This window comes from Odontesthes bonariensis, chromosome 21 (assembly GCF_027942865.1).
Source record: "Odontesthes bonariensis isolate fOdoBon6 chromosome 21, fOdoBon6.hap1, whole genome shotgun sequence".
NCBI lineage: Eukaryota > Metazoa > Chordata > Actinopteri > Atheriniformes > Atherinopsidae > Odontesthes > Odontesthes bonariensis.
This window is the reverse complement of record NC_134526.1, coordinates 9,675,397-9,736,344: the sequence shown is the minus strand read 5'-3', so window position 1 is coordinate 9,736,344 and position 60,948 is coordinate 9,675,397. Positions and strand designations below refer to the sequence as shown.

The 60,948-nt window shown below is 40.0% G+C and overlaps 4 protein-coding genes across 6 annotated transcripts; all 4 read left to right on the top strand.

Annotated features, from left to right (window-relative positions):
- Nucleotides 1-1,545: 1,545 nt before the first annotated feature.
- Nucleotides 1,546-24,561, top strand: ppp1r1b (protein phosphatase 1, regulatory (inhibitor) subunit 1B). Of its 2 annotated transcripts, none has more exons than XM_075453330.1 (5): nucleotides 1,546-1,987; nucleotides 15,047-15,136; nucleotides 17,118-17,193; nucleotides 18,355-18,468; nucleotides 22,445-24,561. In XM_075453330.1, exons 1-5 carry the CDS (start codon nucleotides 1,874-1,876, stop codon nucleotides 22,588-22,590), a joined length of 540 nt encoding a protein of 179 aa, XP_075309445.1. In that variant the 5' UTR covers nucleotides 1,546-1,873; the 3' UTR covers nucleotides 22,591-24,561. The 2 variants fall into 2 exon arrangements, with proteins under 2 accessions (XP_075309445.1, XP_075309446.1); XM_075453331.1 differs by having other exon boundaries at nucleotides 1,547-1,987; nucleotides 15,047-15,130.
- A 1,481-nt stretch (nucleotides 24,562-26,042) lies between these two features.
- Nucleotides 26,043-35,193, top strand: stard3 (StAR related lipid transfer domain containing 3). 2 transcript variants are annotated; one of them, XM_075454087.1, is made up of 15 exons: nucleotides 26,043-26,276; nucleotides 27,997-28,235; nucleotides 28,315-28,392; nucleotides 28,610-28,687; nucleotides 28,787-28,840; nucleotides 29,173-29,290; nucleotides 29,373-29,474; nucleotides 29,561-29,616; nucleotides 29,720-29,812; nucleotides 31,007-31,069; nucleotides 32,567-32,662; nucleotides 32,750-32,829; nucleotides 32,966-33,070; nucleotides 33,209-33,302; nucleotides 33,414-35,193. In XM_075454087.1, the coding sequence occupies exons 2-15, from the start codon at nucleotides 28,023-28,025 to the stop codon at nucleotides 33,540-33,542; spliced, it is 1,359 nt and encodes a 452-aa protein (XP_075310202.1). In that variant the 5' UTR covers nucleotides 26,043-26,276; nucleotides 27,997-28,022; the 3' UTR covers nucleotides 33,543-35,193. The 2 variants fall into 2 exon arrangements, with proteins under 2 accessions (XP_075310202.1, XP_075310203.1); XM_075454088.1 differs by having other exon boundaries at nucleotides 26,050-26,095.
- A 1,650-nt stretch (nucleotides 35,194-36,843) lies between these two features.
- LOC142371982 (melanoregulin) lies at nucleotides 36,844-38,532 on the top strand. Its single transcript, XM_075454692.1, has 5 exons — nucleotides 36,844-36,938; nucleotides 37,113-37,275; nucleotides 37,399-37,489; nucleotides 37,586-37,749; nucleotides 38,335-38,532. Exons 1-5 carry the CDS (start codon nucleotides 36,844-36,846, stop codon nucleotides 38,530-38,532), a joined length of 711 nt encoding a protein of 236 aa, XP_075310807.1.
- Nucleotides 38,533-43,661: 5,129 nt separating this feature from the next.
- Nucleotides 43,662-45,352, top strand: tcap (titin-cap (telethonin)). The gene is made up of 2 exons (XM_075454537.1): nucleotides 43,662-44,013; nucleotides 44,143-45,352. The coding sequence occupies exons 1-2, from the start codon at nucleotides 43,865-43,867 to the stop codon at nucleotides 44,531-44,533; spliced, it is 540 nt and encodes a 179-aa protein (XP_075310652.1). The 5' UTR covers nucleotides 43,662-43,864; the 3' UTR covers nucleotides 44,534-45,352.
- The last annotated feature ends 15,596 nt before the right edge of the window (nucleotides 45,353-60,948 follow it).

Below are 60,948 nucleotides of genomic sequence, written 5' to 3'. Positions count from 1 at the left end.
AATAGTGATGCCAAAAAGGAATGAATGGCTTTCCTTTTCTTAGTTTAGTTTCAGTCTCATTTAATTACTTTGAAATGGGTGCCAATGCTTTGATCCCAGTATAAAATGTGCTCTAGTAAAAGAGCAAGGCGTGAGCATAATTGTGAACCTCATATCCTCCCTGATCAATAAAAATAGCTTCTCCTCGCTTGCTGATTGGACAGCCTTTCAAATAGCAAACCTTATTCTGTTAATCATTGCCTCATCGTTTGACGAATATTACCCAATCTCTGGTTTCATTAAATGTTGGAATGCTGCGGCTTGTAGTGAGCTGGACTCTTACGCAGAGCCTATTACACATTCCTCATGAAAAATTGTGCAATTCTTGCTGATCACACTACAAGTTATGCAACCGCTGTGGAACAAAATCGAATAGCAGCAAAAGACTGAAAAAGGTTTGATTGAGTTAAACATCCAGCAACTGTCTATTTTGTGATGTGTCTGAAATATGTCAAGTTATTCATAAACCAAGGCAAAAATGAGCCGCCATCTGCAGGCATGGTGAGGTGCTCTGGACAGGAAGAACTTTGTTTAGTCAACCCCCTCATCTCCTCCTGCATGCAAACAGGGAATAAATAATGCTATGGTATGTTCAGTTTCCTCTAACCGGCGGGATAAACATTCATATGACTCTTTATTCTCGACTCTGCAGATGGCGATGCAATCCCAGAGCACCATACCCACCTTGACCTTCCATATTCTGCCCACGAAGCCCCTCTAGCCTCCTATAGTATTCTTCCTCCTCCTCCTCCTCCTCCTCCTCCTCTGTTGGCACTACCTCCGTAATTCCAGCCCATGTCAAAGCTAAATTCTGCCCCCAGGCCAAATCCACTGCTTTCCACTGTCCAAATCCCTCTGCCATGTGAGTGAAATAACAGCAAGGCCCTGAAAGTAGCACTAAACAGCCCGCTTTCTATGTCGGTATGTCACCAGCAGCTGTCTGCTTTTAAAAAAAAAAATCTCTTTTTTATCCAAAGGTCCAGAATGTTCCTCTTTTTCATAATTTATGTTAAAAAAAAAAACAGATTTCTGACATTTTCTCATCCTTTTGTTTTGCATATTTTCCACAGACGTAGCCTCTTTAGCTTTTTTATAGCCCGAGCATTTCTTTGAGACAGGGATGGTGCTTTAGCTGAGTCCATCATGTGCAACACCAATAGATCAAATGATGTCAGTGGGATCAGCTGCTGTATTCCCATGTACGTTTCCTCTGCATCCGCTACACATCATTCTGCTCTTGTTTATTTCTCTTTGCACTCCCTTCTACCGCCCCCTCTCAGCATAAATCTCTCATTCACAAATAGAGGCCAAAAGAGGCTCAACCGATGTGATGAGATTATAATTTTTTTCTGATTACAAATCAGCCTCAGCTTAGATGGCTAAAAAAAAGATAGAAGGTCCCTCTCCACCCCCACTTTTCTCTCCTCCCCTATTTGCTCTGACACCTCCCCATTGCTTGTTCTCTCCACCCCCTTTAGACCACTGGCCCCTCCCCTCCACTCACCCACCTCTCTTCCTCACAGCCAGATCTGAGGACATGCCTCAGTCACTCCTGCTGCAGAGGTTTTAAAGGAGTGCACAAAGAGGCAGACGGAGAAAATCAAAGAGGTAAAGGTGAATATTAGCAGCTGTAAAGTGGAAAGGAGGTGAAAAAAGTCTTTTTGGTTTTCTTAGAGAGGCAGAAGAAGTCTGTCAGGGAAGAGGTGAGGCAGGAGACAGAAGTCTTCAGGAGTGGGACTACCCAGCAGTGGGAGGTTCCTCCAGGGAGGGTATAGAGATTTTCGGAAGCGTGCTCTCCTCTCCGCTGGGAGTCAGACCTCCAGGATCCAGAGCCATGGAGCCCTCTATGTCAACCGAGGTTGATGATGAGCCTAAGGAAAGGAAGAAGATCCAATTTGCAGTGCCGGCCTCTGCACCCCCCAACCTGGACCCCCGGCAAGTGGAGATGGTGAGCAGGCGGTGCACAGATTACTGTTTGATCCATAAGGACAGATCACAGCTCAGTTTAAGCTTTTAACTCTTGCTTGTATGTTTTAAAACTGAACTGCTTTCCCCCTGACTACTATTCATTCAGGCAAAGGGACTGTATTGTTTTTAAAGTGCTGTACTTCTCCACTTAAAAACAACTGCTCTCTGCATCACCCGTTTCAGACTCTTAAACAGGTTTTTCATGCAGAGCTGAATTCGAGTCTGCCAGTGTTGAGAAATTATGATGACATTTCCCTCTCTCTGTTTCCTCATAAGTTGACTGTCCCGCTGCCTCATCTCATCTTGACCCCTTTAGCAATGTGACATTGATGTGAAAGTCATTCTCTTGTTCCTTTGTAACTGCAGTAGCAACAATCCCTTGACATTTTGTTTGTCACTAAACAGCTACCTTGTTTATTTTAGTCTCTGGTTGTTTTTCCCTCTCTTTGACCTCTGACCTGAGCTTTTATTGGTGAAATCCTGCAGTCCTACTTTGTCACATAAGTGTCTTATGACTAACTCAGCATAGCCTGTATCTTTCTGTGGGAGTTTTATGCTCATTTTTTGATAGGACAACTCTGATCTCTCATTTTGGCTGTAAAGCTTGTGGCTCTTATTTTAGATCAGGGATAAGTGGGCCAAAGTAGTTTGGTATCAAGGAAGATCGAGGCCAATGGCTCGTTCCTCCTGAGAGCTCGATGAGAGATGGGGTTGGGCAGCAAGAATGAGTTTCATTATATGTGTATGTACACATGAGGGAGGGCAGAGAGGAAAAGATACCTGACTTGCGGGTTTACCTTTCCGGGGTCAGCTCCCTCATCGACCGTCCTTGTTCCACAGCTTGCATAGAAAGAAGCTTTTAATAAGTAACAGTACACTGTCATCATGCCCTGCTCTTTCCCCGCTGATCATCATAATCTCATTTTTTCAGATGATCCTTTTACTTTTCTGTTTTTTGTTTCTGCAATTACCAGTTTTAAAGACTATAGTTTATCGACTTGTTTCGTGCTTCGTGTGTAGACTGAATGACTTGCTGAAATGAAAACATTTCACAATGCTTCACAAGACTTCCACTCCGATTACATAGCCTGATCCCTATCATCTCCCCCAAAAAACCACATGATATCAATCTGCCATATGTGCTCCTTTTTTAAAAAAAAAAGAAGATTTCTCACTTCCGTCTCTGCTGGGATGGGATGGACCTGACTGCTGAATCACCATATGATCAAACAGTGATTACCCATTTTTAAGCTTGTTGACTGGCTTTCCTCCAGGAGCCTGGCTTGGAGCTTTACCTTTTGATGCATATACCATATGCTGAAGCTTCTGGATCACTTTTGGAGCTGCAGTCACAACTCACAAATGCTTCAAGAGCACAGAAATAAACAGCCCGAGGTTGATCGTTGTTGTTACTGAGCATGCAGGTGGATGAATGCTGATTGTTGTTGCAAAGCAACAAATGCGCTGAAGGGGGTGTATGGAAAACAGAAGCAGCATTCAGGAGAGGATGTGGTTATGTGTGTTTAAAAGCAGATAGCATCGACTTGAGGCGGATGGGACTCTCTGGGGACGAGTGGGTGGGCAGGGGTAACGGTTAAAAACACTAATTTCATTCCGTTTCCCTCCCATAGCAATTACCGTCGTCCGCAAGTCCGCCTTTGTTCATGAGTTGTAATGACTATACCAGTCTTTGGAACTTGTTTCATAACCAGTAACTCCTTACTGTTCTTTGCGATAGCATTTAAATCCCGAAACCATTATCGGCTGAATTGCAGAGTCCTTGTTACTATGGAGACAGGCAGCCTAACCATGCCACCAAAAGCTCCCCACAGCTGGCATCTAAAAAGGTCAACTTTAATGGACAGTTCTGTCTGTTTGAAAGGTTGTTTACAACAACGTTATGTTTGGGGGGATATATATATGCGTGAATGCTCTTTGGCGGTGCGCTGAGACACTTTCATACCTCCCACTCAGTGAAATGTTGCACACAGCAGCTTTTTGTACATGCCACAGAGGTGTATGATAGCCTTACGACCTCTTTGTGAATGTTTACTGATAGAAAAGATATTGCTTTAATTTGCGTGAGAAATGCCTTATATAGAGGTTAAATGATAACAAAACTATCTCTCATCATGGTTTTATTAACCAAACTTTATAGATTTATAGCTTGTAGTACACTTTGTCGGTAAAATATTTTTTTATGGTGCTCATAGCATTGAAAAAAGACCTTGTGCAAGTTTAAAGAGCGCTGAGTACAATCAGTAATATCAACGTTTTACAATTTAGTCGACTGATGTCACTCAGTTTACTCCCAACCACTGAAAACTCCTCATCTTGGTTCAGTGGATGATTCAAGCTATCACTTGAAGCATATTTTGAATAAGAAGAGAACATTTCTCACCAAGCAGACTTTTTGACTCATTAGCAGCTTGCATCATAGTGTAAACCTACTTTCTCTGGAATAAAGGTTGATTCTCAGGCCTCAACGTGTATTCTTCAGCCTACAGCAGTTCTTGTTCTCAGCCAGCCTGCTCTTAATTTTAGAACCACAAATAGTCTACTATTATACGGATATGGATTATGACTTTTAGAGTAATTCAGTTGATGCTCTCTTTCATGCCATCACCACATTTGTGTCTTTGCAGACGTGGGTAGGACTCTTCACCTGATAGTCCAAAGAAAAGAGATCTCTAACATGTGATAGAAGTTAAGGGAGGGTGTAATAAACAGCAAGCTTTGTTTTTCTAACTGCGGCCACATAGATTTAATGCCCAGTGGTTCACGCCTCTAAAAGTAACCAGTGAATGAAAACAGAATTTAAATTTAGAATGGTAAAAAGATGCAAAAGGTAACACTGAGTTGTGTCCCAGACTATAATTCTGCGTATACCCAACCCAGCCTCACAGCAAAACATAGACCCAAAAACTTAATCTATTGATTAATGTCCACTTGACAGATGTTTTTTGCTGTTTTTGTCTTGCAAGAGGAGATGAAAAAAACTCATCAGAGACACACTGTGTTACAACATTTCATGAGGTAGTCACAAAATGACTGTTGCGTCAGATCAAAGAGAAAAAAACTCAGCTTTTAGAGGCTTTAGGTGTCGGTGGACTGTGGAAGTTATTGTCAGAGTCTTGTCCTAACCACGGATATTTTCATCATGAAGTAAACCTGCCTGTGCCATCTTTATCACTAGATATATAATCGTAAAAGTGGGTATTTGTTATGCCATCCAATGAAATACATTACTCTGAAAAGTCATGCAGGGTGATTTAATGATACCAGCATAGTGACATCAAGGTTCCTGTTTTGGGTATTTCCCACCCACCGGCCTCCAAATATGAGTATGGGAATATTTCTGGCTTTTAAAACTGACTTCCACATTTTTGACGAAATGCATTGACACGGTACATGCTATTACACGCAGTTTGTATGCCTGAACACAAATAAATAGTTTACATTTTGAACACTGCAATGAGACTCCCCTGCATTCTTTTTCTCTTGTGTCATTACTGGTTTCCAGTATCCAAATTTCTTCTTGAAAGGTTTCTTCCAAACTTTTTTAAGATAAATAGTCATCACATTTAAAGGTCAGCACCAAGAATGTTATTGTGTGCCACATGGAGAGCGCACATGGCTGGGTTTATAATCACTGACTCTACAACATCAACACACAGAAATCCTGTGTGCTTATCAAGTGATGTGGAGTAATGTACATTATGGACAGATTAGGGTCACGGCATAGACATGCGTCCCTGTTTCTCTTCGAGTTGACTTTCATGTGGACATCCCTTTGTGGTTTTTCCTCTTTCGACTGAACCAGGCCTTGACAGCTCGTGCTGATTCTCCGAAACTGACAGGTAACTCAGAAAATGAAAGAAAGTGTCCCAGGAGAGGGAAGGGCACAGTTCCAAAGGCTTCCAACAAAAAAACAGCACAAGTTAATCTATATTAAACCTAAAGGTTTTACAGAGCATGTGATTTAGGTTTCTCTTTCCTCTCCTGACTCCTCCCACTATATCCCTCATCCTCTACGGTAAACCCACCACCACCACTCCAACTCTTACATCACTGTCCCCTGTCAAATCTCTGGGTTAAACATCAAACATCGACCTTTGAGGCAGCATGTGCTTGTGGGTAAACATTTGCAGTCTGGGGGACTGTCAACATGCACTCTGTCGTCAGATGGCACAAAGCATGCTGCCACTGGACAGGTTGCAATGATCTTTCCCTGCATGTGGACTGTTTGGAATGCCACTGTAGTGGTCTGATTCAGCTTTCCCAATGACGGGATCTTTTAGATTTATGAAAATGATTTTCTAATGTTCCTTGCAAAGTTTCCTTTACCCACAGCAGTTTGCAGATGTTTGTAGTGGCATAAAGTAATAAGGGGTGGAAATTATTAAATCACAATTTGTTATTGCAATTCGGACACAATCAATGGCTCTCTGTCTTCTGTGGCTTACGTGTTTGTTTGTTCCTTCTTGTTTTTGACAGTCTTGGCATTTTGATTTGTTAATGACTCTGGCAGAAAAATGCTCATGGCTCATGAAAGTTTCCTTTCATGTTCTTTTTCCACTGTGATTGGGCAATGGAGCTTCTGTGCAAAGCAGCTTTTAGTCCCTTTGAGTCATTTGTATTTCATTGTCAACATCATGTCCTCTTGATGATATTAATTACCAAGTAATTTATCATCTCCTTCTTGGCTGCTGTGTGCATAGACGTATAATTTATAAACAGTTAAAAAACATAAATATTGAGCATGGGTAGAGTCACTAGTCATCTGATTACACTATACACAAAGAGCCGGCAGTTCTTCTGCACAACCTTCCAGACTTTTTGAACATTGTGGTTTTATTGTCACTTGGTGTCATTTTCACACTTATTCTTGTCACTGTAAAGTCATCTTTAGTCAGACTAAGTCAAGCTTTATTCAGAGTAAGAAATAGATAAAGTACTTCTCACACTGCATACTTTTTAATCTGTGGTGTTGCAGAGAAATCAGATAGATAGATACTTTATTGATCCCGAAGGAAATTCAAGCATCCAGTAGCAGACATAATAAAGCAATAAAAATGTTTTTACAATAATAAACACTTTAAAAACAATCTAAGAATTTAAAAAACTGTTTAAAAATATAAAATATAAAAATATAAAGTGACCAGTGAAGTGAGACGAAAGTGAAATATAAATCACAGTGTGTCTGAGACACTTCACCTTTTAACCTCTTCCATTGAAACAAACAGGAGCCATATCTGGGGTGAAAGAAGTGAAAGACTATCAGATTGGTATAACAGGGACAGAAATGGGATGGGGGATAAGACTTGTAACTGATCAGGAGCGTCAGCATATCTGAAAGGGACTATACCTTTCAGCCTGCAGCCTCTCTCTCTTGATTTTACTCCCAAAATCAGTCGAAGTAACTGGAGTCACTGAAAAGACATAGCGTTACATTACATCTCTGACTCTCAATGCAGTAGTTGAGGCTTTTTTTCACTGTTTGTCTGTCTGAAAGTTAATGATCTTGCACAGGGACATATCAGGTCAGCGTCAATATTAGTCAAATAGTTAATTCATGCCAACAGATGATAAAATGGAAATCATTTCAAATGATCAAACTCAAATTACTGCAAACAAAGCTTGGTTATGAACTAAAATGATGTTGAAACCTCAAGCTTTTTGGTTCTAAATTGTTAGTAAGTTGCATAGCAACTATCAACAGAAACCTTTTTGGTCATTTATCACCTGTGGGTACATATGACGGTGCAGATGAGTAACTATAGCTACTATGTCCTTTGTTTGAGCCTGGATTTTGACCTCTGGAACTACTCTGTGTGAGCGACACACAGTATTACAGCTGACTCTAAATGTATGAAGAAGAAGGGCATATTTAGCTCAGTAACTGCAGGTTGTTAGCCATGCCATCATCTCTAAGAAAGCTTTGATTGGCACCTCCCATGCTGTGCACTGTGGCCTTGCAGGTGGCTTCCTGTCACTCATCAGCCAGTGGCACATTATCTGCACAGCTCTATAGTAAATTATTCTTCCAACAGTCTCTGGAACAACAGACCAAGCAGCTATCACCAGCTAATTACATAAATGCTGTGGGGTGCTGTGTGACAGAGGAAAAGAGAGTTATGGGGTGGGAGGGGGTTGTCTGGGTATGATATCATTCTGCCAGTGGGTGCGGCGTAATTACATTTTCTATTTGGGGGTCATTGGAGAGCCCCTCCAGATGCTATCTGCCGCCCATCTGTTTATTCAGTTAGCCAGTGGTGGGGCCAAAGGTCTCTGCAAAAGTGTTAAATGGATGCTGAGAAGCAACATGCACGAGCTTCTCTGACTCGTGGGTATTCAGCAATGCCATGTCTTTGAATAGGAATGAGCCTACAGTGCATGTGTCCTCTATTGTGATTGAAATTATTCGTAGAAATGTCCATGACTCATTGAAAAAAAACAAGTAGAAACTCAATAAGCAGTAATGCAGTGCAACCCAACTGAAATTGCCTGGCAGCACTGTTTGGAAGTGATGAATGGATATAGCCTGAACAGAGCTGGTTGTCACATGAATATCTAATCATTGCCCTTTGATTGGTGTACCTTATTTTATCTGCCAGCTTTATCTGGAGGAGAGGAGCCGGGTGTCAGTTGAGTCTAGACAGAAACCAATAATGTGTCCAATCCAAAGAAAACAGAATACAAACAAACTAACAAGAACAATGCGGATATGCTCACACACAAATGAGACACAAACAACAGCTTCACAGTCCTTGTAATTGGGTCCTTTGAATTAAAAAAAGAGGAAAGGCTAAAAAATAGAGTTTGACATTGATTGCCTGTTGACTAGTTCAATATAAGAGAAGTTTGGCATTTATATGCATTGAAAATCCAAATGTTGAAAAAAAAAAAAAAAAAAAAAAGGAGTTAAATTTCCACCTTACTGTTTTATCGAACCCATTGTTAGACTGCATTTAGAGCACCACATGAGGCCCCGCTACATCAGTTCAAAAGGCTCTCTTGGGGAGCTTGGCTCAGAGAAAAGGGTTGACATCATGACTTTGCTTAATTGAGTTGCTCTTTAGAGTTCAATCTTGCTAAAGATCACAGCAGCAGAGACGGAATAAAACTGTGGCTGGGCTCCTCTAACTCAGAAATTGGCACAGCTGAAATGGATCAGGGACTTGATGTTCAGCGTACCCGAGGTCAGAAAGAGAAGCCTTGCAAATAATAGTGACAGCGAATTGAAAAAAAAAAAATTTAGTTAGCAGAAAGTGTTAGAGTGGATTTAAATTAAGTCTGTTTTAATGAATTTAGGGATTACAACACCACCAATAATGAAGTTATCTGAATTTGCTGAGGTGGATGTGTCAGGTTGAGGGTGTGGAAGGGAGGACACGGATGCGGACTTACAAAAAAAAGGTTGATTTATTAATAGCAAAAACAAAGTACCAACATAAAACACGGCTGAGCCGGAAAAAACGTAGTTGTGAACAAAAACAAAACAAAACAAAAGCACTTGACATGGCATGGAATAAATACTTAACTTAGTCGTGGCATGAGAACTAACAGCAGCAACAGCAACAAAGATCCGGCAAAACTGACAGAGGAAGCAGGAAACTAAATAGGGAGTGAGAGTGATTGGGGAGTGAGTGCAGCTGAGGGAAAAAAACACAGGTGAAGTGAGTGAACTAATAAACAGAGTGCAGGGAAACTAAGGCATGACAAAAACTAAAGATGGACTGAAAACAAAAGCATAACCTAAACATGAAAACTAAAAACAAGAGTCTCTGGGCGTGACAGGATGCGACACAAAGAGTCCTCGCCCTGATCAAATAACACAATAAGCAAAACTCAGAGGGTGAAGTATGAGGTCAAAACCAAACCGAAAAGTTATTCTGCATTTATTGGCATTTGGTGGTCAAACTAACTCCATAAAGTTTCAAGCTTAAAAAGGCTGCTCTATGTATCACGCATGTACACAAGAGCTTATATCAGGGCCTGCGTGTGGACCATATCCATCCATCACGAAAGAAAGTGTGGATGGAAAATATATCAAATATGGATTTTTACTACCTGAGTGTTAGAGCCTTATACCATGTGGACCTGAATGATGTTCCAACCATATCACAGAAAGCTGACACATAGAGCTTGATAAGATGACCTGATGTAATTGAGTGTTATATTGTACACAAGGGATGTAAGCAACCAAAAAAAAGAGATGTGAGGTGTATTTCGTTCTGTGCTAACATCGTGTTGAGGTCAACTCTGCACAGCACACTTCCCTGGCTGTCAAGCCCCAGCACAGAAATTTACAGGCTTTTTGTCTCATCCCACAGAGCCCCCAGAGACCCCTCCGATCTAGTTTATGCCGTCCTACTGCAGCTGCTTTTTATAGGCCTGGCATGAGAGCATCAGATTAAAGAACGGCCTCTAGGGAACAGACCCATATCAGCTAATCTACACCCAGGCTGCTAACCTAGACGGTCCTGAGCCTACACACACACACACACACACACACATACACACAGAATCTTTGTACAAACTCAGAAAAATGCAAAGTCATCAGTTTTTAATGACCAATTACTATTCCCCGCCACTAAACCCTTTTGAAATGTAAGCAACTTAATCACAGAATATAAAAGTATTTCTGTTAAAGGTGTAATAAAAAAAAAATGCTTTGCCAAATAGTTTTCCTTGCCATCTTTCAATAAATCTGGACCTTTCTCTGTCTCCCAGTCTCCTCATGCAATGCACAGTCAGCAGATGACTCAAAATTCCCTCATCAGCTTTAGACAAACTCATGTACCCCTTTGTGATCAATGAGCCAATGTTTTTATCTTGGCCAAAGCTCTTTGTGGAGCCGGGTAAAGTGCTGCTGCCTTCTGGGAAGTCTGCACCTGTGGAACCACTGAAAGGCTTTGGCAGCTCAGTGCAAACCCACTGCAACTGGTCCTGCAACAAAAAACAATTGCTACCAGTGATGCAGAAGGGTCGAGAGATTGGGAGCAAGAGGGTTTAGGGATGTGGAGGAGGGAGGGGACGAAGGGATAAAGCATAGCTTGAGTAATCTCACATGCTGTGCTCCAGTGTTGCCATAACTGAGGAAGTCACATACGATATTATGTAACTCGGGCAGAGTGGGGTGGTTTTAAGGCTGGAAAATTACTAGAGTCATAGTGTGTTTTTTTCATCTGGCACTGGCAATATCACCAGCAACACTGCCACCACGTAAAGTACGTAAAGCGAGAAACCCTTTGTTTTAAAAAATGTATTTATCAACTTTGTGATATTACGCAGCTGTGAATCACACAATTGTAGGATGGAGTGCTGCCATATTCCTGTTTTGCCATTTTACAAGATGAATAAACTAAATTAGAATGACTATCATTTACACACACACACAGTTACGTTACATGTGAGCACTCATTCGGTTAAATGGATCATCAGATTACGCACCACGGTGACCTCAATTATCCCACACAATCATTTTAACTTTGCCGTCATTATTCAACAATTGTACTCAGTGATACTTTAAGAGAGAATTACCCCTGGGTCATGAATTGGATTTAAGACTAAATGGTAATTTTTGACTAATAACAAATCATAACAGATAAGTCATTAACTGAGTCATTATCTCACTGTTAACATTGTAAAAATGCACCATACAGGCAGAGGAATGCATCTGTATATTTTTCATTTTAATGGCTTTAATTCCTCAGGACACAGGTGTCATTTTTGTCATGGCAACATCTGGTGTCTCCTCTCACTTGCGGGTTGTATGCGATCACCTCAGCCTGCCCTGCAAAGCAGGTAGCAGGTGTCACACAGGCAGAGTCAGCAGGTTTCTTAGCAGCACGCTGCCACAGGCCTCAACACCCTCCAGGAGAGGAAAAGGGTTATGAAGGGGTGTCAGAGGTAGCCTTGTATAGATGCACCCTGCCACTCAAAAGAGAAAAATGAGGAAAAGAAAGAGCAGACGTGTCAACAAGCTAAAGGAAAATGATATGATTGCAGACAAGATGCACACTTGTGATTGAAAGGATAAGGGAACATGAGGGTAATGTCACTGTCAAGGAATGAGGAATGGAAATGGACATACACAGGATAGAGGAAGCAGAGGATCAAGTGAGATGGAAATGAGATGTGAATGAGAGAAAGCCAGATAGTGTGCAACATCCAAGAGGGACAGGAAAGCTGGAAGTTGCATGATGAGATTAAAGTGTGTATCTGGTGTCATAAATGGGGGTGAAATCTATGGTCGATTACTCTGTGTTGACAAATTGGACAGGGACTGGTTTCCAGCTTGACGTTCAACAAGCCTCTGCTTTGGCAACACCCACCTCGCTGCGATGACGCACACCTCACCGAACAGGACAGAAGGACAACAAACACAGACATAACTCTCTGTATGGAGCCGTTCTACACTAAATGACGCCAGGATGCTTAGCTCTATTCCTACAATGTTGTGTGTGCCGTAAACAGCGGTGGACAGGTTCACGTCATGGCCAAGGTTGGCTTGCTCTGCAGAGGACACTCTTCAATGCCTTGTTTGTTTGAAATGCCAAGTGGACTTAACACCGCTTTTGTTATTTTTCTGATGTTTGCAACTATTCAGTCAGAATTGTGCTGACGTGAGCCAAGACACAGAGCTCTGTTCCATTTTCTTTATGAATAAGGCTTAACACATTTCGCACAGAGCATTTAAATAAACGGATACTCCACCTAGAACTTAGCTTGAGTATCAAACAGCTTCTTCCTGTTCGCTCGAAAGGTGCCTTGTTAAGAGTTGGCTCATTCATGGAGAGCAGAGACTAAGTTGAATAACTTGATTGTTGCTTTTTCTCACTGTATAATCCCAGAAAAACTTTAAACCACTGCACATAAGTAGGATGTTGCAGACCTGGACAAACTAATAATCATTTATTCCAAAATTAAGTTTTAGACTTTCTTTCTGACTCACTGCTTAATAGCTTAGATTGTAAATTTGCAGAAAAAAACAAAATATGTTTTCTCTCGTGTGACTTATAATTGTGTAATACTGTAAAACAACAGGGTGATTACAGGAAGAAATGAGGAATGACTGAGGCACTAACTGCTAGTCACACAGTCTTTTGTAACTTGGTTCACAATCGTGAGATGCAAATCATAGTTATCTTTTATCTTTTGACGTGACTATTACTTTGACTATTACGTGACTATCATGAGATCCAATCTCATGATAGTTACTTAAATTGGAATAACAAGTCACTAAATGATATTTTTTCGATATAAAGTCACACTTATGAAATGGTATGTAATAACTATATGAAAACTCTTTACTATTATGAGATCCTTTGTATTTTTTATTTCCAAATGATGGAAACAGCCTTTCATAGTTAGCTAACAGATACACTTTATGATTACTTACTGTCAGTGGAATAAGAATGATAAGAAACTACTCATTAAGCAGCACTAAAAGTGTCCTTTTCAGATGTGCTATTCATTAGCTGGTTCCAAGTAAAAAAGGAACAACTCTTTACAAACCATGATTGATTTATAGGTGAATATTCGTGAATGAATCATTACTTAATCTTTCAAGTTTGCAGTTTGCAGCATATTATTCTCCACAAAGGCTTTAAAATGATGCCACAGCAGTGCTTTAGTTTGCCTGTTGCTTTGTATATTTGCAGCCTTCAGGTGACATGATAGTGAACCCCAAACATACAATTATTTCATTTCCATCCGTAATCCATTTATTTATTTTTTTCCCTCAACCCAAATGTCAGGGAAACTTGATTTTCTGGAAAATGAACGATGCATCATAATTTCATTCCTCAGCTCAAGGAGATTGGTGGGTCTGGCACAGTGTGATATAGTGATAGTTTGTGAGGAATGTGCAGGTTATATGAGCTGTGTTTATCACACCAAAGCAACACTAACCAGCTATTTTATGTTCTAACTTAAACAGAAACAAATCCCAATTAAGTGGCTGTGGTGCATATTAATAACCAAAGAAAAGTTTTGAAACTTGTTTATTAATGAATCATTAACTAACTAATCACAAGTTATTTAATAAAATTGGATTCAATGACAGAATAAATAAAGAATTCTTAAGATTAACCAATGGTTACCAAGCTTGAAGCTCTTAATGTACACCAAGTGTTCTTAATTGTTTTTTTCTCTTTATGTTAAACAGTCAATTGAGTAATCATCTGCACTGCGTGATGTGCACCAATATGTTTTGCAAAAACACAGCAAAACATTCTTTAACTTTCCCTCCCCATATGCAGGATCCTGTGCTTTAGATAGCGTGTCGATGAGCTATAAACCTTCCTTTAGATTCTAAAGAGTACAAGTGCTTTACTCAAATTGCATAAATTAACTCGAGTTGGAGCACAATCCCACAGGAAGGCCACAATTTCCTAGACCGATTGGGGTGCACAGCTGGACATTTCTTTCCAGGGACAGAGAGTCCACTGTATATAGCTTATGCTAGAGACGTGAGTGAGACCACCGGTTCACATGGCTGTGCTTGTGCTCCTCAAACTGCCCGCTACCTGACTAATGCCTCAAATGAGGAATGTGGAGAGACATTGGAATGTGGCTGGGGCTCATTTAGTCTGTTTCCCATCGATCATGTTTTTGTGAGGGTGTATAACAGTGGATGTAGCACGTAAAGGTGATAAAACATTTTTATATACATGTGAGGACATTGTTGATTTAAAAGCAATCCTGTATGAAATTTTTTGACACATCACCTTAACTTGCAGAACCTTGTCTGCGTGCGACCTAAGAAAGCTTTGAACTAATCTTCATCTGCTCTACTGACCACTGCGTGTGCTTTGACCTGAGCAGTACTGATGGTTGAAACTTGCTGTTGGCTACAGCTCGACAACAACACTAATGAAGTCAGCAAGGGTTCCCTGTGCTATGAATCAGCATGATCTGCCAATGAATTTTAAATTTGATTGATATGGCGGTGTGCTGAGCGTTATTAATGATACACTTTGACTATTCATTTATTCATGGCTGCCCTTTATGTTTGTGTGTTTGTTTATAGATCCGACGCAGGAGGCCCACACCTGCCACACTCTTCAGAGTAGCTGAACAATCATCTCCCGATGATGATCAGTCTACTCATCAGGTAAAGGTGAAGTCACAACACTTTTTTATTCTAAGTGTCAGTGGATTCTCATCTCTCTTCCTTTACTTTTCCGCCTTATCAACAAGGTAAATAAATCCCTCCTAACGATGTAGACTGAGATTAAACCCTGCTTGACCCTGTAATGTGTCCATCATCACAAACCTGTGTTGTGTGATCAGCTGTTGTTCAAGCCCATGCACGTTGTGTCCAAACTTTGAGCTTAAAGGGTCAATTTCGACTTGTAATTTGGAGATAACATTTTTACAGAGAAAAAGAAAAGAAAAAAAAGAAGAACTGTCCTACTGGTCATGAGTTTACTTTAAATTATGGAGAAAAAAAAACACTTGTTCCTATCTTGTCAAAACATTTTTGTCACATTACAATGAAGATGAAGAATTAGCAGCTGGGCTCTGAGGAAACGTTCAGCCCTGCAGACTGTGTGCTCTTGCTAACATGCAGTATCAGTCAAATAATTATGAAAAGCTAAATCAGTCTTGCAAAAATTGATTTGCATGCATGGCCAATCCAGATGATAAGAAAACCACAGAAAGACAGAAAATGACAGCCACTTAGAGCAGACAAACAGTGCATTTTGGGCTTGAATATGCTGGCATCATAATGTTGGCATCATAAACTGCGTCATTGTCAGTTTATGATGCATTTTGAATTAAATGCGTGAAATTTACTTGGAATCAAAATGTCATGACTTGTAATTTTGATGATTTGGAATGTGCTTTTCAGTTTAAATGTGTGTATTTAATTTGATGAGATTAATCTGAACATGTTGAAACAATACAACATTAATATAACAATAATAAAGACATATAACAGGCTCAAAAGAAGTGGGAAGAAGCTCAAGTATATTTAGTCCCACCCTTTCTCCACAATCAGTCAATGATGAATCATTTACCATTCATAACTATAGACAACACAAAATGCTACACCAATGATAACAATAATGATTTAGTGTGAGCGTCCGGTCAAAGCCCTTCTTCTTTTCTGTATTTTGCAACAGGTGTTTCTTTTGTATTGTCCTTTGAACTGGAACATGCTTGGACATTGCTCCAGTTCTTGACCTAATCCATGCCACAACTTCACGTGACATACAGAAATGCTAAAGGTTTTTATCTTTTTTGATAAACAGGGAGTATGTTGTTTGTTATTATTTTAGATGAGTTTAAGAACAGAATCTTTGGATGCCAATTATAAGGTTACCCTGGGGTTTAAAACATAGTATTTAACGAAATACGATAAACAAAACCAAAAAAGCCCACAACAACAAAGAAAAACAAGAATTCACGAAAACATTAGGAAAAGAGATTTACAAAGAACATTTCAAAAAGCCAAACAAAACACAATTTCAATAAAACACATTTAGAAGCACAGCTGTTTAGAAAACGAGATCAAAACATAATTCCCGCTGAAAAAAGAAAGACGGCAATGTTTCAAACAACATGGTAGAAAAAAATGAACAATTAATGAGAGAGTGTCAAACCAAAGAAACTGAAAGCACCATTTTAAAAAAAGCACCTAAAAAAGGAGAGAGAAGCAAAGCAAACTGTAAATCTGTCCAATCTACTTCTCAACGAAGTACCAATTTGCCGCCAGCTAAGCTGTTTGTCAAATGACATAATCGATCAATCGGAAAAAGCCAGATACTAATGAACTAAAAGGGAGCTTCAGGCCACCAACTGAAGTGTTGGACACACAATGAAATTGATTCCCCTCCAGTACTTGTATTCTGGGACAAGGACACCAGTCTAATAGAATCACTGAGTCAATTTATAACTGTAGCTTGACTTAACTGTACATGCAACTGTACAGACTGACAGTGTTAAATCATTAAACATGATAAAAAGGAATTCCAAAAGACACAACAACATGCAGTTTGGTTGTGGTTGTGCCACAGAGCTTGTTTGGAGTGGTGGTTTACTGGGAAACTGAAGGAGAAAATCAGGATTAATGTTTCTATCCCCTTTCTTCACAGTGGGTTGTTGGGGAGAATGGAGTCCTCAAACCAAAACGTGTGAACCCAAATGTGTATCAGCCTCCTTCACTCAAAGGTGGGTGCAAGCAGCTTTCATTCTGCAGGTGGCGGTTGTGTGTGTTGTGATTCATCCTTGTGTTTAAGTCCTCATTTGTTTTACCTTGCTTCGCTGCTGTCTCTGTGCTCCTTGCTCTCTTATGCCTTATGGTCCCGGACAAAGAGTGAAAAAAATTGCTTGTGACAGATGGGTCGGTGCGCAATAAAAGGCCTTATGTTTCTTCTTTGCATGCGCATTTGTGATATGCATCTCCGTGCTTCTATACGTTTCTGCTTTTAATGTACAGTGAAAACAGGTTCAGTGTATTTGTCTTTGACAGAAAGAGAAAGGGAGAAACAGAGATTAGTGCGACAGCTGTGAGACACTGAGTGTGAGTCGAGGAAAGTCTGGATCATCCAGGATTACAGTCAGTTGTGTATACAGCTGTGGCGCAAACACACGCTGGCATGAACACGCGTGCAGGCATGATTGAAATACACACATGCTTTTCTTTTGTGTCTTTGCTGTGTGTCATGAATAAAGGTCTCTGGGTGTGTGTTGTGTCATGTGATGAGATATGATATAATGAGCCTGGAAGCCTCGTTCCTGCATCAGAAATCTGCCCTTCTCCAGCTCAGACGCAGAGAGGGATGGAGAGAGCAAACTCATGATTTCTAGTTGCATAACCTACCTTAAAGCTTAAAAAAAAAAAAAATGTAGAGACCTGCCTCAGTACTGCACTGGTGTGAAAAAAATGATAGAGGTAGAAGCCAAGGTGACCTAGAGTAAGTGAGAGGGGGAGGTGAGATAACATCACAGGAGAGATGAGAATGCAGAGAGATAGAGAGCCAGAGTCAGTGCTGCCAGAAAGCGCTGAGAAGGACAGGTAGTACAAACAGATGGGAAAACAGGGTGAGAACTATGGACTGAAAACAGAACGGAAGCAATCCTATAAAAAAAATCTGTGTCGAGTACCGTTTTGTTGCTGTTCGTCTGTCTTTCAGCGCATGTGCTTGATTGGCTTCCTGCCTGCCTGGCATGCATCCAAAATCCGCCGTGAGGCTTGATAAAAACTGACAGTGTTGAAGCGTGCTAAAACCAAAACAACATATCCCTCTATCCCTGTGTCTGTGTCCATGTGTCTGGGTCTCCGTCTCCCTGTTTGCGTGTTCGTCCGTGTGTGTGTGTGTGTGTGTGTAGCTGTGCAGAAGATGGCTGAAGCACATATGCAGAACCTAGGTGTCTATCCTTTGGAAGACGCTTGTGAGGGGGAGGAGGATGAGGAAGAGGATGCATCTCCCGCCAAAACTGCTGGTGAGAGAGAGGCTCTTTGTCGACCACCTGGGAACAACCACACTGTGACAACGATTTCCTCTTAAAGGAAAAAAGACTATTAAAGAATCATTTTAAACTATCAGGCAAAGTTTGTGTTCTGAAAGAGAAAATTGAAAAAACACAAGTGGTCACTGCTGACAAGCTTACCGTCTGTGTCTCTGTGTGGCACTGACGCCTGCAGTCCAGTCAAACATAGAAACTACCCTGAATATTTGGAGTCGTGGAGTCATTTCAAGAAGCACAACCTAAATGATGCAGTGTAATGCTAGCTCTCATATTGTTGAATAGTCGGTCCTGTCCACTAGGAGGTAGAGCTATACTGAAGCGGAACGTTTTAGCCCACAGAGCACTGATGATAAACTGGATACTTTATGTGATGGGTAAGGCTTTAATGGGCCTTTTTAGGCAGGTGTATTTGCATTTAAAAAACTCATTTATACACGCTACTATTGGTGCAAAAATGAGATAAAGTAAAGCAGCAGGAGACATTTTTGAGGCTGTTTTTCGTACCCTAAAATACGGTTTTCCAGATTGGAGCAAACATCCTAATGAAGTATTTACTTTAACAAGCCACAAAGTCCATGTAAGGAGGGGTCCAACAGTGGAAATATTAGCAGCCTTTTCAACAACCGAACTCGTGTTTTGTAACAAGATAAAACAGCAATTATTTCATTTCTGTGTGATCATTCATTCACTTACTCCCAGTTTAACTTGTTGTTTACTGATCACAAGTCCTACGTAAAGGTTAGGCAACACAGTTTCCTATTTTGGCCAATGTCACGCTCAGTCCAACCCCGTCTTATGACAGAACATACAATAAATCATTTTCATAGCAAAAAAATGCACATTACTATGTTTTCCTTACTGTGTTTCATACACAAATCCAACATAAGTTTTGATTTGTCATAACGGGTGACATTCTTTGTCAGCATGTTGACCTTTTGCATCTCCATACATGTTCCAACATAATGAGGTCATATTTTCAAGTCTTGCCTGTGTTCATTTAGTCACAATGGAGAGGAGGGTAGAGGCTGCAAATCCATTCATTTGACACCTTTACTCGAAGTCTAAGAATTGTTTTCTTTCTTTAGACTTTTCAGTCACAACACTAACGTCACTTTTTTGCTGGTGTTGTCTGCACCATCACCAGAGGATGTATCTTTCTTAAATGCATTTATAGGTTGTGGGGTTGTTGTTTGTATGACATTTTTTTCTGGTTTTGTACCCAAAAGAAATTGGGAAAAACAAAAAAAGAATCATATCAAGACGTTTTTGTTTCATGACAGTATCATGAAATGCTTTGTGAGGGGGTATGATATCACATAATATAAAGTTTGAATATTAAATGGGATTTAACCTTGTTTTACGCTCTCAATCTCTCCTTCCCATTCAGAATTTGAACTTTAAGAATTAAACTATTTTATCCTGTTCGTGACTTTTAAATATGAAAGGACAGGAGGTAATAGGAATTGGGAAGATGTCGGCAAAAGCATCCTAGCAAACAAAAATGTTTCTTTTTCAAAACCGATTTTTCTTTTTGGCAAACACTACACCCTGATTGATCAAAACGTGGGATTTCTCCACTGGATTGCAGGCTACATCACAAACAGAAGTGTTAAAGACAGTGTGAGTAATAGAGCAATGAATCATCATCACTGTTGGTAGAGATATCAAAAGGATATAGGTGGTTTTGTTCATGCATATTCTTAAACTTTCTGAAATGATTTGCACCCATAACCATTAAAAACTAACAAACTATTTTGTACCTATAGGGATGTTGTTCTCAAAGGATTCAGTGTGCTGACCATCTACACAAGCGAAGCAACATGTCAAGTGACAGCCTCAGTGTCATATATGCCCCTGTCTGTCACCCCAAATCTGTTAGAGCGAACACTACAGCTGAGGACAGCCCCAGCAAAAAACACCTGAACCAGTTAGAGGTCAGACCGGATTAAACGATCAGAAGTCACCATCCAGCCCTGCACTGGACTCCATTTAAATATTTGCTGCTGAGATTAGGCTATAAATTACAAATAACATATCTGTGCACTGAAAAAGTCTTTTCAGGTGTACTTGCCAATTGAGACTTTTTTGGTTGTTTGTTTTATAATCTCTATTATGTCACAGGAGAACAGTAGCATTTGATTCTGAATCATTGCACTATCAGGCCAGATGACAGACTTTCTCAGTTAATCCCTTTGTGGAAGCCTGCTGAAGTAAACAGGACCTTAAAATATACTGATTGGGCTCTTTTACTACATTGCATTTGTTTATTCAGTCAAGCGACACAGCTCTGCCCTGTCTGGTGATGTCACAGACAGAAGACAAATCAAGTTATTCTGTCAGATAGTTGCTCATCGTGGAAAATTTCATGAAATATGAAAAGTTTTCAGGTCTTTTAAGGTTGTTTTTTTTTTGCCACATTGCTCACAGTTTTTTCTGTCAACTCATTAAAAATGAAACACTGAAATAGACTGTTGTTTTCTGTGGAGCAGCATTTACGTGTCATGGCGGTAATGACAACCGATGAATAAAAAATCTATTTGAAGGTTTCTGTAACCCTAACCATGTGTGCCGATTTTGAACATCTAATCCTAACCATACACTTTGGATTCCCAATCCTGACCGTGTCAGAGAACAGTAGACACGCATGGAATTAAAGTGGAAGGGGAAATAGAAAATTTGAATGACTATATAATACTGTGCAAGTCTCTAACCAGTGATCTCTTGCATGAGGGTCTGTGGATTAGTACCTTTCTCCATAGCAGCAAAATGAGGAAAGAGGATATGACGACATATGTAGCGACACATCGAGAGCGGACACAATGGCGAAGGCTCATGTATGAAGACGTTAAATGTCAACATCTTGAAGTATTAAATCTTATTTTAGCAAAGAGTGAAGAAACCATAGTCATTGGTACAAGTTTTGAGCACATACTGTGAAACTGCAGTGTTTTGTGCTGTGTACCAACGTGGTTATTTCAAGCTGCGTCATGAAATCGGATTCAAAAGTCCCACAGTATGATGCCGTTATCACTTTGTTTTACTGTTTTACTGTCAATAATTTGATGGTTGGTGTCTAGTTTCTTTCACATGAGGTCAAATCTTTGTTTCATCGGACTGTAGAATTTCACCTGTCATGATCTGAAAGTCATTCAGCATGATTTGGTTAATTCCCAACGAGGCCTGGAGTGTGTCGGAGTTCAGCATTCAGCATCACACGTTTAGCATAAGCCACACTGAAATGTAGTGACACGTGACGACTGGTCTCCTCTCTGACTCAGCACTTTTGTTACTTCAGATTGAAATTTCACTTTTGTTTTCAGGCTTCATTCCACTTGAAGGTACTGTGTGGTTGGCTTTTCAGCATTAAAACTACTTGATTAGGTTTAGGGATTCACGACTTGCTTTAAAACCAAGCCTGTTATAACTCTTTCATCTGATTCACAAGTACAACTCTTTATAAAAAAAAGACACAAAACAGGGTGCAAACACAAAAGAAAACTTTCAAAGTTGTGCTGGATGTTGCAAAAAACATTAAAGCTTAGCGTCCATCAGCTGGACTGCAATAATTCTAGCTTCAGGTTTTGCTGTGAGAGCAGGTTGAGCAGTGGTCACACTGCAAGTTGATCATTACGAAGTTTGTTCAAGGCTATCTTTGGTCACAAGAGAGTTACATCAAGCTCTCTTTAATTCGATCTTCACAATTCTTTATTGTTGGTCAACTTTCATTTGGGACAGCTCAAAAAGCTTTCTCATTCAGGTACCAGTTTTATATGCTCCTGAGTAAAACTAAATGGGAAGCTGTGATAAGAAACAAACACACACAAAAAACATTGTTTCTCGCCAGTATTAACCTGTGCTGCACTGACATCTGTAGTTGCAGTCACATGAAAGCAAAAGTTAGATGAGAAGATTTCAATGCTGCTTTTGACATCAATCTTTGTCTCCTCAGGTCATCAAGAGACAGTGACCCCTGGACAGTTTTCCAACATGAGAGACACGGCCAAGCAGATTGAAGCAGCGCATGAGGAAGACGAGGACGGGGAGGACGACAAGGAGGTGGACAAAATCGAGGAGAACAGCCGGGGGTGTAACTGAAAACGAGGGAGAGGAACATTTGGAGGGAAGATATGTGGGAGAAAGATGGTGTCATGACGGTTACAATCTGAAGCACTCAGAGAAATTAAGAAATGGTTGGAGTCACACTCACTGTCAAGATGAGAGCTGTGGGTGGACTGTATCATAGATAATTTCATGAACGTGTGAGCGAGCAACGTTTTCTGTACTACTTCACCTCAAAAGGGTCTGGCTTTAAAAAGGAAGGACAAAGAGGGAGTTTGTGAATTAGTGAGATCTTATGAGCAGGTGAAGAATGATCGACTGACAAAGGAGACACCCAGACGCCACTTTGGCTGTTGTGTCCTTTTGTTTATATTAACAGTGGATGGGCCAACGACAGTGTGACCAAAATCTCTGCAAGGATCGTCCTCCCTCCATCAAATGCTTCAGCTCAGAGCTAAAAGTTTGTTCAAAGAGGCCAAAAGGTTAAACATCTAAACATTATTAGGAATATTTTCAGACTTATCTCTTATACGATCCTCTGTGAAAGCACTTCAAGGTCTTAAAATATGTGTCCTGATCAGCTCCTTGTGTACACTGCCACCTTGTGGTAGAAAGTAGGATCTGCCGGGTTAAAGTGCTACTTCAACCATTTCCTTGTAACTATTTCAGTTATAATCCATGACACCGTCATGACATTAAATCCTGCTTTAATTTATGTTCCTTTAATGACTACATTTCTTCTGCCAAAGCCTTTAAATGCATTTATGTTCTGTAATTACTTCACAGTAAAGTAGTTGTTAGTTTTAATGACAAACCGCCCTTTGGTAAAATTTAAAGTATGTAATTAGGTTGATGTTACTGTGGCCAAACCTGAAATCTAATGGTTTGTAAATAATCCTTTAAAGCCCACATATGTGTTACTAAAACTGTACAATTTCTCAATTTTTTTTCCGACAGTGACTTACACTAAAATGATGAAATATGTGGCTCGGGGTATCACTTTAAAATCTGTGTGTGACAGGAGCACCAAAATGTTTGTCTTTTAATCAAGTTCAGCAAGTGTATGTATTTTCAAATTTCCTTTCAGACTTTTAAAAAATTGGCATTGGAGCTAATACTAGCTAATACTCAAAGCTAGATCTAATTTATCCAGAACCTATCCATGGCCTCCTTGTTTAACACATTCAGGCTGGATTCATCAGAAACTGACAAAACCAAAATGAAAAGTTCTATTTCTAATCTTTTTCGCCACTCATTTAAGGTTTCGCGCAGATTTCTCACGCAACCCCTTTTGTATATCAACTCTTTTATAACGTCATCTTTTTGATCGTTCCCTCATGATTTGTATGTCCTGGATCTGCATTGAGAGCTATTTTTCTAATCTGAAGTACAGTGCATGAGGAGCTCAGCTGCTTCTGCTGCCTACCTCCAAATATACAAATGACCCATAAGCTCGCATGACATATGCAACTCGAAGAGGTTAAAAGCAGCTGCTGTATAACACACGTTTGAATAAGAGGAGCTCTGCACAAACTTCCTGTGCTGTTTTTACCATTTCTAACACATTTTGTTCTTGAAGTCAGCTAAATTTGAAATATAATAAGTCATCACCTGTGTAATTTAACTTGTAGTTTAACAGATTGAATCAGAAACTGACGTGTGCAAAGGTTTCCAGTTGTGTGAATACAATGTGCTGTTTATAGCATCTGGGCTGTTGTTTGTACATATAACTCAGTGAAACTGGTTTTTAACCTCTGACCCCATGACTGGATGAGGCTCTGAAGCCAACGCCGTCCTCCTGGCTTCCTCATTCCCTGTCCACCATCTCCCCTCTGCTCCAAGGTCAGAAGAAAAAAACAACCACAGAGAGACTTGTGTGAACTAATATACTCATTCTGTCTTTATTTCTCTTTTATTTTCCATTCTCTTGTTTCTGATTGTGATGTTGTTGTTTTACAGTGAGCAACTTTATGATATCAAATAAACATTTTTTCTTTTTCTCCTTTACTCACTGAATGCTTTATGTCTGTGTGTGTGTTCTTGTAGCCTATTACACAGGCTCAGTGGACATATTTTTGTGAAAGCAAAGACATTCAAATGCCACATTTTTGTGCACATAAATCATTTATTTTTAGTTGTAAGTTTAGGTAAGATCCCTTTAACCCTGAATAAGATTAAGCATGTATGGAAAATGGAGGGATGGATGAATTTAGGATTTAGGATTGGGTTGGATGTAATTATGGTTGTAGCTTTGAGGTGAGTCACTGAAATCTGAAATAATGGGAAACTGTGTGTGAGCATGAATAAAATCAGATTTCTATAGAATCTGTATGATTGTCTAATTTAAGATAATCATTTGTTGAATACAACAGTTAAGTAGGTACTTTGAAAATTTTACTGTTGTAATAACCCAAAATGACCGATACAAAACGAGAAAGAGATCGATGTACAGGTTAGTCGATAATGAATATATCGGTTTTATATCAAATCAAAGTTTGATTCATTAATAAGATCATTTTCTTTTATCGTTACCATTTTCAGTGTGCGGCCCAATTCCATTGCCTTTCTACAAAATTATTTTGAACCTTTATAAAGTTGATTCTACTTCAGAGTGGTAAAACACCTGAAATGTATTAATAATAATTAGATATGCAACTTTTTGTCTTTCTAATTAGTGATCTAATGTCTTTATTGCTTTAATCTTTCATACTGCAACCCTTGTAACGGCAGTTTAAAATCTTTTGTATTTATTCAGCAACAGCATCACTGATGTTGTCTAAATCGAAGAAACATTACTCGTTTGATCGAAATGTACATATTGCACATCATGGGGAAATCTATTACATAATATACTTTGTGGTTTGACGTTTTAGCCAACGCACGAAACCGGAAGTAGGCTACAGATTCTCCTCTTGCATTACTTGACAGAGATGGCGGGGGTCACTTTTTTCTTTTTCGGGAGGTGGGGAGCTAATATTTATTCTGTCATCAAGATTCACAACATCTTTGCCTTGAATGAAAGATGTATTTCGAAAGTTCTTACCAGTTGTTAAAATATCATCAGCTGCTGTATCTGCTTTCTTTGTTTTTTGGTTTGGTTAGCATGCTTTATTTTATGTATATGGTTTTATCTTGGCTCAGAGTTGAGTTGTTTCTGTTCTGTTCTAGTTTTATTTGTTCATTTTGTTTTACCCGAAGCCCTAAAACAATAGTTGCTTCCACTAGATGGCAGTGAATATCGATGAATACACAATGAATATCAGCTATGCTAATATTAGCATGTATATACACACATATATTAGCATATCTTTATTAAGTTTATTATGCTAAGGACAATAAGAGCATGAAATTTGGGATATTCTTTCAAAATTAAAGCCACATAGCTAAAAGATAAATAAATAAATTAAAAAAGACAACGCAGATTTATGTCACGTGACTCGCTGCCTGTCAAAGTTGTGTAGTGATACATCTCACTGTAATACTTCTTCTTTGTATGGTCAGTCCGAATCGCTTGCTAGTCGATAATGTTGCGGTAACTTAAGTGAGTTTAAAGGTTCCATTTTATTCTGTGAAGTAATTTGAATGGGATTTAAGTCTAAATTGTCTCTCGTGTTCGATAACATTAGCCCCTGTCGCTGTCCACTTCAAGTATGAGGAGTGTATTTCGCATTTGATAATGCTGTAGCAGTTAGCAAGTGAGACCAACTTGTTTGGAAAAGAAGGTAAGTTAGCTGGTGTGAGCTAACATCGATAGCTAACAACAGTGGTTACCAAATAATAATTGTGCTTGTTTAAAAGAGTCACATGAGTCTAACCTGTGATCTAGCTGTTTAGTATCTGTCTTGTGTATTTTTTTTTTTTTGCAGTAGGTGACAACGTTAGGCAAAGGTAGCCTGCTAAAAGATACAGTTCTCTTGTTGTTGTTGAGTTGTTTCCCAGCAGAAGAGACGAGGCGTGAGTCATGGGATCTCAAGTCAAGTGTGGTCGGAATTCTTTATCATGTAAACAATACAGCTCTCCTGGTTAGTAAATAAGACGTTAGACTGTTACAGAGATAATTGAAGCTTACTAAGCACTGACTGGTTGGGATTCAATGGCCTAACAATGAGACAATGGTCTAATCTAACTGATGGAAATGCAGGTTGTTTTCCTTCTGTTATTCTATCAAACTCTGATACTATTGCGCAATCATCCTTCAATAAATAAGTCCAGACAACAACATGCTCCCAGCATCTTGCATCTTTAAGATATTCAGCAGTGTGTAAAAGTCTTGAGCCACCTATTTGGTTTCCAAGAGGCCAAACTTTCGTTTTCTTTGAAAGTGAGCAAAAGTTCTTCAGACTTTCTGAAGTCTCTCAAAGCTTTCGTTTAAACATTGGCTGCTGGTTCACTAGTTATCAGTCCAGTCCTCATACCTGAATATTTTCAGAAGAATGTCGATAGCAGCCTGACACAAAGTCGAATACTTAGAATTTGTTACTATATCTATAGTTGCATCTACAAATATAACACAGTTCGAGAGACGTAAAATAGTAATAGCCTTTGCCCCAACAAGGTGATTCAAAAAGAGCTATAAAGCTGAAAACTTGGCACTGGACATGTGGAAGACAGAAGAAGAAGTGACAGGGCTATCTACAACAGATAGGTAATATCTGACTACATAAAACAAGGGGAAACAACCAGCAAAGACCTGATGCAGGACCTGAGAGATGCATCTGGCCTATTGGAAGGGTGGCTGTTAAGAAGCCGTTCTTAAGGAAGGGAAACCGGGAGAAAAGGCTGAGATGTGCCAAATGACACAAGAAGTGGTCTGAAAATCAGTGGCAACAGGTCTGATGGAGGGATGAATCCTCCCCAGAGTCCGGACCTCAACATTATTGAAGCAGTGTGGGATCATCTTGACAGAGAGCTGGACAAAACATCCAAAGAAGAGCTTTGGAAAGTCCTTCAAGAAGCCTGAAGACACTCAAATGGTGGTGGGCACCATCATTTGAGTGTTCATACTGTATTTTTGAGTGAGGCTCCTCAGGATAACCTTTCAGCTACAGTGACAGCAGGGGGTGTAGAAATAGTGTTCTCAATCATTTCTGTTGGTTTAGTCCAACTATTACATACAGAAGAATGGAAATAATTTTGGTCAACTGAATTAATATTTGCGATTCTACCTTGGTTTTAAAATGATGTTGCATTGAGGAAGGTAAGATGGCCATAAAGTTGTATCACTGGTGCCATTTGTGACTGACTGATTATCCCAATAATACAATGAAACTGTCTCAAGTTTTCTTGAGTTGGCTGTAAAATGTTTCATGTTTGCTGATTCTCAGCTCAAAAGTCTGAAGAGTTAAATGCCATACACGAGTAGTCTGTAATAAAAGTGTTTAATCTCTACTGGGGCACCACTGACTTGAGGTTTTATTAAAGGTGTAATGCGTGTTTTTTCAGGGGGAGTCTCCTGTCTCACAACAGGAATGCCGGGCGGAGAGTATGGGGAGCTCGGGGCCAGCCTCTCTGCCATCGCCTCCCTGAACGCCTCTTACTCCACATCGCTGTCGCTCCCTTCCCCATACCTGCTGGTTCCACCTGCAGAGCGCAAGGCCATCTCCGACGTCCGCCGCACCTTCTGTCTCTTTGTTACTTTCGACCTCCTCTTCATTTCACTTCTCTGGATTATAGAGCTGAATGTGAGTGAAGCCGTTTGACACCTGCTGCCCGTTGGTTTTGATACCTCAGAAATCATTTTGACTCTGCTCTGTTCTGCAGATCTCCAGCACAATCTGGGAGAGTTTAGAAAAAGAGGTCGTCCAGTACAACTTCAGGTCTTCCTTCTTTGACATAGTTGTAAGTGGCCTAATCCTGCTTGCTTCATTTCTACCTCATCATTTTTCTTTCAAAATTGTGGTTACATGCAATCTTGACCAAGTTTGGAGAGTGTTGATGTTTGAATAATGAGAGACAGATGGATCTCTGTATATTTAACCAAGAGGGGACAGTGTTTGCCTTTCATGACCTTTAATCCCTGATGTCACGTTCCCTACCTGCTTTCTCCTCATCTCAGCTCCTCGCCGTGTTTCGTTTCCTGTGTCTCCAAGTGGGCTATGCAGCTTTTCGCTTGAGACATTGGTGGGTTATAGCGGTGAGTCAGCTCAGTCCCACTAAAACACTCACTCATCATATCATGTAAAATCTCATTTTCATTGTTGGACTTGAGTCAGAGCTCAAATCTTCTTTGCAGACTACCACTCTAGTGACCAGCGTCTTCCTCGTTGTGAAGGTCATCGTGTCTAATGTAAGCATCGCCCCTTTTTCCATCTGACACGTTCACACAAGAGTGCATTTAGAGTGGTGCAAGTAAATCAGCAGAAACCACTTCAACTTTTCACTTCTGCTTTCTGCCAGGGATCTTCTGCCTCTGCCGAGAACTGTTTTTATGATTTTACTGTTTTATCCAGCGTAACTCAAACAAAGGTTTCTATTTGCATTGCCTCGGTTTTGCATCAAGTCCTTTTGTCAGCTCTAAAATAATAAAATAAACCTTTTTATATTCAGCAATAAGGAAACAAACATCTGTTTCGGGAGCTGTAAAAGTAACCCTTTCTCATTGTTTCTGTCTCTGCACAGCTTTTGTCCCAGAATGCCTTTGGCTATGTTTTACCCATCACCTCGTTTGTGGTGGCTTGGTTGGAGACTTGGTTTCTTGACTTCAAGGTTCTCACTCAGGAAGCTGACGATGAAAGAGGTGAGATAGAAGTGTGAAGTTCAAGCAGGGCTTAGTAAAGTAGAAAGACTCTTTCTTAGCCGTTCTCCTTCTCTGTCCTCAGCTTACCTAGCGGCCGTGAACGCAGCCTGCGAACGAGCCCCCATGATCTACCCCCGCGCCGTTTCGGATGGACAGTTTTACTCTCCACCTGAATCTGTCGAAGGTGATGATCTGTGCCGATGAGTTCTTGTCAGTGTGTCTCTCTTTGGAGCTTCAAGCTGAGGTTTGCGCCTGAATTTGTGTCTGCAGGCTCGGAGGAAGATCTGGATGAGGAGGGTCTTGGGCGCAGAGCTGTCACCGCTCAGGTACCTGCGTCAGCCTTTATCATCAACCCTCGTGGCAGCTCTTCACTCGATGATTTCCTGCTCTTCTTTGCTTAATTTTCTCCTCCTCTCACGCTTGCTGTAGGAGAAGGAGTTTGTCAGACAGGGTCGGGAGGCCATGTTGGTGGTAGAGCAGATCCTCACCCAGGAGGAAAACTGGAAGTTTGAGAAAAACAATGTACGTATACGACTTCGGTGTCGCTGCATGAGGGTGCTCTGTGTTTCAGCAAAAATGAGTGAATATATACGGGCTGAGGGTATAAAAGCTCAGGACGTAAGCTCTCAAATGGCTTTGATTTTATGTTTAATCAGAGGAGAAAAATAGAGGTTTAAAGCTGCCGTCGGCAGGTTTTCAAAATTCCGAGTCTAAAGTCGGAAAATTCGAACTGATACAACTTTCAGGTCCCTCCCCCTCTGTGGACGAGGTTGTGCACGTGAGTTCACACAAGCTGGGGGCAGACTCACGCTCAGCATGCAAGACGTGGTTGGTGACTGTTCTGCTCAGATAATAGATCAATAATAAACCTAACGTGATTGGTTAAAAACAGCCGGGAGCGCTCGATTTTTGCAAGCATGATTACAGGCTTCAGAGGAAGCTACAGAATTCAGGATTTTTCCTAAACAGCCTATTTAATATTCTCCTTTCAGAATCCCATGACAGTTCAAGCTAATATGACTAAAAAAAAAGTTGCCGACGGCAGCTTTAAGTGAAGAAGTTTTCCAGTTTTAGGAGGATAAATAACACTTGGAATGCTTTAAGGGCTCGTCGGGTATTAATGAGTGACTCAACCGTGACATGTGACCACATATTTTACATTACTCTCGACTGAGTTTTGTATTTGTCGTCACCAAGTTGTTCATTAAACCCAAATCCTCCAACGTTGTGTGTTTTTTTTGCTTAAAGCCTTTTGAAAATCTAAAATCAGTGTTGGTTCTGGCCCGGCTGGTACTGATACTGATGGTAAAATACAGGTGGACAAGGAGGACATGTTGGTTTATCCCCTGAAAAATTCCCGTATTAGGATTTGTCCTGGTTGACATTCATGAAACATATCAAACGGTCAGTGGTGAAAAAATCTCTTCCTCAATGGATCGATCATAACTCTTTTTGGTAAAGTCTTTTCTGAAGCCATATAGATCCAGTTCAGTCGCTTTTTAAACTGGGAGCAAAACTCCGCTCCCTTCATGCAGCATTTTTCTTTGCTTGGGTGACTTCCCTTTACATGAAGCTCATTTCTTTTCACAATGTAAATAAATTCTTCAGATAGAAACACAGCTATGTGTTTAAATGTATTACACAGGAATTTCCCCACATTAAATTGAATTGAAAGCTAAAGCTTCCTGACACTAATGGTGTTTCATGCCATGACAGGACATGGGAGACTCTGTCTACACTCTGGAGATTCCATACCATGGAAAGACTTTCATTCTCAAGGTACAGTAAATGTGAAACCACATTTCTTGAAATAATCATACCGCAGTGATGCAAGGAAATCGTGTTTGAACTCATGACAGTGCATTTTTTTTTACCACGGAAATTTCCCATTTTCACCATGGACGCTTTCTTGCTGGTTACCAGCAGGTTTAGTCTGAACTCGGCAGATCGGTCTTATTTTTAACCTTCTGCTGACGCTGCATTACGTGTGTTGGCAGCTGATCGGCCTCTATGTATTTCAACAACCTCTAGAGGGTTTAGTGAAGTAATCGAGACAAATGGGCAGTGAAATTAGATCAGATATGACCCAGTGTTTCTGGTTCTGTCTGGATCGTTTCAGAGAACCTTGAAAAATGTCATAAAGGATTTTTTTCAGTGGCTGTAAATTCCTGCATAGACATTCAGAGAAAGTATCTACAGGAACCAGCATGACTGAAATTACTTGGAGGTGCTCTATTCTTCAAGGGCGTATGACTGTATCTTGTAGATTTATTGCTTTAACTGATAAACGCAGCCAGCACACAAGGCGTATAGCTTCAGATCTTATTCGCCCAGACAAGCCTCTGCTCTGTTTAAAAGGCTGGTGTGTAGATAATATAGAAATTAGCATCCACATGAGCTCATTTCCATTGAACTAACATCAACTAAACCTTTTGGCTTCAAGTCGGAATAAAGACCAACGTGCCTTTCCACAGTGAGCTGTGAAAGCAATCTTATCAGAGCCCTTTTTTTTTACATGGTGCACATGCTCATTTGCACTAAAAGGCTTCAACAGTGGGCACAAGCTACCCTTTCTTTATAGAAATATGTTTGCGGGCCGTAGGATTTATCTGTAATGCAGACGACAGCTCTGTCTGTATCACTGTCAAACTGCCTGGATTTCCCAACAGACTTTAGCTACTGAAGCATTATTTCGCAGCGCTTTGAGTCAACGGAACAGGAAACAAGTTTTGCTGAATGTCTGTTGTGATTTGATCCGAGCTACAGCCGCACCCCTTCTTCTCTGTCTAACAAAGATGGACGCTCAGACAGTACAACTGTCACAATCTGTACTGTATAATCTGTTGATCCAGGCCTTACCAAATACCTGACCTGATACATTGTTTGTATTTTGTTTCCATCCTCACAAACAGCCTCTTTTAAAAAAAAAAAAAGGGGAACAATCTCTGTTCTATCGTGTTTCTACGTAAGCTGAGCAACAAAATTTAAAGCTGCACTCATCATTGTAGTAGTCATGTTATCTGAAATATAGATCATGCTTTTGTCCAGGGGCCCCGAATGTCTTTGAGCTATTGACTCTTTGTTCATATGTGGAAGTAAATCACAGGATGGGATTTTCCAGCAGGACGATGATCATAAACAACCGTTTGAGAATATCTGTTTCCTTCACCTGGCCTTTTGAATTTCATAGTCCTTAATAAATGGTGAATCACACATATTTGTGTCCCTTTTCCCTCTTCTTCAATGCTTCTTTCTGGTCCTTTTTGATCGGTTCAGGCTTTAATGCAGTGTACTGCTGAGCTTGTGTATCAGGAAGTGATTTTGCAACCAGAGAAGATGGTTCAGTGGAACAAAACCATTTCTGCCTGCCAGGTGAAGGATCTTTTTGTCTTACTGAACATTTTCCACTGTGAAGATGTGAACAGTAAAGCCTAACACTGTCCCCTGCCTTCTCCTCAGATCCTTCAGAGGGTTGATGACAACACTCTGGTGTCATATGATGTCTCCTGTGGGGCAGCAGGGGGAGTTGTGTCTGCGAGGTACATCAGCACAGCAAGCATCTTGCATCAATATAAGACTTTTTCTCACAATTATCTTTTCGATCAATCTCCTCTTTATAGGGACTTCAAGTAAGACGAAGTGAATTGATTTTCTGATGGAGTTTTCTCCCCTCAGGGACTTTGTTAATGTTCGGAGAGTGGAGCGCAAACGAGACTGCTATCTGTCTGCTGGCATGGCAACCAACCACGACTCCAAGCCCCCGAGTGGCCGCTATGTCAGGTCAGACCATGCCTTGAGCCACACTGTCTCCAGCCCAATCAAATACAGGATCATTTTGTTAAAGTGAAGTTGTGTTGGTTGTCCTTCTTTAACTTCCTGTCTGTTTTTTTTGGGTTTTTTTGTCGTTGTTGGTATCAGGGGAGAAAATGGCCCAGGAGGATTTGTGGTTCTCAAATCCAGCAGTAACCCATCTGTCTGCACCTTTATCTGGGTGCTCAACACAGACTTAAAGGTAAACAAGTAGGAGCTCATTAGTCACAGAGCACAATCAGACAAAACATGAAAATAGTGAACAAATAGTTGAGTCGAAAACAATTAACACTCAGGTTTTCTGCCTTTTTAGGGTCGTCTGCCCCGCTACCTCATCCACCAGAGCCTGGCCGCCACCATGTTTGAATTCATGTCCCATTTACGACAACGTATCGTTGACCTGCGGCCTTCCCATCACTCCCACCTTCACCACCACATTTAAAGTGGGTTCGATGTCCTGGGAGGTGGAACCACTGTTTTTTTTTATCCCCCTGAAACGGGTGCAGCAGCTCCGCTGTAACCCTTCTGAGCCGAAGAGATGTGCTACTGTAAAGCGAAGAGACTGCGCTTCCAAGCTTAGAAAATGTGAGACGTTTATCCCATTTTGGCCTGATGAGATGAGGAATAATTTGATTTGCAAAGACTGAAAGACTGTCTTCCGTCTCATCCTTTATCATTTTTTTTAAGTGTGATCACCTGCAGATTTTTGTGTGGACCTGTAACTGTCTTGCTCGCTCTCGCCATGCAACAAGCGTCGAGGTACACTTTACTGAAACCAGAAGGCTTGGATCAGGACGGAAGTGGGAAAGTGTCAGACTCGACGCAGAAGAACTGTTGCAGTGGCACGACTGAAATGGCTGAGCCTTATCTTTCTTCACCGATTTACATCTTTCTCTCTTTTAATATTTTTGTCTACACCCTCCTAAATGTGTTACTCGGTTTTAACTTCCAGCACTTTGCAGCTGTATTCTCAGCCAAACACACAACCAAAAACGCTATTTTCACACAGCTTATTCCATTTAAATACACTGTGATAGTCAAGCGGGGCGCTCTGCTGTCTTCTCACCACTAGAGGGAGACACCACTGATCATCGCATTGAAAGACTCTTTTTTTTTAAAGTGCAAAAATCTGCCAGCTCTCATTTAACTATTACCAAGAAAAGTAATACAGTTTTTTTTTTATGTTTTGCACTTCGGGATCAGCCAGGAGTTTAATTGATAAATTAAAATGGTGATCATGAGAAATTAGAATGCTATAGATGTAAAACTAAAACTACTTTTTGTGCCAATAACCTCATGTGGCCTCATAATAAATTAATTGAAAGCATTGTCATTATTGAAAAAGAATTGATCACTCTGCTACTGAGCGTTCTTCAGGCCCTGAGGATAAAAATAAAGTTTGTGTCCATGTAGAAAAATCCCCTGCAGCCTAAGTGTCATATCTGTCTGCACATCAGTGTTATGATGTGCCTCAGAATATCATGGTTCATGGTTACATCAGTTATGAAATGTGGCTAAAAGCTGAGGTTTGGCCTTTGGTTCAAGTTGCCGAGTTGAACCAAAGACAGAGGGTGTGTTGTGCTTTTTCTATAGTGGGGCCCAAAACGGCTTCACTTATTCTCACTATAGGACCATTTTGTGGATTTAACTGGTATTTCCACATGGTCCTGAGGAGTTTTACTTCACTGTCTTTGTAAACTCTGAAAGCGTAGCTGATTTCTGCTCATGTCGTCTAAAACATATGTTTATAGTTATTAAATGGATCATTTTTCAGGATTGATTTTAGCTACAAAAAACAGAATGAAAAAAAAAATGGTGCCTTTATCACAGCAACGTTACTTGTCGGCCTTTTCTTTTGCGATGCGTTAATTTCATGCAGTTTGATCTATTTTTAGTATCTTTAACAAAGCTGTACTCAGTGCTTAAGGAGCCTGCTTTGAGCGTTTAACTTACTGTTATCTTCAAAGGTTTTGGAACTGATTTTGTCGGTCCTTTATTCATCAGACATGCTCATTTAAAGCCATCACAACTGACCAAGCATTTTTACTGAATCTTAACCAGTGTCTTATGTCTAATAAACAATAAACAAATGATATTGTTTCAGCTTCTTCTTAGCTCGCAGATAGTGCAGAAGTTTGGACAAAACTGTTGATAGCGTAGAGTAAAAAAGTTTTATTTCTTGTGAAGTAAATGATGACACATTTCTTCAGTGTTTGAAGCAAGATTACTGTTATTGCCTTCTTTTGCACTGTGAGCACAACAGAAATGGTCAGTACTCACTCGCTCCCTTTGGCAAATATATTGCTAACAGCTATTGTAAGCAGCTGAGAGTCTAAGTTCTCCTTTGTGGGATTTTCACCTTTAGTTGTTATTGTTAGTTCTTCAACATTCTTGAGCTATCTTGCATGCACTGATGTTTTTTTGGTCTGGCCTTGATGTTTTTGTCAGATAACTAGCAGAACATTCAGAATGTGCCGTTGGGGGTATGGAGAATGGATGGATGAGTTGTCATCGAAGCGTGCCTTGTCTTTGGGTGCCCATACTTTTGCAAGCTGCTCTTTTGTACTTTTTAATTGTTTAATTCTGAAATAATACACTAATCTCAATTAAAATGTAAATAAATAAATAGAACATGTGTGATCTTCATTCTTTTGTAAATCTTGTGCATCTCATGCTGACAGACTCCCAATTATAAAGTGTCAGTAGTTTGTACACGTGTACTTTTCTGCACTGCCTCATGAGGGTGTTTGTGTCATGAACATTAACATCCTGTGACTCGGACCTCATGCATTACAGCACTAACTGTTGCATAAAGGCCACAACTTAACTTTGCAGAATCAGGATGGAAGGTGGAGGCCTTCATCCTGCATGCCAGGCTGTCCCGTAATAACGCAACCTTAAGAGAGCTCAAATGCTCTCAGTCAACAATGGACACGAAGCTTCTTTAAACATTTCAAGCAGTCCATAGATTCTCATTTAAACACTTGGTTGTGTTTGAGTAATATCTGGAACTGCACACAATAGAGTTAATCCTTGAATCGATAGAGCCATGGTAGATTGGATACGGTATGTGTAATTGGGCCTACTGCTGCAGAGGAGATGCGTAGTCCTCAGGGCAAAACACAATGCTTTGGACAGAGGACGGAACAGCTCACATGATTGTGCTGTGACTGTCTTCTGAGACTATGGGTGTGCTGTGAATATCTATTTTTTCTTTTTTTTTTTTCATCAATGAGAACTCAAACGTCTGAGTGCTCTCATTGTCCTCCATGTAAGGCTGAGGAGAAGCACTAGTCCTTGGGCTGCCATCTGCCCGAGCGTCTCTGTTCAGACCGGCATTATCTGGTCAATAATCTACAGGAAAAGCCTCGACTGGACGAGGAGCTGTGGCGAGATCTTGGAAAATGGGAAGCTGAAAATTGGGTAGAGTTTGAGGATCGGACAACTTTATTTTGTAACTTCGTTTCACTTTCTGGTCGTTGTCATCTCTGAAAGTGAAGGCAGAGTCACAAGATTCTCTCAACTGGACCACATAGATGTTGTGACTTCTACCTTTTCTTACTTGAAATAGAGCCGCTTTGTAACAAATCCCTTCAGAGTATCCACAAAGAGGGACGCTGAGCAGCAGAGTCAACACTGGAATCCACTCAGGAGGTGCTCTGCCTTTCAAAGAAGTCAAAGACCAAAGACACCTTCCATCTGGATTATTTGACTTTGTAAACACCTGACTCTGTTCCTGACAGATGGGTGCAGCCTTTAATAAGTTTTGCATGCAGTTTTGCTGCTGCTGCTGCTGCGCTGATGACGACGACGAGGATGAAAAGCAGCCTTTAGTGACGTAAGTTCAAGTCCAGACCTCATGTACCTGTAGGTAATTAAATACCAGTTAACTAATTGTATTTAAGACACAGAGCTCATCAGTCAGATATTGTCACGTGGTGCTATGTTTATAACAATAAAAAACACTGAATGAAAGTGTAATAACTGTCATATCTATTGTCTGACCACAAAGTCCAGATCCGTTGGACTATTTTACGCGTGAAGTCCAGAAGCGACGAGACGAGGAGACTAATCTGTGGAATGAGCCCGGGGACCCCAGCCACTCGGAGAGGGATGATGACCGGACGCTTCACTCCCTGATTCAGGCCAGGAAAATGACCCGCATGGGGTCCACGGTATGTGATATAGATCAGCAGAACAAAGGATCTGATTTCCCAAGCAAGACAAAGAAGACTGGAACAAGTGTGTGTATGAAGAAAAAGAAAAAAATTCAAATATTTTGTCCTTTTCTTGTTCAGGGCTATCGACGTCTGAGTGTTGACATCGAGGCCATGAGAGATGTACGCCGAGAAGTCCGAGACAAATGGAAGACAATCCTGGAAAACCTAGGTAAAGGTGGAGAGATGATGTGTGAGACAAATGATCAAAAGTACTCGGCAGCTTGAGTAAACAGAAGTCATTGGTCCTCTTTTTTTCTGTTTTAAGGTTTCATGGCTGAGGCAGACTCTCTGCTGACAGTGTCAGCCAGCGCCTCACATGATCGCATGCGTAACGCCCCAGCAGCACGTGCCATGCTTCAGACTCTCCACTCCGAGACCTCCATCTTTTGTACTCGAGAGCCACCGCCAGAGAGATATCTTTTCATCCTGGTGAGAGGAAGGGGCTTGTGACCTTCAGTTTTAAACTCAGACTAATCTCTCAAGTGAGACTGTGAATTTAGTAGGTTATGTTTTAAAATAGATTAAGTGGATTTTGTAAGCTGGAATCCCTGATGAAAGAAACTTCTCTGCATTGAAACCTTACAAGTAGAGGACAATAGATCATTACTGCTATCCCGTCTAAAGAGCTCTTCGGGATTAATCTTTCATTTACTTGAATTTTGCTGCAAAAATGAGAAGAACCAATCCCAATTCCATCCCTTAGCCCTTTTCTTTTAGGGATCAAGGAGAAGTGGTCATCTAGCCATTCAAATAGACCCCAAAGCCCAAATCTAAGGGCAAGATTAACACTACTCCCAACCCCTAAAAAAAGGGGGAACTAAGAACATCAACATCGAAGGAGGAACTAAGATTAAGCTGTCAATTGTGTGAGACAAAGTACTTTTTTTATACAGGTAAGTAGTCCCGCCCAGAGGTTACAGACAGAAGGGATCATCTTACTGAAATGATCTTCAATAAGATGGTCAAATACAGTCTCCCTGTCTCATCCCGTTCCTTCTCTTTACTTCCACACAGGATCGTCTCCTGTACCTCGATATTGCTGAAGATTTTTTGGCAAAGGCAAGGCGCTTCTTCCCTCCAACGGACGACTCTGACGAGGAGACACCAGGCCTTGCCATTAACCTGCCGCTGCTGCTGGCCAGGGTAGAGAGCATGAATAGACGCGCAGATGAGGAAGAGAGTGAGAGAGATGATGGAAACTTGAGTGAATGACCAGTTCTGTTAGCTGCAGTAATTACAGACAGATGGCAGGGGGCAGTAGTCATCAACCCTGAATGCCTTCAGGTGTCCGTTGCCTCATGTACTGCGTTACTGCTGCAGTTTAGGCTGACGATTTCTCCCCCCCAAATGCACAGCTTGAGTGTTTTCTGTTTTTTTGGTCTGAATTCACATAGTTTTTTTGTTTGTTTTTTTCAAACTTTCAGTGGAAAGTGAAAAGATGCATTCACTGTGTGTGTAGCCTGTTCATTATTCATCCATTGTGAACCTTGAGGGTAGGAATGTTCTTTTCAGCAGAGCCCCTTAACATTTTGTCCTATGATTATCAGCACTCTTTTCACCCTATCACATGATTTGTGGCAACACTGAATAAATAGCCACTAATCTGATGTCATAAGGATTTTTTTTAAATTTTTTTTACATTTTACAAGAAAGTGTGTTAAGATGATGAATACTTTTAACTTCTCAAGGTCTGCATTTGGCTACAAATTTGATTGAAGAACAACAAATGGAAAAGATATGTAAACAGTACTGTATGTTGAACTTTCACAGTGGTTCTTTGTGTGACTGAGATATTTTTCATGTTATGCAAGTGAGGGTGGTTACCCCTTCCAGCAGGTTATGGAAAATGTGAAAAATTTCTAAATAAACGTGGCAGTATGCGTATGTGTTCATGATGAAATAAAGCCTCTTAAGTGTACAATGTCACATGGTGATAAGAAGTGGAGTAGTGTCGAGTCACTCTAAATCTACACAGATGCCAAAGAATAAAGGATGTGCATGACTTTGGAGTCTGAAACACTTCAAGTTTAGTGCTTCACAGCATGAGAGTAACATTTCTTTGATGTGCAATATGAGGGTCTTCTTCAGCCTGCTCATATGCCTCATGTGGCTCATTGCTGTCTTTTCATTGCTGGCTCTGCTCTGCCCTGCAGACTGATCTGGTGATATCTTTCCGGCGTCTGACCGTCCCACTGGGACCAGACTGGGTTGCAAGATGCATGGTGACAGCGGTGTTTTGGTGATCAGCTGCTTGTCGTTGTTATGCAAGAGAGACACTCCAGTGAGGGCACATGTTTGAACACAGTTTAATCTAGATAGACATGGATAAGAGCAGCTGCAGGAGAGTTAGAAGTTGTGTGCAGGAATCAGTAGGAAGTTAACTTTCCTCAGCCTTCTTTCTTAACTTTGTCTCAGTCTAACGTGTGGGAGACTACTCGCCGCCCTCTTAAACTCATCCCTCTGCCACAACGAAATCAAACATACTCGCACTTGCACAATATTTTGCCTGGCCTGAGCTTATTATTGCAATGCCCTTCTCCTCCCTCCCACTACCTGTCTCCTTCTTGGTGACAGCTCATTTAAATGTCACTTTGCAGCAGCTGTGGCTGTGTTGTTATGCAACACAAAGTTCTTCCTGGCTGAGCCCGATGAGGTGCGGGTGGAGGGGCGAGGACAAGAGGGGGTGATATCTGTGACAGGCTTCAGCTCGTCTCTGCTCACCTTTACAGATGCTCCACACCCCTGGCTTTGTAAGCATGCCATGACGCACAGAAAAAACAATTGAGAGGAACACCATCACATGTCCTGTAGATACATCTTGTAGTTATACAAATAAAAAAAGCTAGAAATTCGAAGCATCACTTGAGAGTGTTCCCTTTTTCTAAATGAATTTGACCTTAAGTAGATAGAGAACTCACTTGACTAAACAGATGACGATGCTGTAATTGCTCATTTATCTATTGAGAAGTATCATCCAATAATACATACTGTATTAGTGAGTGTCTAAAGTAAGTAAAACCTAATATAAGGAGTTAATTTGAAAGTGAAATTCAGGTGTGAGTGAGTGCTCTGGTTTATGTAAAGTACAGCAATCTAGCTGATCTTAATAACATGTTTGTAGAAGTGTATCATAAGATGAACAGAGAATATATTCAAAGACCTCTGATAAAAGGTTGTTAGTGCTGATTTGGCTGAAATTACTTACAAAACCATCTCCAATTTGTTTAAACTCCAACATCCCGTTATTAAATTGTGTGCAAAAGGAGACAAAGATCATGAGAAAGAACACCATGTGCAATATTAGTAGCAGGTAAAGGTTTCACTCACATTACTTAATGTCACTGTCTGTCTGCAAGGCCTCCATCAGGGGAACAGTGAACAACAATGAGGTGCACAACAGGTGCTGCAGAAATAGCTCTGCAGCTTGTTTGCAGTTTGCATCAAATCATAGGTACAAGCTGTTGGGAAAAAAAAGTGTTGTTGTTGCATCAAAATGGTACGTTTGGTTCATGTTAGCAGTTTTACATTTGGAGAAAGGAAAACCCTGCAGTCCATTCCAGGAACATTATCTCATCTGTGAAACATGGTGTTGGTAATGTTATTGTTCGGGCCTGTTTTTCCAGGCCAGGATGGATTATTGTCATTGACATTTTTAATTAATCCAGAAAAATCTCTATACCTCAAGAGAAAGAGAATCTCAAGATAGTTTGTCATTCCAGTATTCTTTCTCGTGTAATACAGTTTCAGGTCACATTTCTGGGTGCAGTGGTAGAATGTGTTGAGTGACAATAGTTTTCCATGGTACTTCTAAGCCCGCATGGCTATATTGATCATGGTGTTATGAAGATTTATCCTGCAGTGCCACCTCAAGGCTCCAAGGTCACGGGCATCCAACAGTGGTTCTAGCCTCGGCTTTTACACACTTAGATTTCCACTGACTTCCTGAATCTTTTCACAATATTATGCACCAGAGAGGTTAAAAGGCCAAAGTTCTTTGCATATTATTGATGATTCTCCCACAGAGTTTGGCACAAGGTGATGAGCCATGACCCATCTTTGTTTGGAAAGACAAAGCATTTGTTGGATGCTCCTTTTATACTCAAACCTGAAACCCTCCAATCAGCCTACTTGTTGTAGAATCTTACAGAGCAGGGTTTATTGTATATTCTGTAATGTTTTTCGTCTTTCTTTGCTTGTCTCCCACCAATTTTTTGCATGTTTTATGGTATCAGATTCTAGATTTAACATGCTTGTGGCCATGTCACTCAAAACCATTTATTTGAACTTTTGTCTGTTAAGTGAAGGTTCAAACAAATAAAAAAAATAAAGATTTAAGTTTTTGATTCATAATTTATATTATTTCACTGCAAAAGTATGTGAAATGTGTGTACTTATGAGTGCCTTTCAGATCTTATGTCACTTACATATATTTCCACCTTTTCAGAACTGGAGCTATATTTGGATGCTTTTTTCTTTCAGGTGCAATGCGATCAGGTTTTAAGCGGCCTCTTTTTTTTTTAATGATGCTCAGATTTTAAATTGCTTTTTTACAAGAAGCCTTTTGGCCTGAATTGGTTCAAACATTGCTTGATAATCTGCTGTGTGCACAGGATATTTTTAAGGGGTGATGTCAAAGGGTTAGTAGGGATCAGAGGATCGGAGGAAGCTGGTGGTCGAGGTTATGGAGAGGTCTGGGTTAAAGGGGCAAAAGTATCAGAGGTCAGGGATGGCTCTGAAACAGTTGCTACACTGAAAGGGCACTTTGTTCTCATGTTTTAAAAATGGCCATAAAGGTCCTGACCGTAATCCATTAGCGGTATTTTTGAATGACCTGAAGTGAGTCCTCCAGTTTGATGTTCAAGACTCATCAACAGTTGCTGGAAATATTTAGTTGCTTTTACTGCTGCACAAGTGGATCATACCAGATTGTGAAAGCAAAGGTTCACATGCTTTTTACCACTCAGGGAATTTTAAAGATGAATGAAAGAATGAATAACAAAAAAACTTTTCTTTTTCTACATTTAAGACTTGTGTGAAAATATGATGAAGTTTGTTTTCACATTTTTGGCAGAAATACAAAAAATGCTAAAAGCTTCTAAAACTTCACCACTATGAAAGATATGACCTTGACATGGCAGGACCTTGCACAGTAGCTTACTAGGTTTCTGAAATGGCATTCACGGTTGCTATGGTATCATAACATGACTCAAAAGATGACCCAAGGGATGCCTATGACTGCCTTACTCTGTGTGACATCTGGCAATATTTAACACGCAAAGTGTCAACCTGCTGATAAGTTGCTAAGAGAAAAGTGAAACATTGCTAAACTTGACAAACGTATAAAAATAACATTGAACAGATGCTCTAAATGTTCAAAGCATGAATGGTCATGGGAAAGGAATAGCAGAAATGTATGTAAAGTGAAGAGATGGTCAAATAACTGTAGATTGAATGTAATTTGGTAAAAATTGAATTGATTCCAGGATGTGTTTATTGCTGTTTGATTGACTGATCGGACATCTTGTCATTCGGATGATGATGATGATGTTGTTTAATGCTGTGCATGTGATAAGTGATATCTGCTGGGTGATGATATCAGTGCTCCATGTGGATGAATGAGTCAGAGACAGGGACCGGTAGTAACATCACACCAGCAGATAACTGTCAAAGGTGAGTGTGTGCATGTGTGTGAGTGTTTCCCAGTCTGTAACCTGAGTTGATTACAGCTTACATGGCATTGAAGCAATGAATCACTGGTGATGGATTTCTCACTATCCTGCAATGATGGGGTTTGATGTTGTCGTGAGGTCCAGCTGTTGCATAAACTCTTGATGAACTACATTATGAATACAAAGCAGCAGAGCATGATTAAGTCACTCTATAAAGTTCTCTGGTTTCTCAAATGGAAGCTCCATCGCTCCTGCTTGATAACTTTTTTTTTTAACCCCAATTCCTGGAAAACTACACGATCATTACAATCTTTCCATATTATCAAGGTGTCATCTGCTGATTTGTGTCCATCGAGATCAAACCCTTGTTATGATCCCTTTAAGACTGAACCTTTATGGTGTTTTTGTTGTGTGTGCCTACATAATCTCTTCACCTCTGTGATCACAGTTGAAGTGGAAAGTGTTGGGCTGAGTGATTAAAAAGGTGACTGGGTAAACAACCTGAGAATCAGGGGATTTTTTAGCCCAATTACCCCTAACTGTCCTCCTGAGTTTGGCTTCCAGCTGTCCTGGAATGAGACACGGAGGACTCGGTGTCAGATGCCAGTGCAGACAGATTGTAGAATGACAACATGAATCAGAAATAGCAACGGGGCGTCTATAAAAGTCGGGGAGAGACCCCAGCCTGGACACAGACAGAAACAAAGAGACACAGAGACTGTGGAAGCAAGGGATAAAGCTGGTGGAGACATCCTTGTTTTTGTGGACAAACATCTAAAAAATAAAACTAAGAAGAGTACCTCTGAGGATTGATCAACAACACCCAGTGGAGGCCATAAAGATAGACCTGTGATAGATCTCACACAGCGGTGAAGATGCCTGTCTGTAACGTATTGGAGAAGAGTAACGGTGTGGTGGTGGGAGCTGAGCTGACCTGCAGTGTGCGGGAGGAGAACAAGGCTCAGAGGGAGAGCTACAGTGCTGACTGGCACAGTGTTCATCTCAAGACCCAGCCTCAGGACAGGTGAGACCAACCATCATCTATTGTACAGTTCTTGACTAAATTTCCTAATATTGTAATTAGATAGAAGTGTCTAATCTAAAGTGAATGCTCCATAAGTTTCTACCCTCTGTTGTCCTCTGATGTCCACAGACAGACCATGAACATGAATGACATCTCCCGTAGGGAGACTCTGTCCCGGCAGTGGCAGGCCCGCTCTCTGATACAGTCCTGCCCCTCTGGGGTCTTCAGGGTTGGCACAGTAGAAAGAGGGGTGAAAGAGCACCAACTGCTACCAAAGAGAAACACCCTCCCATTGCCCATCTTCACACCTGCAGAGCTGGGCATCAGACTTGGACGTGGAGCCCACCACACAGAGCAGGACCTGCAGCCCTTCCCCACGCCAGATGGAGTCTGCCCCAGCAAGAGATCCGTGGATGAGATCACCAGGGACCTTCCCCCCGTCAAGCCGACTCTCATGGAGTTTGCCAAAGAGCCCAAAGTCCTTGGTCGCTCTATGTCCCAGGAGGTGCAGAGAGGCTGAAACTTCAGCGCAAAAGAAGAAGAGGTGATATTAGGGAGAGGCAAGAGGGATGACAGATGGGAAAGAACATGTCAGGAAAGATGTAAATAAGTAGATCTATTTCCAGTGAAATTCATCTTCCTAGAACTTTAGCACCCTTAAAGTCACACTTTGTTGATGTTGGAGTTTGATGGTCAGTGGTATTAGATGTAGTTTATTGAGGGTATTGCAGCTGTGCCATGAGCTAATCCCTGCCTGTGCCGGCAGGCTGTCCTTACCGAATCTTTTGATTTCTCAGTGTGATGCAACAGTTGTGCTGACTTAATGAAAGATTTGTGTGTGTCTGTGACATGAGGTGACGGATGGAAAATTATGTGCAAAATAGAAAAGCATGTAGTACAGTGTGACGCAGGATGAAAAGATGGAGGGTGAGTCAGGGGGTATGTGGAGGGATGAGGGTTGAGGAAACATGCCTTGGAGTTGGTTGCCCTCCAGGACTCCAGAAGCATCTGCCAGCCTCTGATCTGGTTGAAGAGAACAGAATGCACTGGCATGATGGCACAATGAAGCCGTACATATGAGTGTGCTCCTCTGTGTGTGTGCCAAGCTGACACTTCTTATTAAAAGGAGATTGGAAAACCAATAGCCTGTTCTATACTACGTACTAACTGATCTGCCTTGTTAGTTGAGTGGCAGCACAATTATAAATGTGACAGAAGAACAAGTAGTACAATAGCCGACAATAAATACGAGCATGCAAAGGAATGTGAAATGTGTGCAATAATGTTAAAGTTTTTCCCAGAAATGTAATATTTTTACAAATAAAAGTTGAAGCAGTGATTTCTCGGTCATTAAGTTATTCATCATCATCATAAATGCAACATGAACTTAATAGATTTCTTACAAAGGCTTGGAAAAGATGGATTACCAGCTGATTAAAGCTGTCAGGTAAGTATTATTTTTCTACTGAGACTAACTTTATCGATGCCTGAGGTTGTTGGGGTTTAGGTGGAAAAAAAGGGATATCACACGGTGAAAGATCAATGCAGCCGCTAAACTGTGATCTGATAATTGAAAATGAACAACCTGAGAAAACAATGCACAACACATAATGAGCATGTGTAGAAAGCAGAATAATATTTCCAAAGGTACAGAGATAAGAAACAGCTGCTATAAAAAGCTGTTTATTTGTGATGCAGAATGAGATATACAGTGTAACGAAAAAGTCTGCATCCCAATCAAAAATCTGTTGTAGTGACTATTGAAGTAAGTGAAACTGTTTATTGCGGCGTATAAACTAAAAAAAACAATACAAACGCCGCGGCCGGCTAAGACATGGAGTTTTACTACTGAAGACGCGTCACGCAGAACTATTGCACAAATGGTGTTGTTTATTGCTCCATCTCACAAGCTTGTACGTAAAAGACAGACACTTACTTCCTTTTGATGCATTTCACGAGCTGTGCAAGGATGCCTCTGACAGTGCAGTTAATATTATGCTTACGTTTACGTTTACGGTCAACAAAAAGTTTTTCCCCAAGCTCACCCAGCCGCCATGATCCAAGCTCATCCCATCACAGCTGAGCTCACCTGCTCATTTAAAGGAAAAACACACCCAAAGTGCCACCCACAGACACCGGCGACAGCCTCCTGCTGACGTCATGCATGTGCAAACAAAAAATAGAATACAAAATAAAACAACTCAAAATCAATGTATGGCTCCTACACTGTTGTTTATTTTAATCATGCTATGGAAATTTTAAAGTGAAGCGAAATGAGAATAAAAAGAGGAATGCATTATAAATGTTTGGGTATTCAAAGAATTTTGCTCTCTCTCTCTTAACTTTCACCAAGGTTTCTCAGTTTAATTAGCTTGTTAGGCCTATGATCTATTTATAGTTAGGAAAGGCCAAGTGATGCAAATCGCAAAGCTTTAAGTGTGACTCATCATTACCTTTATCCGTGATTGCCAGCCATAAGACCTCTAAGCAGCTGCTTGTCAGTCAGAAAGCTATATTATTTCATGCCCACAACGCAGGAAAAGCCTTTAACAAGACAGGAGTGTTCTGAAGAAGTTAATATAATTAAATGGAGCAGAGAAAGTTCAGGTCTGGAGAACCAAGAAAGAAAAAAGAAGCGAGAGAACTGCTCATTCAGGGCAGAAAACTGACACACATCCAGGAAGAATTTGCAGACTTTTGACACCTGCATGAATGTGACCTCCATAAAGGAGTCATAAAGACTAGCCGACATGTGGCTTTGACAAACAGTTGCCAACAGTTTGCAAATCAACATCAAAACAATCCTGGTGTGTTTTTCTAAATAAGTTCGGATTACATTAAAATTGGACTTTTTAGCGACGATGAAGAAAGGCGCATTATGAGTAAAAAAAGGGGTTCAAGTTCATGAGAAGAAAACGTCTCCAACTGTTCAGCATGGGGGTGGATTAATCCTGTTCTGAGCATATGTCACAGCCCATTACGGCAGAAACATTTCACTGTATTCTATCATAGTATTATTATCTTAAAAAAAAAAAACTCAAAATGATGTATCTCAAGAGGGGCAACCTGGAGGTTAGGCCATGCCCTCTGAAAGTTTTGGGTTTAAACCTCACGTCAGATATCAGACAAACAAACCTAACTCCAGAAAGGTTGACATTGAGTACAGAATGAAAATGATTTATTTTATGAAAAAATATTAACTTGTTTTGAATTTGATGGTAGCAACACATGCCAAAACAGTTGGGATGGGGCAACAAGAAACTGCAAAAGTAAGTCGTATTGAAAAGAAACAACTTGAGGAACATGTTGCAATTAATTGGTAAAAGGTAAGTAACATGACTAGGTATAGAAAGAAGCACCTTAGAGGGGCAGAGTCTCTCAGAAGTCAAGAATATCAGAGGTTCCGCAATCTGCAAAAACTGCATCTACAAATTGTGTAGCAATATCAGGATAATGTTCCTCAACATAAAGTTTAAAAGACTTTCAATAATGCATCATCTGCAATAAATGGTATGATTTGAAAACAAATTCAGAGAATCTGGAGACATTTCTGTGTGCAAGGGAAACGGATGAAAATCCATATTGGATGCCTGTTATCTGCAGGCCCTCAGACAGTGCTGCATTAAAAACAGACATGATTCTGTGATGAAATTCACTGCATGGGCTCACAAACACTTCCATAAATCATTGTGAACACAGTTCAATGTGCCATCCACAAATGCAGGTTAAAGCTCTATTATGCAAAGAAGAGGTCATTGGTGAACATCATCCAGAAAAGCTGCCAGTTTCTCTGGACAAAGCTTATTTAAAGTGGACAAAGACAAAATGGAAAACTGTTGTGTGGTCAGAAAAATCCGAATTTCAACCCTTTTATACCATTTTACGAAGTGTCAAAAACTATTTTTGGAATTGTGATTTTAACTGTCTTGATCTGACTTAGGGTGCCTAAATCTTTGCACGCCATATTATGTATTTTAGTGGGGTAAACCCCTCTTCACTGTTTCACATCATCTAACTTTCATGTTGTCCATTCATTATTTCTAATGACACAAACAAAAAGATAAACTTTACTGATGTAGCACTTTACTAAACTTCTAAACTTGTCGATACATAAAGGCTCAAATGGTACAAAAAGTTCAGATAAAGACAAAGTTGAGAGATATGAAAGAAGTATAAAAGTCAATGGTAAGATCTTAAAATCAATTCTAAAATTAGACTGTCCTCGCCACCGAAACATGCCCATGTGGTGTTTGTTCGCACAGGCGAACAATTAACTCTAACCCTGACCTAGAAATGCCTTAACCCAACCAGGAAGTGACAGACTGTGTTTCAGTAAAGATGCGTTATTGATGAAATGTACGTTGGTCTCAGTAATGGTTGAAAGGTTGAAAGCTATGCACTGCCCCCTTTTACCTTCTTTTAAGGCCTTTGAGTGGCATGAACACATTGTTTCTATGACCTTTTCAGTTGGAGGACTTGTTGTCTTTAACATACTGGGAGTTAATGGAAGAACAGTTAAACAGGAGTGATGCACTCTCTTCTCAACACAGACTGCTATTTTAATGAGGAAAGCTGAAATGGATGTGCTTCATCACCTCATCTTCATTCTTAATCTAATCTATTACTCGGTCAGTTGTTAATGCTATTAGCTGTCCTTCTCTAATGAAGTTGAATCCCTTTTCTTGGTATATTTATGTCTTTAACCCTTTCCAATACAATGTTCTTTTAGCTCCCTTGTCTCCCTGCTGATAGGCAATGTGCGGTGGTTTGATTTGATATTAATAGCTGGGTAAACACAGGCATCACCCTGGAGACAGCTGTATTGGCACGTTCTTCGCATTTGAGCTCTTAATCCTAGTGTTTTATCTGAGATTTAGGCGTGCTGCCTTGAGTCCCTATCTTTAAAATTACCCTCCCACTCTAACATTGAAATACTGTGCTCCCCACACTGTGCTGTCACAGTACGATCCACGCTTCAAACTCCAAATGAACCACCAAACTCTACCGAAACTATTTTCAGTGGATGCCAAGGAATGTTGGAACTGAGACGGCCTATTTTGTCAAAGACAAATTGACACTGAAATTCTTTCCTTTGCCACAGCTATGTCAGCAGCACAGTGCTCTCATATCTGCTGCTGAAAGTTAGTTAATGGACACCTTTAGAATTGGGTCACTCATTTCTTTTCCCTCTACCTGAGAAGGAACTAGAAAAACCTCACTTATTTCTTCTTTTAAATCAATTCCAAACAAAACATCCAATTTCATCCAGAGTGTTTTCATACTGTTTTCACCATCTTTGATGTTGAACTTGTCATCACTTGTAACGATCCTCATCAGTGTATGTCAAGGCAATTAAGGTCTTACACAATTGTACAATGGTGGATCTCATGTTGTTTCATCCTCTTGCCAAGTTGCACACAGTGTTTGCAGCACTGTGGCATGCAAAGTCACTGTGGATACTTGTCACTTGATAAATGTATCATGCATGTGGTGCATCTGCCATCCCACTTATAACATCTGCTGCTGCGCCCTTCTGGAGGATTTGGGTACTGTACGTTGAAGTATAAAACTGCCACTGACACGGGAAAATGTACTTCTTGGCCTGCCTTGGCCACAGCATCACTATAGTTTGTTTTATGAAAAACATCTAAAGCATCTGATAAACCCATCTTGACAGTCATTCACAATCAACAGCACCAAAATAACAGAGTCCCCATAAAGTGTCCTTCTCATCAAAATATTGAGATTCTCACTGTTTGTCATGCTTTTGCAAAGGCTCTTATGACATCACAAGTAGACGGTGTTAATTGTCTCTTGGCTGGGGGTCGCTATGTGGTTGGTTTCACTAATGGTAGGTGTGCCATTGGCCTCTGCTGTGCCAATAATACTCATCAGGCAAAGAAGATGAAGAGCAGTCCTGAACCTGCATGATATACATCCACAAGCAATAACTCCATGATGATGTTATCCAACTGGTATGTGTAAGCAAAGACAAATGACATAAAAGAACAATTGAGTACAAGACACAGAGCTTAGAGTCTCATCTGGTAGGAGGATATGAATGGATGGTATGTGCATAGTTGCTATTCCTGTGCCCCCTGAAGTCATAGTATTTCTTTTTCTATCCCAGAGGGAGACAGCTGGAAAAGCTGATTGGTTTAAGCTTTACTAGTTTCTAGTTTTCTGGTATGCCACCTCTCAAGAAAAAGGAGATAATTAAAGCAAAGACTTAAAAATCCTTCACTTTCCCAAACATCCACACATCAACGTCTTATAAAAAGTAAGTTTTGCACAGTAATGACAAAGGGTGGAGCGTTATGAAAGTATTATAAACCCTTCATGTGAAAGGGAAAGTACGCCTTTTTAAATTAAAATGGTTTTATATATAATATGTATATATATATATATATATTTGTTTCCTAAATTGTCTTTGTTTTCTAAATTGTCTTTTTTTCCCATTTGTCTAGGTACCTAACTTATTGCACTTACTCTAGCACTAGTTATGCTCTTAGCTGTTTGGTTTTGGAAGGAAATGCACTTATGATTTCTTGTGACCTGAAGTTCTTTTGCCTACCAATGTTAAACTCACTTATTGTAAGTCGCTTTGGATAAATGCGTCTGCAAAATGACCGTGATGTAATGTAATGTAATATATAATAACATCATAACACTACATGAGACATTGCTCCAGATTAATTTGTTTCACAATAACTAAGACAAAATGCCGAAGTAGCATGTGAAAAACAGTAAATCTCATGATTCAGTAGCCTGTAGAACCAGCTTTAGCCGCAATACTTGAAGTAATTGTTTTCTGAATGACATTTTTATCTCTCGCATCATTGTGGAGGAAAATTGATCTTCTCTTTTTGACAGTGTTGCTTTGGTTTATTGCATTTTGCAGCATTAATTTATGCACAGCTCTCTTAAGGTCCTGCCACAGAATTTCAATTGAGTTGAGGTCTGGACTTTGCTGTCATTGCTAAACCTTAATTTTTTTTCCTTTTTTCAGACATTCTATTGTAGATTTGCTGTGTTTGAGATCACTGTGCTGCTGCATGTCCCAGTTTCAGCCAAGCTTTATCTGTCAGACAGATGGTCTCAAGGTCGAATCAAGAATATTTTGGTATACAGAGGAGTTCATGGTCCACTTAATGACTGCAAGGTGCCCAGGTCCTGTGGTTGCAGTACAAGCCAAAATAAATTCCCCTCCATGAATATGCATGAAAGTTGGTATGAGGTGTTTGTGCTGATATGCTGTGTTTGGTTTTCTCCAAATGTGCTGCTGTGCATTATCACCAAACATCTCCACTGTGATTGTATCTCAAAGATATTGTTCCTGAAGTCTTGTTGTTTGTTCAGCTGAAACTGTCACACTCACTCAGTCTTTTTCTGACTGTGCTGTCATAAACTTTAAAATTTAACATGCTAACTGAGGTCTCTAGAGTCTGAGATGTCGTTATTTTTTTAAATTTCTCTGAGCATTGTACATGTTGACCTCGGGGTGAAGTTGCTGGGATGTCCAGTCTTGGTAAGCCTGACAGCTGTCTTGAATGTTTTCCACTTTTAATAATCTTTCTCACTGTAGAATGATGGACTCCAAATTGTTTGAAAAATTGCATCATAACCCTTCCCAGATTGATGGGCAGCAGCAATTGCTGAGGCCTTTCCTCCTCTGCACTGTGTTAACACACACAGGAATGCTCCAGTAAACTGCCAGAACATCTGCTTTTATAAAGGTGCTCACACTTGCCGAAGATCAATTAATTGAATGTAATTTGATTAGCAGTAGGCGAGTGCTTACTTTTATAATTCCTATAGAAGGAATTTTGGTATCATTAGTTTTTTACATACTGCTTCAGCATTTTTGCTGAGCTTTTGTTGAAAAAATAACGACACAGTGTAATTATGTGATTCATCTGAGGTCAGACCAGATAAGTAATTATTTCCTGTGACACAAAACCTTAGAATTTAAATATCATTATCCACATGACTTTCTTATTCACCTTTTTGAAACTCAACTGGTAAGGAAAAATGTGCCAAATGTTCCAAAAATTCAACTATAATTGGAACAATTGATGATAGATTTTTAAAAAACAGTTTTGCTTTTCTGTTACTGAGACAAATCTCAATACAACTAACACAAATTCACTTAAATATGAAACCAATCAAAACTGCAGGAATCAACAGCTAAGATCTTGTAGAAGAAATACTGAGCCCACATGTTTAGTTGAAATGTAATATTTAATCAATTTAACATGACAGAAACTTCTCAGCCAACCTGCAGCTTTGTCCTAAAAAAAAAAACAAAATCTCAGCATTTAGCCTTTCTGATTCAGAATAAAGAACTTTTTTGACTTCTTGAATCCATCAGACAGTTGTTTCTTTTCACCGGCAGTAATGAGTCACGTCAAAAGTTATAGCAGCTCTGGAGCTCCGATCACCTGTCTCTTTTTTGCAGAGGAGAGGTGGATTTGTGGAGGTGTCCTTGATAATTGATGTTGCCTGCAGCAGAGGCCCTGCAGAGCATGATAGGTATGGTGCAGGCTGGTAGTAGTGACTGTGTAGCTGTGGGTCACTTTATTGTCTGTAATAATAAGCAGATCTCAGGGATGCTGACAGAATTAAGCAGTATCACAGCCCAGCTTCATGTCTCAGCTTATTTCAAAGCTGTATTTTTATTGTTTTGTATTAAAGTGATTGTTTCCCACTTTGTAGCTTCTTGACTTCTTGACTTTTTATTTCATTAGGTTTAATGTTGATTTGTGATGTCTTGTTCCTCAAGCAAATGCTTTGGCAGGACCACACCATTGCAATACCAAATCACTCACATTTGTACCATCTCATGAACTCCATTACTCTAACGGTGTCAAGTTTAGTATTTCCTTCAATTAGTCTTCAAAATGCATTTGAAAAATAAATTTGCCAAAGTAAAGCCCATACCTATTATGATAGATTAAACATTTAGACATCTGAATATGTTTATAAATATGGCCTGTGAACACCATAGCCAGACTGTCCTCTAATCACATATATGGGAAGTTAAAATGGCCTCTACTTAAAGGAGAAGTTTTTTTTTTTTAAACGTGTACCTTTTTTCTGGCATAAAATACGTTCATCAACTCACCGATAACAGTTTGGTGAAAGTTGGTGTCTCGAGTGATCTAAATATGGCCAAACTGTTATCAATGATGAACCTATTTTATGCCAGAAATAAGGTCCAGGTTTAAAAAAACCGAACTTCCCCTTTAAGTTTGTGGAATATGCATCCTCTAATGGTCATGAGAGTAACTGCATTTTGAATTGTAACAATGGCATCCATGAAACTGCAGTTGAATTGCAAAATGATTGTTTTGAACCCCAGACACAATAGTTTTCTCACCTTGACCTGTAACAAGGGAAGTAATTGGCTAAACCCAACCAAGAAGTGTTTTAGTAACGTGGTACGATTACATGTAACCAAAGAAACAAGCAAAATGGTGTTAAGGGTGTTCGTTGTGTTGGAAAAATAATTCATTTTAGATCTAACCATCATTTTTATGTAATGATGATGCATAAGCCAGACCAGGAAGTGACAGAAGTGTTTTAGTAAAGTGTTGTTGTGTTATTGACTGATCACAACGCAACTAAATGTGACAACATGACAGTTGTCATATGCTGGCCTTGAAATATCATCATGACCCACTAAATGACTGAAAGTGCTATGTGTTACTGTCTCATTCAATCCTCCTTCCTACCTCCACTTGAGGATTTTTTATGGCTTTTAAAGGGAAGCACTTGAGAATGACGCCTGCTCAGATGTGGAAATGCTCATATGACTCGTTTTTCCCTCCCGCTGCTTGTTGGGGAAACAGTTTACAGGCCATTGTTATCGGCTGGATTTGAGGGTATAAACAAATTACCTCCATGATCATTTAAGTTGAAGGACTTTCCCAGTTTGGAAAAGGGCTGTGTCCATATGTTCATTTGTGCAGGTAGACAGAAGTGAATAGTTACCAGAGGAGCTGAAAATGGGATTGTTATAATGGTCTGTGGTTCTGGTTTTGTTCTTTGTATCTTTCTTCTGGTGTTTCAGATTTGGTTCTTTTGGTTGTCCTTTAATTTGTTTTTTCCTTTTAACTGAATTCACTCTCGATTAACTCACCTTGCTTCTACTTTCCTCACCTTGCCAGTATTTGTCAGGGTGTCAATTGTCTTGAAAAGAAGATTAAAAAAACCCAATAAGATTGGTGATCAACTAAATGACAGGGGAAACACTGATGTTTAATCAGAATTGCAGCAGCTGCCCATTTGAAGTGAGGCCGTGAACACAGACACTCCATTACTGCGTAAGATGACATTTAAAAAGGGAACTTTGAATTGATAAACAAAAATACTGGCTGACAAAATGGCATCCACTTTCCTGAAGTTTGTCAAATCAGGAATATTCCAGCATGACAACAACCAATCTTGGAATAAAAACTGATCCGAATCTAATGGTCTCAATAAAAGAGAGAGAATCTTTCAAGAAATTTATATCAAGTATTAGGATAATGTGAATCCTGCCTCACTGCACAAAGTCAACACCTCCTGCTGATGAAGACCTTCAGAAGGCGAAATAAAACAATCTTAGCCACCTAGGCGAACAACTGCATTTACTTGGATTCCAGCAATATTCCAAACAAGGTGAAGGAGAACAGATAAATGGTTGTCAAGAAAAGCGAACAGGACACACTCCTTTTCCTCTGAGGGTTGTTTGATTGTCTTATCTGTGTCATCAGCTTGCCATTCTGTTCTCTTCCCTCTGGGCTACTAGGTGATTAACCCACATTGTGTCAAACTCAGGTGGACATTGTGAGGTGCCAAGATCAATTTTCTCCCCTCCCTGTCACTCAATGTTTGTCTGGCAATGACTCACCTCCCTAAATAATTTATCTCCCTCCTAAATATATAAATAGGCTTTTGGACCACGGTATAGGCCAGCATAATTCCCTTCCAATGTCATTTAAAAACTAATTTTTGATTCTGAGCACAGTTTTGAGCACAGTTTTTAAGCAATGTTTGTCATAAATGATTTAATGCTTGTGATATCAGTGATCATTGAAAATGACCTAATGTAGCACGTTCTATGTTTTCTCTTTGCTGCTTTCACAAAAGAGAAATAACTGTGCTGTAGATACTCGGCTCATGTCCAGAATCACAGCTCCATATCAATGAAACAATTTTTTTACCTAACAAATGAATAATTAGATTAAACAAATTCTCACACCTGTCACCGTGGCGGTTAATGTGTTGGTGCCAATAATGTTAGAGCTAGAACAGACACAATTATAGCGAGTGAATCTGTAATAACTCAGGGTGTCCAATCCCCAATAATTGGGACTCAGATGAGCCTCACCAGGCTCAAGAACTCTTTTTTCCCCACTGCCATCAGACTCCAAAAACAGCTACTAAATTACACTACCAATAACCTGTTTACATTGTTTTTTGCACTATTCAGTGTATATATATATATATATATGTTTTTTCTTCTGTTAGTTGTATTTTGTATAACGCATTTTTTTTTACTGCATATTGCATTTTTTATTGTATAAATTTGTTTTTTTTACTCATGGCTTTTCATTGCACAGGGAAACGTGTTTCTACTGTGCAGATGACAATAAAAACTTATAAAATCTTATGCCTTGGAGAAATTTGGTGCTTGGCAGGGCCACTTTTCAGTGCACAAAATTTAAAACCCAAAAGTTACCGATAAGCAGTCTCTTGCAGCAGCGAGAGAGAGATCCATTTGAAAGACACGGATGAATCTTTAAAAATTTTCAATGAACATCCACCGTTTAATGTCAGTGCGTGGATAGGATTTAGCTCTGAGGTATATATATGATTTATTTGCTGTAACATTCTTCAAACTTTTAAGAAGATTTTAGATACAGAAGCTGGGAAACTGTTCTCCAAAAATGACTTTTTCAGAGATTTTGTCAACATGTTGCTTAATTTACTCGACTTGAAATGATACCGTTGAAAGATGAAAGCAGGTCTGGCAGAAATCTATTGAATCTTATACAATATAATTCACAGTGTGGCCACGCTCAACCATAAATAATATAGCTGAATCTCTGCTGACATGCTGGCAGTGTGACAGGCAGAAACAGCTGCGAATGTGAAACCCTGAAATTTAGTTTGTGTGTGGTGACAGCTTGCTATACCTTCCATGACATGACCACTGGGGCTAATGGAAGGAATGGCGCTGGGAGCTGTTGCAGGATGCTGATGGGTGATCAGGTGAAGGGAGATCGGATGGTAATGAAGCTCCAGTGACAGAGAATAAAAGTAAAAGAAGCATGTATAGATTATCTTCCCAAATTTAAACACTATTTCTAAAAAAAATCGAATTATTGTATAAGGTAATACAAGAAATCAGTGATTTGTTTGTTAGAGCCACACAAAGAGCACCAGTTTAGTTGTTGCAGGAACAAAGAGTTATTTTTTTGTGATAGATAAGTCGGTAATTAAATAATGCAAATTTGGAAATCTCTGAAAAGCTTTATAGGTTATACGTGTGAGCTTCAGCTCGTGTTATTCACAAGATACTAAGCATATCATTTTCAACTGTTTGCTTAATGTGGAGACATACGGCAGCCGATTGCCAAGGTGCCAAAACACATACACACACACACACACACACACACACACACACACACAGGGGAAAAAAAACAAACAAACAAAAAAAAAAACAGTCTGCACACACATATGCACACACATTCACCCACACAACTCGTACACTCACCAAGCACACAGACTCCTTCGGTCTGTGATCACTTCATTGACCTACAGTTTGCAGTACAAGTTGTTTTTGTAATTAAGCTCACTTTGGAAGCCAAAAGCGGAGCAGTTGATCATTGAAGGAAATAAGGCTCTGCATAGCCTATAAAAAGCAACCACCCTCTAGAAGCCTTTTTTTAAACACATTGTATCACAGTAGGTACAATAAGTTTTTATGATACTGATCATTTTGGGGGAGGGGGTGTATAATAAAACTCCTAAAAGTCAAATTGAAAAACATGTACAACTTTAGAAGTAAGTGTCACTGTGTTTGATTTTATTGGTGTGCCTGAAGTTCAGTTTATTTTAATCCATAAATCAGCAGCTAATTTGGAGCATAGCGATCATTGTGCTAATGAGATGAGAGAACACGCATGTGATCAATTAAATCACTTGAAAGTCATTTAATAAGTTAGGCAAAAGCATCTAAGAATCTAAAGAGTTACTTTGTTCATGCTTGTGCAAACACACACATTTCAAGTTTCAAGCAGATTACAAACAATTGTTAAACCAGTGTTGCTAGGAATGACACAAAAGAAACCTGAGGAGAATACAACAGCTATTTTTATTATCTCCAACACATTATCATTATCTCCTTTGTTCAATTACTGGAACATGTTTCAGAAATATTTGTAAAAATCAGCTTATCATAAACTCTTTTATAACAGGTTGATAAGGTGTTGATGTTCGATTATTGTGTTTTTACAACTTATTATACACTAAAACAGTATTCAATTAAAATCCTCCAGGATGTAGGTGACTGGTACCATTTTAAGTTTATGTTGCTTACGAAAGAACAATTGCTTTTCTTTATTCGTAGAAAACATTTCTGAAACTCTCAAAATAACCTGCCTTTATTATGGATAATTATCATCCTAATTCAAACCTATCTGGCTGAACTCATAACTTACACACATATACAGTACACTGAGCAGTCAGTCAGAATGAAGTTTCTTGAAAGTACTTTGAATTCGAGTCCTGGACTCTCAGGTAGCGACCCTAAACCCTGCCATGGTTCCTAGTTTCAATTAAGTTTTTTTGTCTGTACATAGTAAATTTGTATATTATAATAACATAATGTTGAGCGAATCTGAGTCATGTGTCCATAGAATATTGTGCCAGACATTAGGTGGAACATTCAGGAGATTAGATTTTATGTTATCTTAATGTGAGGCTTGACTGTTTATTCATGTTGTGCCTCCTTTAACACCTCTGTGGACATATGAACAAGTAGTAGAGATTTCTGCAGGTATTTACCTTTAACCCTTTGCATTCTTTTCAGCTCGTATGTTGTGGTCGATGTTATCGCGTGAATTGAAGAGAAGTTTCAATGGAATCTATCGCTTTCCATTGCCACAAATCTGTGTTTAATTAATTGGACTCATTTGTAATTTGAGTCATTTGATTTGAATGGATTATGATTACGTGGAAATGAACTGATTTATAAATGGCTTGAATTGAACTCCATCTGTGATTTGGCTCTATATAGATAAAAGTTCATTGAATTTAAGTGATTTGGATTGTTCTCTGCAGGATGCCAACTCTCGCAGCAGTCCTGAATTTCCTATTTGGTTGTATTATTGTGGTCCTTTGGTGATTAGAAATGCCTCTTCTAATGGTTTGTGAGATTAGCTGAGATCCGTCCATCTCAGTCTTTCTTAAGAATAGCAGATCCCGTTGGGAACAAAACTTTGCTCACATTTACGGGAAGGAGGGTGTCTTAACTCCACACATCTCATCACATTTCCTTTAATTCATACACCTGACTCCAAGTAGCTTTAAGACAATGTAATGTTACACAGATTCACATACTTTGTTTGAACAGTGAATGTTTACAAAAAAGACAGGAGTAACACAACTGTATTTAGTCAGATTGTGTGTTTCTAATTGTAATAGAGATGAAAATCAGAACCCATTTTGCAAGTGATCAGCCCAGAAATCATGATGATTCCAAATAAAAACTATATTCCAGATAAACTATTTGTTTGATTTTTTTAAGCGTGGTAGAGGACAGCTGTGACCACACACTATAAAAGTATCAACCTTTGGTTTTTCTCTGGTTGTTGAAAGCGAGCGTGATGCTATTACCTTGTTATCCAACAGGTGCTTCCTATGTGCTGATTTAAAAAATAACCAATGTGATCATGGATGTGCCCTTATGATGTGCACAGAATGCAAACACAGCCAGCCATGCATGTCTAATAAACGGTTACAGCGCGAGAACGTCACTATGTGAGACAACACTAATTAGCACACAGTTTACATTCACTGTACCTCTCTGCCTTCCAGCTCTCCTCACCCCCCTCAACTCTCCCCACTCCCTGTCAGTGGAAGAGGGCTCGACACCCCCACTGCATCTCCAGCTCTGTAATTAAAACGCTGTAATCTAGGTGGATCGCCTCTATTTTTAAAAGCCCCCTGTCATCGTGTGGGCAAAGTGACACAAAGCTAAGCATCAAGCGGTGAGAAGGAGGAGGAGAGGGAGAACGATTGGAGCAGCCACAGCAGCAGGTGATGACCAACTTAGGAGAAAACTATAAAACTATGTTAATTGGCAAAGAAGACCAGAAAAATAATTTTCTTCCTACTCACCAGTACAACCCACACATCTCTAATTAAATACTTCAGAAGATTTAGAAGAAGAAAAAAAAGAAACAAGAAAAAGAAGGTAGTCTGAGGTCAATATAAAAATGTTATAAACTACCTTTTTACTATCAATTATCTTTGCATTTCACTAAATCCTTATATTCAGATTAACCCTGATTTAAGAGTCCACACAAAATTTAAGTTACTTGCACTTCTTAGTAGCAAGTAATGACGCACACACACCCACACACACTCTGAAAGAGTTGGTTATGGGGTTAGCTCATTGCATTTGGGATCATTTATTCACAGGCCCAGGCACGGTGGGAGAATGCAATACACGGAGATGCCCTGCAGTTCTCTCTGCATCAAAGCTAACAGCATTAACTACATTTGTCAGATGTTCTGCTTAACACATTAAAAGCAAATTGCATCACTGTAGCGTAGAAGTTATGGAACTTATTTCTTTTTTGTTCACTTTACTTATGATCCTATTTGTCACTGGTGTTTCCTGGAGTTGTCGGCACCGTGATGGCAGAAAGGAAACGGTGTCAGAACGATGGCAAATTTTCAGTTAAAGCTCTTATCATTAGTCCATAATTCTGACTCACTCTCACCCCTCCTCACACACCGTGCTTTTGCCCCTCACCCCCTGTGGCACCAGCTCAAGAACATGGCCATTACCTCTCCCCGTTCCTATGGCAACACCACCCTGCAGCCCATATATGGGGTAGCAGTGTGTGCGTTTACAGTCACTTGTGTGTGTGTGCGAGCATGTGTGGATGTGCATGGAGCGCTGAGGTTTGTTTAGATAATGTCACCAAGGAGTTAGATAAAAGTTCATTAAGGTTTGATATCATCCACATCCCTACCTGTCACTGATAAATGTGCACAGCCTCAAGAGAAACACAATTCAACAGAAGACATTTGAAGTTTTTGGAAAAGAGCATAAACATATTGTCTAGTCTGTGGCTCTGCTGTTTCTGATTGATCCCAACAGCAAGTCATTAGAAAATCCCAGATAAGGACGACTGGACAATTTGAAAGTCTGCTTTATCCACCAGGAGCCATCTTATGTCACCTCGACTGCTACGGGAGGCAGAAGTTTGAAGTCTGCTCACAAGTAGTGTTCTGCAATGCTGAAGAACACAAGAGTGACACTACAGAGGAAAAATGGACTAAAGGACAGGGCTGAGACGGTAAATGTTAAACTCTCTCTTTTTGGGATCCACTGTCTGGCATGTGGGGATGAGGTAGAAAGAGAGCCAGCGAGGCGATGTACGATAAGGCTTTGAATATATCTTCTTCTTTATCCTCGTCTCCATAAGGAGCAAAGCTGACTGACAGACACCCACCACCACCTCCTCCCTTGGCTGTAGGCAGGCTTTGTGTATTGCCCACCACATACTTGAACCAATTAACACATCTCTTCTATGCACACTGTAAGTTTTTTAATATGTAATAAACTAACCAGCCACATACACCAATTATCTTGAACTTTCCCCTTTAAACGTAAGTGGTAGGGGAAGGTGTATTTTGGGCGATTGGAAGGGT

Bases quoted from the DNA above. Each gene is read 5' to 3' on its own strand.
- tcap (XM_075454537.1), top strand. From the start codon at position 43,865: ATGCCTGTCTGTAACGTATTGGAGAAGAGTAACGGTGTGGTGGTGGGA. The intron at 44,014-44,142 runs GTGAGACCAACC...TGATGTCCACAG, and splicing joins AAGACCCAGCCTCAGGACAG to ACAGACCATGAACATGAATG.
- stard3 (XM_075454087.1), top strand. From the start codon at position 28,023: ATGCCGGGCGGAGAGTATGGGGAGCTCGGGGCCAGCCTCTCTGCCATC. The intron at 29,475-29,560 runs GTGATGATCTGT...TTGTGTCTGCAG, and splicing joins TCCACCTGAATCTGTCGAAG to GCTCGGAGGAAGATCTGGAT. The intron at 31,070-32,566 runs GTACAGTAAATG...TGATCGGTTCAG, and splicing joins GAAAGACTTTCATTCTCAAG to GCTTTAATGCAGTGTACTGC.
- ppp1r1b (XM_075453330.1), top strand. From the start codon at position 1,874: ATGGAGCCCTCTATGTCAACCGAGGTTGATGATGAGCCTAAGGAAAGG. The intron at 1,988-15,046 runs GTGAGCAGGCGG...GTTTGTTTATAG, and splicing joins ACCCCCGGCAAGTGGAGATG to ATCCGACGCAGGAGGCCCAC. The intron at 15,137-17,117 runs GTGAAGTCACAA...CTTTCTTCACAG, and splicing joins AGTCTACTCATCAGGTAAAG to TGGGTTGTTGGGGAGAATGG.
- LOC142371982 (XM_075454692.1), top strand. From the start codon at position 36,844: ATGGGTGCAGCCTTTAATAAGTTTTGCATGCAGTTTTGCTGCTGCTGC. The intron at 36,939-37,112 runs GTAAGTTCAAGT...CTGACCACAAAG, and splicing joins GAAAAGCAGCCTTTAGTGAC to TCCAGATCCGTTGGACTATT. The intron at 37,490-37,585 runs GTAAAGGTGGAG...TTCTGTTTTAAG, and splicing joins GACAATCCTGGAAAACCTAG to GTTTCATGGCTGAGGCAGAC.